Source organism: Zingiber officinale, chromosome 3A, assembly GCF_018446385.1.
Source record: "Zingiber officinale cultivar Zhangliang chromosome 3A, Zo_v1.1, whole genome shotgun sequence".
Classification (NCBI taxonomy): Eukaryota; Viridiplantae; Streptophyta; class Magnoliopsida; order Zingiberales; family Zingiberaceae; genus Zingiber; species Zingiber officinale.
This window is the reverse complement of record NC_055990.1, coordinates 149,147,900-149,208,847: the sequence shown is the minus strand read 5'-3', so window position 1 is coordinate 149,208,847 and position 60,948 is coordinate 149,147,900. Positions and strand designations below refer to the sequence as shown.

Sequence of the window (60,948 nt, the reverse complement as noted above, 5' to 3'; positions counted from 1 at the left end):
CGATAGTTCAATTTGAATATAATTTAGATGTCGAAATACTATAATTTTTTTAATGTTTAATTCAATTTAATTTATCATCTAATATTTATAAAAAATAAAAAAGGACGACTCGTTTATGGGATTTTGAAAACCAGCTGGCGACGTGACTCTTTTATTCAGTCGCCGACAACCATAATGCTTCAGATTCAAGGATAGTAAAAACGTGAAATTTGCTACCTGAGTAATAATTTATCTTGGCTGATTAAAAAACAAATCAGACTGAATTAAAAAAAGGTGAAATTTATCAATTTAATAGATTTAAATTGCTACCTTGAAATATCGTCTTACGACGTGGGTGCTCTGCACCAACCCCCATGCTACCGACTAATCAACCGAGCAATTAGTTGCATTAGGTTGGTGGGGCAAGAGAGGGGAGTGGGCTTCAACTACAAGGCAGTGATCGCTTCAACTGCATGGCAATCCATGACGTTATCTTCCATTCAAAGCAAGGGTCTTGAGAATAAATCTGACCAACCCATCTAGTCCGAATTAATTTAAAAATTATCAAATCTAAAAGCACCTTCAATAAGTTAGAGTTATAAATAATTTTTCTTTTATATTTCTAATATGCCATATTAATATTATAAAATTTTATTGAACTTTAGAGCTAATGATTAGAATTCTAAGTAAATTTTTTTATGATCCAATTTATAACATGTAGTTACATGAATTCATACATATTACATCAATAAAATATACATCAATTTTAAGATAAAAGAGTAGGTTTGAATTTTAATTATTGTTGTTGAACTACAAACATCATATCTATAATAGTTTAAATTTTTTTATATAGTTTTTTTAAATTCTACATAGTTCTCATAAATTTTACATTGAAAATGTCCTAAGTTGAAGGGTTTTTGGATTGCATATTTTTGGATCATGTTCGGATTGACCCGATCCGAATTTAGAATTTAAAGGACTTTTAGGGGTTAAATTAATTTTATTTTAAAAGTTAAAATATTTTTATGTATCAATGTTATTAGTAAAATAATGATGGAGTATTGAGATAAAAGTAAAAAAATTATTTAAAAAAAAAAATTAATTAGGTTATTTGAGTTATTCAGATTGATCGGATCTGATTTAGAAGGTTTAAATTATATCGAATTTAGGTGGAACTCGAATTAGGATTTTTTATTTAAAATAAAATATATCCGAGTCTATCCTTCAGAATTGATATCAGTATTCAAAGGGATGGTGTGTTTGAGATTGAATTGAATTCACTGGTTCAATCTGTTAAGTCTGAAAACTAACATTTCATTTGTCCAATCTATTAATAAGAGACTACGGAAGGAACCAATATTTCAATAAGTTGTTCCTTCTATCCATCGCCATCCAAGAATTAGAAAGAGATGAATTTTAATGAGTTAAATAAAAATTTACATAGATAATAAAAACAATAAAATTGGCCTACGCTCCCATCCTTTGACGAGAACTTCCTAAAGTCATCAATTGTGGAATCATACAGGACAATCTAGTTGAGTAGCGCATGAGACTGCCAACTTTAGATATGAATTCGAATCTCACCATAATTAAGATGAATATCTCTTACATTATTAGTCATTATTCTAAAAATTAGTAGTCTTTATATTTATCTCCTCGGGACAGTGCGATGGTTAAATCATGGAATATTATCATATGAGATTTTGGGATCGAAACTCAGCGTGATCGAGCATAACCTTTCCCATGTCTTGGTCATTTATACTAATGGCTAGTAGTCATCCGTGATTTACTTCCTCCTTGTTGATCTAGAGACAGATTGACGGGGACACTGAGAACGAGCGAATCACTTTTTACCATATTATTCTAAAAATTAATAATCTCTATATTGATTTTAAAATAAATTTACAAAATATTAAAGACGAATATAATCATCTTTTACCAACTCAATTGCAGGATCAGGCAAATGAATGGTGGTTTTTGATAATTAATGTTTAAAAGGTCTATTATATTAAGCTCTTAAGCTTTTGTGGATAAGGTCAAGCATAAAACCTAAAGGCTTCCCTTATCAAATGCTTTAAATCCAAAAATTGAAATAATGTAATAGCTAATTTAGTTAGAGTGGCATGGAATGGAAAACTAATTAGAAAATGATTTTTTGGATTTGAATTTTTTATATATTTTTAAATTATTATTTAATAAAAATATAAATGAAATATTACACGAAAAAAAATGGTGAATATGGAATGGAGTTTTATAAATTTGTAAATGTTATCAAGTGTTTAGGTAAATAAAAAATTATAAGATTATATGGAATCTAAGCATTAAAAAGTAATATATTAATTAGGAGAATAATTAAACGAATCTATGTGACTATTAAAAACAATACAAATTTATTAAATTAATCTTAAAACAAGGGAAATAAGTTTGAAATGTTAGGAATAAATTCAGATGCAAACAACACATTATATAATAGATATATTAACGTAAAAGTGTACATGATAAAATAGAGGAGACAATTGGAGGTTAACGCAGCTGGAATTGATTGGATTTGGGCCTAATTTGGAATGTGGTTTAAGCCGAGCAAAAATGGCTTAGATTACTGACTTTTTAGTTTTCACAAATCATTGTTATAAATTAGAAATAGTTGTTAATAAGTTGTCGTACATCATCAAAATGCTCAAATTGAATTATTAATTGTAGCGTCTCATGTTCTACAAAATCTTTAGGATAAAACTTTTGTATTAATCTATAAATATCATCAATATTGAATGAAATCTGCATCTCCCTTGAATCTAATATCGAGATAAGAATAATCAACTCCATTATGTTGTCATTGAATTTACTGTTCAAGTCTTGCAATTGAGAATCTATCACTACATTAAAAATATCAACTCTGTAATGATGATCTACTATAATTTCATCTTGTTGATGATGAGTTCGTCCTCTTCTTGCAGTATATTAAGCATTGAAATTCGATATAGGTATACTAATTGCTTGACAGAAAGATTTCACATTTGCAACCAATTCATCACATCCATCATCTCTAAATTTTTGAATGAGCAACTTAGTAGATGAAACAAGATGCATTGCATTCAAAATATCTTGAGATTAAAGTTGCAAAGCTTGACAAAGCAAATTAGAAATCTCCAAAATCTATCTCATTAGATGCAAAATAAAAACAAGTTCAAAAGAAGTTAGCATTTCATAAGGACGTTGTGTACGTTGAGCAGGTGTAGTTCCATCCTCAATGATATTCAATAAAACTTCACATGTTGTACTAAACATCTTTATCAAATTCAAATGAGAACTCCAATGAGTATCACCTACCCTTTGTACAGAACCAATTTGATTAAGTCCTTTCCCACTTTCAAGCTCATTAATATTAAGTAAATGAGTAATATTTGAGGCGTGAGCGGGTTTTAATTGGTTATTACGCTTACATGAGGCACTAACAATATTGATAATAGAGCTTGGTAAAAAATGATGGACAGGGATAACTTCCTTCGATGCAACAACTAGTGTCAATTGCAAACGATGTGCAAAACAATGAACATAGTAAGCATAAGGGCATTCACCTAAAATTAAAGCTTGCAATCCATTCTATTCACCACGCATGTTGCTTGCACCATCATAACCTTGCCCTCGAATATTTTGAACATCAAGAGTATGACAAGATAGGACAGAAAAGATACATTCTTCAATGTTGATGCAATGACGCTTTAACATGAACAACTCCAAAGAAGTGCTCTTGCACATAGTCATCTTTGTCAATAAATCTCAAGACAATTGACATTTGCTTCTTTTTAAATTCATCTTGAGCTTCATCAACCATAATACAGAATTTTGCATCACCAATTTCTTCTTGAATGACATTCTTGACTTTAGTGGCCAAGACTTGTAAAATTTGTTTTTGTGTTGTTGGTGATGTATATGATGTATTTCGTGGAGTTTTATCTAAAACTTCTACTACTTAAAAAATTTTCACAATTGTTTGATATAATGGACTCGTCATGACCTCGGACAGAACATCCTTGAAATGCTAGCCATCTAGTCGCTTCAATTAAAGCTTTCAAACAAAGTCTATTTTCAATAACTTCTTGAGATGTGAACTTCTCAAAACTTTGTACAATATGGTTCATGAGATCTAAAGGAATTATAATTGAAATTTATTGTACGAATCAATAAATCATACTTCGTTGCAGTGAAATCTAGAGAAGAAAAAATCACTGGATGGAGGAAGTCTCCTTGTCGTCTGTGAGAAGGTTACGATGATGAACGCTTCTAGATGATTCTACAAACCAAATCTCGCAGCCTTGAATGTTCTTCCACTCGATCTTCCACACCCTCTTCTGGTGAACCACCCTTGGGCGCACCCTTTATATGGGAATTATCCTAGGGATAAAAGGGACTTATTCCCTTAAAAGTAGTGGGCAACGTGGGCTTGCCCATGTTCCCCATTTTCTACATCTTCCACTCATCCAAGGTAAATCACTAAGATCAATTAGTCACAAAGACTAAATAAGTCATATAGACTAAATAAGTCATATATACTATATAAGAGTTTAGTCACAAAGACCATATTAGAACATCCAATTCATACTTAGAGAAAATGGTTCGTGAACAGCAAACACATTGAGTGATAGATGTTAAAAAAATTGTTACACCTTACATAGCTGCTCTTTGAGTAATCAATGCTAACAAAGTTGTTACACTTTATTCAACCGCTTTTTGAAATGAATCAGAGACATTCTCATAATGACACATAGTTTCTCTGCCCTAATGGTACATAACCTTTATACAGGAAACATCCAATCTCCCAGTGGTACACAGCTATTATCTTGGAGATATTCATATCTTGTTATTTACCATGATTAAATAATCATCATTTACATCAATATGAACATCTCTAATCTCTTATCATGACTATTATGTCAAGAGCATATTCCATATTCAAATATTCACAATCATTTCTATACATAATAGAAATGGGTCGATTAGTGAATAACATCAAAAGATATAAATATATTTAATCTTCTTTTTTAGCTAGAATATATTCATCCTAATATGTTATTTTTCTAGTTATGCTCCATAGGCCGAATCATCCATAGTCATAGGATACATACTAAAGTAGCAAACACTGATTAAAACTTTAAGTAACAGCTAAATAGTCACTAAGGACATAAACTGAGATTAACTTATAATCTCAAAGGTCTCACATAGTAGAGAAACATGGATTCATTCTCCTACTACCTTTATTGTCGCAATAGCATATGTGGTATGAATCACATGCTACGCTGTTATTCTCTTTACCGAAAAAGTGCATGTTTTTCTCAAATTTAACATCATATAGATTTTGATCTAGACATACCTAATGTTTAACCCTGAATTCAACATATGAATTCTAATCTGCCTTTCAACAGGTTCAGTAAATGGTGGGTTCATTTACTTCAATCATTATTAACATATAAATGATCTCAACTTGAAACATTTATCAAGACGACCTTAACTTATAGATCTGTCTCTGTTCACAACTACGTAAATTGTCCCATAAGTAATGGTCTTACCTCTATTTATACTCAACAAATAGAGATGATTGTTCATATGAGTGGACCAATCTTAACCTACCAACATGCTCACCGAGATCTTATATGAATGTAACAAAATCATATGCACTGAATAAATTATGGTAAATTACACAATCAAATCATAATATCTGATTGTTATTACAATATGTTACATTTTATAAAATCTCAAAGACTTTACATGTTCTTTAAATAACTTTTTAGTCATTGACTTAGTAAAAGGATCTGCAAACATAGCACGTGTAGGGACATACTCAAGAATTACTTTTCTTTTAGCCACAATGTCCCTCACAAAGTTATATTTTATAGTTATATGCTTGCCTTTACTGTGATATTTGAGATTCTTAGAAAAAACTATTGTAACTTGACTATCACAGTAAACAGTTACTGGACTCCCACTATCCTTAGCAATCTTCAAATGCTTCAAGAACCTTCTCAATTAGACTGCTTCTTGCACAGCTGCTGAACATGCCACATACTCAGTTTACATAGTTGACAAAGCTACACAAGTTTGTTTCTTGTTGTTCTATGAGATTGCGCTACTATTCAACAAGAACGCATAGCTTGATGTAGATTTCCTATCATCCAGGTCTCCAGCCCAATCTGCATCTGAATAACCTTTCAGACTCATGTATGATCCTTGGAAACAGAGACAATAATTTGTTATCGCCTTTAGATATCTGAATATCCTTTTTATCGCCTTCTAATGTCTCAGTAGTTGGTTTGACTGAAAGCGATTGACTAAGCTAACAACATAGTTGATATCGGGACGTGTACACAACTAGTGTACATCAAACTACCAATAACACTGACATATAGTTTTTTATTCATCTCAGTTATTTCCTTTAGAGTTTTGGGGCACATACTCTTGTTTAACACAATATCTTTCATAATAGGTGTATGTTCTATGTTGCAATAAATCTTATTTATATATGACTCTTGTGATAGACCCAAAAAATCTTTTAGGGTGATCTCTAATGATCTTCACCCCTAAGATATACTCAGCTTCTTTCATATCCATTGTATCAAATTATATTGACAGTCATTTTTTGACTTCATTCACATATCCAATGTCAATTTCAGCTATCAACATATCATCAACATAAAATGATATACTTTTCTTTTTCTCTTTTTAAGAAAATACAATGATCCTCATTGATCACATCGAAATCATAAGATAAAACGACTTCGTTAAATCTTATGTTTCATTGTCTTGACGCTTACTTTAGCCCATATATAGACTTTTTAAGTCTACATACTTTCTCCTTTTGACATTTAGTAATGAAACCTTCTGGTTGAACCATATAAATTTTCTCGTCAAACTCACCATTAAGGAAAGTGGTTTTTACATCCATTTAATGTAATTCCAAGTCATAATGTGTCACAAAGGGTAAAATAACTCGTAATGATACAAATTTCACTACAGGAGAAAATGTCTCTTCAAAGTCAATATTCTCCATTTGGATATATCCTTTTACAACTAAACGAACTTTGTATTTGTTAATCAATCCATCAGCTTTCCTCTTTGTTTTGAGAATCCACTTATTCCCAATAGTCTTTCGACCCGGAAGAAGATCGACTAAATCTCAAACATGATTTTGAATCATAGAATTCATTTCTTCAACCATTGCTACTTTCCACTTTTCTTTAACTCTACATCTCAATGCTTCCTCAATGGATTGAGGTTCGTCATCATCAACTAAAAGTGTCATCAATGTCTTATTCTCAATATCAAACATCTTCTTATGTTTGATTTTACGAACACTTTTTCATAAGTTGAGCTATTAAGAAGTTAACTCATGACTTAACATATCACACTCACTCGATTGATTAGACTCAGACATCCCTTTTGACACCTTTCTTGTTGATAATATCTTATCCTCTTCAAATAGAGAAACTCTTTTATCAACATCACCTCTGGTTGGGAACTCTGTTTCGAGAAAAGTCATATCTCTCGAATATATTTTGGACATGGTTACATCTAGTTGCTCACCTATGAAAATATAACCTTAGAAGGTTTCATGATATCTAATAAAGTTACATTATTTACCCCTAGGTCCCAGTTTTCCATACTTATGAGAACTATCATGAACATAATCAGCTGACCCCTAGGGTCTCAGATTACTTAAATCTAATTTTCTACCTGTCAAATATTCATATAGGTAGATGGAGCTGATTTTGAAGGCGCTTTGTTAAGTATATAGGCCACAGTTAATAATGCATCTCCCCAATAGGAGATAGGCAAATTAACCTATGTCATCATAGACCTAACCATTTCAAGAAGAGTCTTATTTCTTCTTTCAGCTATCCTATTTTGTTGTGGAGTTCAGAGATTGTTAGATATCTAATAATTACTCTATCATTACATATTGTCTTGAACATATTAAACAAATATTCCTCTCCACGGTCAGTGTATAAAGTTTTAACTTTACATTCTGTTTGATTCTCAACTTCGTTCATATAATAAATGAAGCAATCCAATGCTTCAGATTTATGAGAAATCAAATACACATGACCGAAATGAGAGAAAGCATCAATAAATGTAATGAAATAGGAAGCATAATGTCTAGCCTTCACATTCATTGGACCACAAATATCCAAATGAATTAACTGCGTAATTCAGCTCTAATAGCCTTACCAAATAATTTTCTAGCTACTTTTCCAGCAAGATAATGTTCATATATAGACAAGTGAATCTTAGTCTGAGTGTCCAATAGATCCTCTCTAGCCAACCGATTAATACGTTTTTGTCCTATGTGTCCTAATCTAACATGTCAAACCTCATCAGTTATACCTATATCACTAGTTAGAGTAATATTCGAAAAATAACCTTCAATTGCACAATTGGCATTTAGTTCTATATCAAGAACCATAAAATCATTTGTTAAAAAATTATATCTGATTAGCATAGAGTCAATCTTAAATTTAATACATCGACTGTAAAAAATTAATACAATGCCCTAAATTAAGAAGACATGTAACATAAACAAAATTTCATCAAATTTCAGGAGCATACAAGACATCATGTAGAAACAAAACACTAACACCATGAAGGTTGAGTTTACAAGTGTCGACTCATTTGATTTCAACTCTTGCATTATTTTCTACATAGATTCATTTGTTGCCAGCTGGTACCCGATGGTACTCTACAAATGTAACTCATTCCCGAGCTACATGGTTGGTTGCTCCTGAATCTATAATTTACAAAGGATAAAAATCAGCTAACAACACTGAGCTATCAACAAAATACTTAAGAAAAGAAGACACATTTAGATTTACCTTTTTTGGCTTAGTGCACTCCTGAGCGAAGTTACCCTTCTTGCCGCAGTTAAAACAAGTCAACTTGTTTTTAGATTTTTTTTCCAGCCTTCTTTCCTATCTTCTCGATTGGGCCTTGTCCCACAGTAGTAGTTTCTTTCTTCTTTCCCTTTCATTTCTTGAACCATTTCTTTTTCATGGATCCAGATGATCCAACAAAAGCGACAGCCACAAAGACTAGTCCAAAAATCCTTACGGATTCAACTCTCTCCGCCTCCAATTCTACACGGTGTGAGACGTCAATGAAAGTCTTGATACTTTCATTGTGAGTTAGGATCTGCTTCATAGTCTTTCAAGAATCTAGAAGGGAATGAATAACTGCTTGAATCTGTTGTTCATCGGTCAACTCATGACCAATAGTTTTAAGCTCCCAAATTATGTTTGACATCTCCTTGAGGTGTTGAACCATTGAAACATTCGAACACTTCTTATAGCTGTCAAACCTGATCGTCAGCTGTCGAAGCTTACTCAGACTTACTCTACTGTATTTCTCCTTAAGAGCTACCCAGACTGCATGACCCATAAGATATGACTCGTACTCAAAAGTTAGGTTATCAATCATTGAACTAATCAATATGCCCTTTGTAGTGGAGTCCTTTTTCTTCCATGCCTTATAGACATCAAGATTTCGTTTGTTCTGTGCAGTGGGGTCATCTACAGGTTCTACCATAACCTGATTTATAGCCTCCTTAACTTCTTGTTCCTTAAATACATACTGTATCCAGAGGTGTCAGATCTTATAGTTATCCACATTAAGTTTTTCACCCTTGTTGAGTTCAGCTATAATGTTTTGGGTTGTCATAATCTAACATAAATAAACACATTATTTAGTATTCAGTGTAATTCATATGCATGCAATCTATGATTGACTCAATATTAATTTGAGTTGGTTTACAAAATTAAGTGATGACTACGTTTTCACTCATCATTCGTATAACCAATCAAATCAATATTGATCAATACAATTACACACATCCCAACTAATGAACTAATTATTATTTATTATACTCATAATGAACTAATCAAGGAGTATTATGCATCATGTAGAGTAAACAACATAAAAAAATATATGAATGAACATATCATCGACATAAATATGTTGCATATTGTTAACATATAACAAATTAACATGAATGAAATGGACTAATATTGTTCATACATAATGACAATAACAATAACAGAGCTCTAATAAACTAGATAGACTACTACCACTCCCACTAGGACAGACACTAATGCAGTGGCTAATATTATCCCTTTCAGCCTATACTCATTTAGGGTAATCTCAGGCGAGACAGCTTCAGGATTCTCTATCGGATCCTTAATTGGATCCTCTTTTGGATCCTCCTCGATCATTTTTGGGTCATCTTCGAACTCTTCAGGATCCTCTTCAGTCATATGGTGAAGTAGTTCCTCACACAATTCTAAATATGTGACACGTCCTTCATGATACCCCCATATATAATCTGCTATGACCTTAGGATGCTCTGGCAATGAACGCATTAAAGCTCAAATCCTATAACTGTCCAGGACTGGAAACTCTTCTCGCTCAAGTTTCCAAAATAGGTCATCAAGCCGGCCAACGCGTCCATCGACTCCATAAGTAAAGTTATACTCTATCTCCTAGATTTCCTCCCTAAGCTGGTTCTGCCGCACTTCACGACGAGTCAATATGGTAATCGTCCGTGCTATTTGAAAAATTAAAATTAAATAAGTCAGTACAAAATCAACTAACCAGTACAAAATTGACTTAATTCAATTTATATAAGCATAGAGCCAACATAATAAATCAAGAAAAATAAATCTTCTCGATTTTTAGGAGTCTAAGTCGATTAATCCATTGGATAAATCGATCGAGAATCCAGATCCTAAACTTGGTCTATTGCCCTCAATTAGAACAAATATAATTAGATTGGGATTTGTTGTATCTATGTTCTATTATTGTTTAATTTAAGTCCATTTCAGCTAATTTTAGACTTATTGATCAAACTCATATCTGTTTGATCAAACCAATGTCCATTGGATAAAGTCTGATTCATTAAAACAAATTTAATCCAATTGATCAAATTAGACCCAATAAAATAAATCTGGTCATTTGATCATATATGGTCTAAGTCCAATTAAATCAACTCAAATCTATTCCGATTTGAATCAACCTGATTCGGCTAAACCAACTAATAGTTTAAATTAGACCAAGGCTAATGGTCTGATTGGATTAATCTGGTTCAAACCCATTTAGCTTGAACTAGACTGACCAAAGGAAATTTTAACTTACTGTTCAGTTTTTTTTAACAGTTTAATGTCATGCCAAAAAAAATTACATTTTTTTAAATTAAACTTCTTCTTATACATTTGGCGAAGAAATCTTTTAATTGATTATTCTTTCTTTCGCCGCTTTCTTCGCCGCATGCTACCCACGTCACATGTGCCTTAACCGTGACCGATGCAGTCATCGGCCATGACGAATAGCCGGCCAGCAGGGATGCCATCGCCAACTCCGAAATGTCGTCGCCGACATATCCCCATAGGCGAGCTTGGCGCTGGTGGGAAATCGCTACACTATCGTAATTTTTTTTAACTTGGCGCAGTGCGAGCAGCGGTGCTAACGTCGACGAGCGACACTTACCAACGGCCCTGTCACCGGCGAGTGACGCTTAAGAGTGACTATGTCACTGGTCTCCTTGTTACACTACTATCGGCATCCTACTGCCGTGATACAGTCGCCAGAGCTTGTTTACTACGACACATTAGTCGTGCAGACAACGACGAGAAATCGCAACTAGGTATAATTCCTAATGCTCTAATACCAATGAAGGAATTATAATTGAAATTTACTTTACGAAACAATAAATCATATCTCGTCGCGGCGAAATCCGGAGAAGAGAAAATCGCTGGATGGAGGAAGTCTCCTTGTCGTTTGTGAGAAGGTTACAGTGATGAATGCTTCTCAATGATTCTACAAACCAAATCCTACAGCCTTGGATGTTTTTCCTCTTAATCTTCCACACCCCCTTCCGGTGAACTACCTTTGAATGCACCCTTTATATGGGAATTATCTCAAGAGTAAAAGGGATTTTTTCTCTTACGAGTAGTGTGCAACGTGGGCTTGCACACGTTCCCCATTTCTTACAAGATCTTCACATGCTTTCTCAGCATTTCAAGGAGGTGAAGTGAGATTTTTTTCAATATGTGACAAAAATGCACAATTCCCCCTACCTTCTTCCATAAATGAAACCCATTAATAGTAAATGCATATAATCCAGAAGGTCCATCTTAATTATGAAATAGATAACATGGTAAATAAAATACAACATATGTAGTAGGAGAATATTCCAACTAATATGGGAATAACTTAAATCATGATTCCTAAAAACTATGAGGATGTTTTTTTTCCAGATTTAGATACTTTGAAAGCATATAATGATATATATAAGCTTTAATATAAGCTCTTTTAACTTTATCATGCTTTTCAATGGGGTATTCCCATATATGCGGTCGTAATCTTAGATTACAGTCTAATGATTGAATATCAAATCTCTCATTAATTTCAACTCTTAAAGATTTAGAAGGACGACTTTCGAAATTCAAATAATTAATATCTGTAGCTGGATTTGATTGAGATGCTCGAATTTCATCATTCTTTCTTTTGAATAATGCATCAATTGTTTGTGATTTTTTATCTTAAAAAAAAAGATTTATCCAAGTTTGAATAATAATCTATAAATTTTTAATTTAATCAATAATCTATTAAAAATAACAAATAATATGAGAATTAATTTGCCCATATTAGAAATCAAGAAATAAAGTTAATTGGAAAGTAAGAAGCAGAGTGAAATGAACAAAATTAATGTCAAATGTAAACAACAAATTTGACTAATTTCTATCAAATTTAGATTTTTAGTTTAGTACCTTAATATTTTTTAAATCTCATCATGTGTTTCAATTTACACATGAATTAAATAAAATATAACAACTAATAAGACATTTTAATGAAAAAATCAAGCAATTCCACTATATCAATCGCTTGTCATTATTTCAATTTTCTGGCTGATTCTTTAACCCAACAAAGATGAGAGGTTGCTTATCTTTATTAATTTAATTATATCGTGAATACAGTAAAACTTTAAAAATACCTTTTATGTTTTTCACACAAAAATATTTTCGACCCATTATCAAGACTTCAGCATATAGTTGATAGAAACGACAGTTCTAAAATTGATATCAAATGTTTTCTCATATTTATAGAAAAATAAAGATTTAAAAAATAAGGGAAAAATATATTCTCTCATAAAAATCAAAACCAAATTTTTATGAAAAAATAAAGAAAATGAAATCAAAATATTAAATGAAGAAACAAATAAATAAGATCATTTACCATAATTGTGGGTTGATAATATGAGATTGGGAAGCTAGAAGAGAGCACAATTTGTAATGGAGGCGGTTAGGTGAAGAGGACAATGAGTTGTAGTAGGGCTTTCTTCATATTTGTTTTTATAATTTATACTATTTTTATATTTTAATTTGTAAATTTTATTTTTAAAACATAATGTTTCAATTTTACCTTTTGGGGCAGGAGCATATATAATATAAATACTAAAAAAATAATTTAGGTGGAGGGAATATATATACATATTTAAAAAAAAGTAAGGAGGGGGCCAGGGGCCCCAAAACTCAATGTGCATTTGTCCCTATAAATTGATGCCTAGTTACTTGGGTGTATTGACTCCTTAGTCTCTCGGATCTCCCAGTTACTTAATCTCTCGGGTCTCCTGACCATCTAGCCTTTTGACTATCTAGCTTCTCGGGTCTCTCGGCTATATAGATTCTTTAGGTCTTCGGGCTACCTAGCTTCTCAGACCTCTTTGTTGTTCAACAATGTAAAATAAAAGACCGTTTCAAGAAAACACTAACCATCGCACAAATCCCGGTTAGGAAGAAGGAAACTGCATGAATAAAACTTATATTATTTAAGGAATTAAATAATAACAGTTTTTGGAAAAAGACAACAGTAGCAATAAATCTTATATTATTTAAGAAATTAAATAATGACAATATGAATATTGGAATGAAAGAAAAATGTTTACTTTCTCACTATAAAAGATGGTCCTTTTCAATCTCTAAGGGCGCAAACATATATACACCACTACTTATATCAAAATCCTATTATTCATTTTCTTCATTCTCTAACTTAAGCATTGGAACGATTGTGTCGGAAATCACTTACTGTTATTCTAATCCTCTTCTTGTTATTTTTTTTTCTGTCCAACTCCCAACTAGGTCATCATCCTCATTGCCATTTGGCGATTGACGATTAATTTGCAACGGAACCAATTCACTGATAATTCATCCGTCGACGTAGACGGGCGCGGATAGGATTGGGTGGGCCTTTACAAACTTTAGGTTACAGTCCTATCTAGACCCATACTCGAGCATTGCAAAAAGTAAAGTAGGTCTAGCTGAGCATATATCAAAACTTGGCTAATCCACATAAGACTGGATTGTAACCCCTACACCTACTGTCACCATTCTGTCAAATTCTTTGCCATTGTATGATCATAGGTGCTGCATACATTTCACTGAATGAATTTAGCCATAGCATACGAAAGTTGGTTCAATGATAATGCCTAACAGCATGGCAAAAGTTTACCATCACAATTAAGGCATTGAAGGGTGAGGAATCATAAAAGAAACAGAGCCTATGCACTCATTAAACTCACAATGATGAGAGAAAGAAACAAAAAATCTTTAATGACTTGGGCTCATTCAAATGACCCAAGCCTTTTAATGTTCTTTTTCACGTGCCAACGATGATTTCTCCCACTTTTCCTGCTTTTTTTTTTTTTTTGTTTTTAATTTACCTTTCACTTTCTTCAAAGTTGTGTCGCATTTCTTAGCCATTAAGTCTCCTTCAGTCCCAGTCAAGTTAGCACGAGTTGCCCTATAAAGGGCCTTGGTATCCCACAGGACATAGCCCATGCCGAACCATTCACTTTCAAGGCTTCTTGTTCAGAAAACTTCTCTCGTTTATGATCTTCCTATCTATCCATTTGATTCTGATATAGCTCTGAATATAAGCAATGAAGATCCGGGCTTCTTCCTTCTTGAAGAACATATTTTTGGTCGTCGTCGGCATGGTGAAGGCCAAGACGATGGCACTGAAGAGCAAAACTAGCGGGTTCAAGACCAGGCTCCTGGTTTTGGGACTGCTCCACAACAAGAAGGTGCTGATGAAAGCGATCAACCACAAGATCCATGCACTGATTAGCAGCCAAGCGAAGGGCCAAGGAGATGATGCGCATTTTGCTGAGGAACGCAACAAGGCGATCATGGCCTATCCTTCTTCCCAGGTCGACGACGATGCGGAGCCGACAAGCCCATCACACATCACAGAACCTGCGGGGTATTCTGATTATGATGACGACGACGATAACTACCCTGATCTGAGGCACTCACTCTTTAAGTTGGAAGACGAAGATGATGAGGAAGAGATTGAGCTCGGCGACGCCAACGGATCTGTTATTGAATTCGTGAGGAATGCAAAGGAGGAGGGTGGCACGGAGTTCAGTCTAGAAGACGAGATCGACCATGTTGCAGATGTGTTTATAAAAAGGTTTCGCAAGCAAATAAAGTTGCAGAAGCTGGAATCCTTCAAGAGGTATCAGGAAATGCTCCAGAGGAGTGTGTAGGCAGAGATATATATCAGAAAGATAATAAACTAGTAATATTCTAGTTAAGATGGTAGGATTTACTGGTTAATCCTATCAACTGTGGGATTGCTTTAGCAAGTTTAGTTTTCTGCATACGCATGTGCAGCTGCATCGTTCAGCTTTTTTATTATTTTTATTGAACTATTTCCCAAATAATACAGAAGACACAACAACTAATTTGGATAATAAGATTGGAAGTGTAATTGCTTACATGCAGAGCATTGAGCAGTGTATTAAGATAATTATTATATTAATATAATGGAATATTTTGAGGATGCTTCCTACTCTATTTGTGTTTCATTAATAAGATTGGAGCAATGGAACGGTTCATCCCTCGGTCGAACCTTCGGTTCTCACGAACCGCCGACTACCTCACTCACTATAAAACCCAACCCTCGGGTAACCTGTTCCAGCGATTTCGCCCTCTAGGGTTTTCCGCCTCGCTTCCATGGCCGGCCGAGCCTTCTTTCTCGCATTGCGGCGCGCCGTCTGCTTTCCACCTCGGAGTCTCTCGCTACCCGGCGCTTCTCCTTTGCCCCGCCTCCGCCCCCTCCTTGCTGCGGTTCCTGCAGGCTGCTCGGCTCGCCTTCGTCCGGCGGGGTCCGGGTTGCGATGCTTCTCGACTCGGCCCACGACATCATCCTTAAATGATCCGTCGCCGAACTGGAGCAACCGACCCCCTAAGGAGACTATACTCCTCGACGGCTGCGACTTTGAGCACTGGCTTGTCGTCGTGGAGCCACCTGATCCCTCGCTCACCCGTGACGAGATTATTGATAGCTATATCAAGACCCTCGCGGAGGTCCTTGGCAGGTTAGTTTTTCTTTCTCGGTTGACTCGGTGAAACTAGCTCTATCTTTGATAAACACTTGTGTACATTTTATTTTAGTGTAGAAGATTATTTAGTCACCTTGGCTTTTCTTTAAGTTGCTTTCTCTTTATTTTATGCTGTGTTCTATAGACCAAAACTATCAATTCTTGTTTCTTTAATTTTCTGTCAGATGATATCAAAGATGATTTATTTATTTTCTTATCTCTCGTATATTTCTTTCTTCCCTTCTGATTCCTCTCTGCCCATTAAACACATAATTACTGTGTGATAATGCTGAAGTTATTTGTCTGTTTGAACTTGTTCCTTTGCCATTTAGATTTTTTTAGGTTAGTTGATAATATATTTGATTTATCTTGCATCGGATTAAAGCTAAAATTAGCAGTTGCAAGATCCTTTGTTTTCTAGGATTACATCTTTGTGTTTTTTGATACAATGGAAATTATGTCAGCAGTTAACGTTGAAATGTTTCCTTATAATTTTTTGCCCATGCGCTTTAATTTCAATTTTTTTGTTTCAATCATTATGTTATAGATGACCCTTTGTCTCTTTCTGATCATATATTTAGTTTTCTTTTTGTGTGCATCACTTTTTAGTTGAATCAGGCATGCTCTACTTTGTACCACTTTATTAAATTTGTTTCCTGTGTTTCTTATAATCCCCTTGGCATTCTGCTAACTGGTCTGGTGTTACAGTGAAGAGGAAGCAAGAATGTCAATATATTCAGTTTCTACCAAGCATTATTTTGCTTTTGGTTGTAAGGTTTCTGAAGAAATTTCGTATAAGATCAAGCGTATGTCTATTTACCTTAATAATGTTAATATTTGGCAATATATGACAGCATAATAAATTGAATTTTTTTGTGTATTCCAACTTCAGCTTTGTCAAAAGTCCGCTGGGTTCTTCCTGATTCATATTTGGATGTAAAGAACAAAGATTATGGAGGTGAGGGCAATGCCTATCTCTTTCACTACTCTTTGGCAATTTATGTTGCCTATATTTATGAACGTATACTGTTCTTTACAACGCAACCATTTCCAGTTAAAAAATTTATGATTCAATATCATAATGTTGTTGACATTGTTGATTGTAGTCATGATGTTTCTTGGTAGTTTGGATTTATGTAAAGTTCAGTTGACATGTCCCTATGAAGGAAAAAAATCTGCATCACAATTTATTTAGTTGTTAGGAAAGCAATTATTATCCATCACATCACATGACAGCCAATATGTAATAGGGAGTCCAAGGAAGCGACTTTGCCACAGTAGTACACGGAAGCTAAGTTGTTAACATTGTTGGTGCTATAGGGAGGCCAAGGAGTTTACTGTCGTATTTGTTAGTGCAATTGTCCTTGGGTTAAGTTGACAAATTTGACTCAAACATGAGTTTTGATGATTAACAATATATGGAGATTGCAGTTGTAATTGTCCATTTGAGAGATTGTTGGTGCAATTCTCCACTGGTCAAAGGTTGACCAGTTTGATGTGAGAGAGTAGTCAAGTAGGTCAAAGTTGATTGGATATTGGACTAGGAAAGTCCTAACTGGAGGTTAGGCAAGGGCAAAAACGGGATGGTTGGCATAAGAAAAACCAAGTGAGTCATGGAGGATCAGACAGTTGATGTGAAAAGTCCTAATGAGTGAAGTCAGGCAAATAGAAAGTCTTGGTGAGTGAAATCATGAGTGAAACTAAGTAGTGAGAGAACCTTGGTGAATGAAGTCAAGTAGTAAAAAATCTTTGGTAAGTGAAGCCAGGCGGGAAAATCCTAATAAGTGAATGAAGCCAGACATTGAATAATCTAGGTGGGTCAAAGGTTGATCGGACACCTGGTGTTTGAAAGTTCAAGTGAGTGGAGCAGACACTTGACACGAGAAGAAAAGTCCAAGTGGGTCAAAGATTTATCGGACACTTGGTGTTTGGAAGTCCAAGTGGGTCATGGAGGATCAAACACTTTGTACGAGGAGAAAAGTTTAAGTGGGTCAAAAAATTGATGGGGTACTTGGTGGAGAAGTCCCACACTTAGATTAAGTTAGGGATGAGCAATCGATTGACCCTAAGCTAATCGTTTAAACAATCGATTAGGAGGTTCTTGCGAGAACACAAAAATGGTCCAAATTGATTGGTGAATCGATTGGGTCGAGCCTAATTGATTGGACCAATCAATTAGGGCCAAGAGATTCGCGAAGAGGAATTTTCGAAATACAAGGTTGAATCGATTGATCCAATTGATTCAACCATTGATTAGGCAGTGTTTTTGTCGCGAGGAATCGATTGGAATAATTGATTAAGGTCTTTTTGCGAGTGAACAAAAAGTTGCAGAATTGATTGGGTAATCGACTAAGGATTTCTGAATCAATTTGGATGACTCATCAATCGATTAGGATTTGAAAAAGGAGTTGTTCTGTAGGTTGTTGGACGGTGGGTTGACGTGGTAATTACTTAAAGGAATGCTTAAGCGATTAAGGCGCTCGAGGTAACCCTAGAAAAGGGTTTTTCGTGACCGTTTTTCATATAGCCCTCAACATCAATTCTTGAGATTTGGGGGAGACAAGTGTTGCTGTCTTTTTCACCTTCTAAGAGGTATTCTAAAGTACGATTTTGCATTTGCATTTGTTTTCTTGTTTTGAGCTGTGTTCTTGTTCTTGAGCTTGTACGAGGTTTCTCCGCCTCTGGATTGTTATTGAGGAGCTCTTTCATAATGTATGTGTGAGAGAGAGCCGAATCCTTGGATTAGTCACCTTAAGGAGGTGGATCCTAAGTAAATTCTCGTGTTAGTATTGGAGAGTTCTTCGCTTCAAGTATTCCGCTGCAAATCATTTTCATTAAAGCAAGCGAGCTAATCCTCCCTCCCCCCTTCATCCCAACAAGTGGTATCAAAGTGACTCAACGCTGGAAAGGGCAACGAGTTAGAGAAAGAAAAAGAAATTGAGCCTAAAGTCAACAAGTCAAATATTTCATCTAGAGAGCTCAACTTCAAGATGGATTTTCGAATTGGACTCGGATACGATACTATGGTGCCTCCACCATTCATATCATCAAGGTTTGATCTTTGGAAATTAATGATTAAAAATTATTTCATGATGGAGATAGAGCAATGATTTGCTCTAATGGAGATATTTGAAGCTCTAAATGATAGTAAAGGCAAACTCATTAAGAGAAGCAACTGGAGTGAAACAAATCAAGAGATGTAAGGCTAATGACAAAGTAATCAAATTATTGATCAATTTGTTGCCAAGCAACATTTTGAGTCAAATTAGTGATTATGAAGATGCCAAAGAGCTATGGAGCAAATTGGTGAAGCTTCGTGAATTTCCATCCTCAATTGAGAGCAACGACAAAGGCAAAGAGAGAAATACTTTGTTTCATCTATATGAGGATTTGGCGGTTGAGAGATACTTAACATCCGAGAATGAAGATGAAGAGACATCCATCTCAAGGATTGAGGGGGAGTGTAAATCATTGGCACCGGAGCAAGAAGAATCCTTTGCATCCGGATCAAATGAAGAAAGTGCTATCCCTACATGTGATAGTATAAAAATTTTAATTTGTAAAAATAAAGATCATATTATTTTCTGACTGTAAGGGAAAAGGATATTTCTAAAGGATTAGAAATTCTAAATTATTGTTGATGCAATGATAGAAGTTTGGAGCATGTTTAGAGGAGTTTCTCTTTAAAAGCATGTTTTATATGTTCTTTAATAGAAGATTAGAATTTTCATTGAAATGAATGAATGCTCTAGGGTGAGCATAGGGTAAAATGAAGGGTATAAGACTTTCATTAAGTTACTTTGACAAAATTGACTCTTAAGGGGGAGAGTTTTTGATGTTTGTCAAAGTGGGAGAAAATCTGGTGTTTAAGTTAGAAATTCATATCCATGCTTTGAGCATGAGATGAAGTTGGAATTGGGCTAATATGGGTGATCCAAAATTGCAGAGATGATGCGTTGGGCACGGTGGATCGGTGGTTGATTGGTATGTGGATCGGTGGATCAGTGGTTGACTTGATGCGTTGGGCACGGTGGATCGGTGGTTGATTGGTATGTGGATCGGTGGATTAGTGGTTGACTGGAGTAAAAGGTCATCTACCAGTCAACCACCGATCCACCGTGCCCATCGCATTATCTCTGCAGTTCTCAGACAGGATCAATGGGTTAACTAAATTTAAACGTATTGTTAAATATCAAAAGGGTGGACATTGTTAGGACAATTGTCCTTGTGTTAAAGTTGACTAATTTGACTAAACTTGAGTTTTAATATTTAACAATATATGAAGATTGCAGGTGTAATTCAGTAATTGTCTATTTGGGAGATTGTTGGTGCAATTCAACACTGGTCAAAGGTTGACCAGTTTGATATGAGAGAGTAGTCAAATAGATCGAGAAAGTTTTAACTGGAGGTTAGGCAAGGGCAAGACTAACAAGATGGTTGGCAGAAGAAGAAAAACCAAGTGGGTCATGGAGAACCGAACATTTGGTGTGAGAAGTCCTGATGAGTTAAGCCAAGCAGATGGAAAGTCTTGGTGAGTGAAGCTAGATAATTTTGAAGTCCTAGTGGGTGAAGATAGACAGTGAGAAAACCCTAGTCAGTGAAGTATAGTGGGAAAATCTTAGTGAGTGAAGCCAGACATTGGAAAATCTAGGTGGGTCAAAGGTAGATCGGACACCTAGTGTTTGGAAGTTTAAGTGAGTCATAGAGGACTGACACTTGACACGAGAAGAAAAGTCCCGTGGGTCAAAGATAGATCGGACACTTGGCATATGAAGAAAAGTCCGGTGGGTCAAAGGTTGACCAGACATCTAGTGTTCGGAAATCCAAGTGGATTATGGAGGACCGAACACTTGGCACGATGAGAAAAGTTAAAGTGGGTTAAAGGATTGAACGAACACTTGATGGAGAAGTCCCAACAGGTGGCGGTTGATTAAAGATTGAGCAAGGGAACTCTAGACTTGGATTAAACAAGTTAGGATAATCGATTGACCCTAAGCTAATCGATTAGGTAATCAATTAGGATGTTCTTGCGAGAACACAAAAAGAGCCCGAATCGATTTGTCAATCGATTGAGTCGAGCCCAATCATTAGGGCTAGGAGATTCGTGAATAGGAATTCACGAAAAAAACATGGTTAAATCAATTGACCCAATCGATTCAGCCATTGATTAGGTAGTGTTTTCGTCGCAAGAGAGGGAATCGAATGGGATAATCGATTAAGATATTTTTGCGAGTGAATGAATAGAGAGTTGCAGAATCGATTGAGTAATCGATTAAGGATCTTTGAATTGATTGGGATAATTGATTAGGGTTCGAAAAAAGAGTCGCTTTGTAGGTTGTTGGATGGTCGGTTGATGTGGTAATCGCTTAAGGGGAAGCTTAAGCGATTAAGGCGCCCAAGGTAATCCTAGAAAAGGATTTTTTTTTTTTTTATGATCGTTCTCCATAGAGCTGTTGACGCCAATTCTTGAGATTTGGGGGAGACCAGTGCTACTGCATTTCCCACCCTCAAAATGCATTCCAAAGCAAGAAAAGCTCAAGCAAATCAAGGTTCAAAGTGCTAAGTCGTGTTTCGATTTGTATTTGCGTTTGTTTCCTTGTTTCGAATTGTATTCTTGTTCTTGAGCTTGTACGAGGCTTTTCCACCTCCTTATTGTTTTCGAGGAGTTTTTTCATAGTGTATGTGTATGTGTGAGATGGCCGGATTTTTGGATTAGTCATCTCAAGGAGGTAGATATGTAAATCCTTATGTTAGCATTAGAGAGTTCTTTGCTTCAAGTATTCCGCTGTAAATCATCTTCATTGAAGCGAACGAGCTATACAACCCCCTTTGGTTCCAACTGTATTATTATAATAAAATGATTGAATGGTTGAATCTAGAAACATATGAACCCTAAATTCTAATTTATTGCATAAATTGTGCTTATTACCTGAGCATGTAATAAATACTAATGTATTACTGTTATTTGTTTCATTTGTGAAGGTCCAATGATTTTGGTTCCTTATAATCATACCTCACTTGATGATGACTTATAAGGTTACATTATAGGTTGGACTACAGATCAGTTAATCATTAAGATTTTCTATTGGATTTTGCTTGTAGTGGCTTAATCTTATTAATTTTGGAGCTTGGGATTTTACATGGATATTACTACTACAAATTTGATGTTTAGGTTGCCTTTCAGAATAACACTATGCTTATTCTGTGCTTGACTTTGGCGTTTGAATTTCTTATGCAGGAGAACCATTCATCGATGGAAAAGCTGTTCCTTATGATCCGAAATACCATGAAGAATGGGTCAGGAACAATGCACGTGCTCAAGAGAGGTCTAGGCGAAATGATAGGCCTCGCAATTTTGATCGCTCAAGGAACTTTGAGAGGAGAAGAGAAAATATGCAGAATTTCCAAAATAGAGAGGCTCCTCCGGTTCAAAATCAGGAATTCCAAAATATTCCTTCACAGAATACTGCACAACATACTTTCCAAGCTCCGCCGCCTGGGAGAGATGGTACCGCCACTCCAAACTTCCAAAGTCAAATGCCACCTAATGCACATAGCCAACAGGGTGGCTATGTCCCTAACTATCAAGGAGGTTCCCAAGGATTTCAAAGAGGGCCGGGGGGTCCTGGTTACCAGAGTGACCAAGGATATCAGGGTGGTTTTTCTCCAAACAATGCACCTGGTGGTGGCCTGGATAGTGGTGGAAGCGGCACTGGTTATCCGGTAAACAATGTTACTCGACCACCCACTGGAAGCAGCCCTGGTTATCCAAGAGGCAATCCTGCTGGACCACCCACTGGATATCAAGTTAATTATCAAGGAGGTAGTTCTGCTCGACCTGGGCCGGACACTGGTTATCAAGGAGGCAACCCTAGTGGTTACCAAGGAGGCAGTTCTATGCCTACCAATACTTATCCTGGTGGCTACCAGGGAGGTGCCCCTGCATATCAAGGAGGCAACCCTAGTGGTCATCAGGGCTTTAATCAGCAGCCTTATCAAGGGCAAGGTGTTGCTTCAGGTTATCAGCATCCTAACTCTAGATACCAAGGGGGCAACCAAAATAATCAACAAGGCGGAGAGGGTTATCAAGGAGGGGCTCCTGTTTATCCAGGAAGAGACTTGCCTGGTAGAGACCAGTAAATGTTATCATCCATAAGTGGTTTAGATGTTTCTCATGTAAGACTTTGATTGCCTCTGATGCTGAGCATCTAGCAAAACTTGGCTAATCTAAATAACACTAGATTTATCACCTCGTTTTCTTTGACCATCCTTTCATTCTTTGTCATTGTATGATCATAGGTATTGCATACATTGCGCAAAAAGAAATTAGGTGTATCATATAGAAATTGAGCAAAGTTAGATTGATGATACATTTCATAGTAACGAGATGAAGTAGAGAAACCCAGTGGGATGAATTACAACTGCCGTGGACTATAAGGATTTCTTTTCCCGGTGGGATTAGGGGTGTAAATGAGTAACTCGTTTGTGAGTTAATTGGGCTGAATTTGAGTTCATTCGAGTTCATTAACAAGTTGAGTTTAGCCAGATTTTGAGTTAAAAAAAATATTATAGAGCCAAGCTTGAATTTAACAACATTAGATCCATGAAAAAAAAACAAAATTACATAAATCCTCATTGGTTTTATTTTTCCTCTCTCCTCCACTCCTCCGTCCTCTCTATCATCCTCTGCTCGAGTATGTCTTCACTCCAGCCATTCTCTCTCTTCCGCCGCACTGCTCTTTTCTTAACGACCTCTTATCCCATGATTGTTGCACGTCGTCATTCTAATCGTCCTGTAACGTCCAGCCATCGAGCATAGTCCTCAGCATCTTCTGGCAAACCGACAACAACGTGGTCCGATGTTCCTAAGTCGGCAGAGCCAGCGCTCCACGATTGGGTAAGTGCTAATTTATACAGATTGACAATGCGTGTATCATCAACAACAACCCATTTTTTTGCTCCGTGGTCTGCTGTTCCAGATTTTGAAAGTCGTCATTTCTCTAGAATTTATTGTTTTATTTTGCATGTTTGGTTGATTGTGTTAGATTTGTAAAGTTAAATTTCTACCTGTTCAGCAAATGGTTAGTATATTTTTTATTACAAACTAAAACATAATTATGGTTTAAATATCTAGAAATATTTGCCGAAACTTTATTTTTCAATATGATTCCGTGTGTTTTTAATTCTATTCGCTAATGTTGTAATATTAATATGATGTAACTATTAACTTTTACATTTTAATGTGTAGTGAGCTATAAAAAAAAGGGAACAATCCAATGTCAACTCCGCACTTATCAACTGAAAATTGGATTGCAAGTCCTATTTTAAGAGAATTTCAACCTTTAGTAAATATTATCAATGAAGCAACTCAAAGCAATAATGTATAGCGACCCGAGACCATTGAAGCAGAGAAAGAAAGTCTATATACTTAAAGAAAATGGACATCCAAACCTTGGGCAAACTTCAAAGAGATTACTCTTCCAGATAAGACAACAAAAGTTAAATGTATTCATAGTGATCCTATCCGAAAGCTGAGTCGGACGAAGGCTGGTCGCGACGGCCTGGTTGTTGATGGAAAGTCGTGGGTGATTCGGCTCCCATGGGCGACTGACGACGCTGCATGATCCTGCACAGACTCAGACGATCCCCCTCCTCACGTTAGAGACCAGAACCCAGGGAAAAAGTCTTCGGATCAGGCTCTCCGACGCTCAAGTCAGGTCCTTTTTCCCCGGAAAAAAGCAGAGAGCCAAAAAAATGACTCAAAATGAAAAGTTGTGGAAAAAGTGACGAGAGAGCGTACCCGCGTACGAGGAATCCTCCTCTTTTATGCACCCGCTCTGCTTCTAGAACCTGCAACCCTGTCAGAAAACGTTAGACGCTGAGCTTTGTCGTATATCCTGGACACCTGTCGTGCTGCTATTGGTCGTGAAAGCATTTTCTTGTTTAGGAACCTCCGCCTTTACACATGGATTTTGTCTTGTAGTGAAGGACATCTGTCAGGCTGCTATTGGTTATGAGGGCATCTTTTCGTTTAGGAACCTCCGCCTTCGCACATCTCATTGGTATGTAATGATTACCCTTGACGGACAATTGTGATCTTCCGACTCCTGCACAGCTCATCTCATCTTATTTATCGTGTCTGCGTCTACCTCACACCCCTCGACCAGATCCCACCTCCGAGCGTTACTTGTCAGTCGGGCTAACCCTGAACAGCCCTGTCGATCACGGTCTGTCTTTACACAGCTCTGCCTCTTCCGACCTGTGATTTGTGACTTGCACTTCCGGGCCTTCGAATCGCAGGCCTGTAGATCGAGCTGCCTCTACCCAGCTCTGCCGATCCCGACCCGTGAGTAGTTGCTGGCCCTCGACCGTAGGCCTGTAGATCGGGCTGTCTTTACATAGCTCTGCCGATCCCGACCCGTGAGTATTTGCTGGCCCTCGACCGTAGGCCTGTAGATCGGGCTGTCTTTACACAGCTCTGCCGATCCCGACCCGTGAGTATTTGCTGGCCCTCGACCGTAGGCCTGTAGATCGGGCTGTCTTTACACAGCTCTGCCTCTTCCGACCTGTGATTTGCGACTTGCACTTCCGGGCCTTCGAATCGCAGGCCTGTCGATCGAGCTGCCTCTACCCAGCTCTACCGATCCCAACCTGTGCCCGGTGTTCCGCCTGTCGTCTCCCTTTGCCTTTTAACTACTTTGCCCCCTTGATCGACAAGTTTGCCTGACCTCTGACTACCCCATATGCTTGCCTCTGACTGCCTAGTCAGCTTGACTATTGACTGCCGAGTCACCTTGACTATTGACTGCCAAGTCACCTTGACTATTGACCGCTACGTCCTCTTGACTTTTGACCGCTGTATGACCTTGACCCTTCTCACCCTTTCCTCTTGGGCCCCTCCATTTCTAACCGTATCACTAACCGTATCACAAGCCTCCCTCACAAGTCTAGTCGAAGGAGGACGACAGTCTGACTGACTAGACCTCAGTACACCTTTAAGATCTCAGCATATCTCCGTCACCTCAGCATATCTCTATGACCTCAGCCTATCTCTGTGTCTTACCACACCTCTGTGCGCCCTGCTTCCTGCCTCACACGCCAACCTTTGTGTCGCGTCACTGGGGATACCATGCCTCCTTAATTGCTTTGCCAGTCGCTTGGGGTACCGTGCCCACGTAGTTGCTTTGACTTGGCTCCCCATCCTCTTTATAAAGAGCCTTACGGTCACTTCTTTATTCCATCCTTCTTCTGTCACGCCTTCCCACTTTCTTTTGCTAACCCGCGTTCCACCAGCTTCTTCCCCACGTGATGCATTCTCCTTATTCTGAGGAGGTTGATCAACCACCTTCCCAAACGCGGATAGATCAGCTCACCTTACAACTTGCCGAGAAAGAACGTGAACTGGAGCGCGTATCCAAGGATCGAGCTCGTCAGCTAGCTGCCCTGCACTCCATGGAGGCCCAGTATCGTGTTGCGAAGTCTTGCGTGCATGCTGAGAAAGCGAGGAAAGAGGAATGCCAGGCTAGCCTACAGCGCCAACTCAGCCTTCAGAAACGCTTGCAGCAAGAGCATGAAACGGAGCTATCTCTCCTCCGTGCGTATCTCGACGACAAGCAAGACACGATCGCTCGGCAACAAACAGTCATCAACTCCTTACACGCGGAGCTGGCTCGAGCCTTGAACGCCCCAGAGGCTCCTGAGTCCCCAGACATTTCTTCACACGGCAGTGCTCATTCTCCATGACCAATCCTTTCCCCGAGTTAAGACTAGTTCAGGCCGTAGTTGTCTCAGTGGCTCCTTTGCCGCAAAACGTTCCCTCTTGTAGCCTTGGCTATATCGTCTGCTTATTGAACTGTGCTGCTGTACTTGTATATCTGTCCTTTTCCGGCATAGTCTTTCCTGGTTAACTTTCATCTAGCAAGCATTTTTAGAAACTGACCCGTATGTAAGTACCAAGAGTTGCATCATGACTCATTTTTATGTATGAATTCTGGATAATAAAACCAACATAGTGCCTGAAAATTAAAACTGCAATGAACGTGCAAAACCTGATTCCGCCATTAATATTGATGCTTTAGGGGTAGGGTGGATGGCTCCCGTACTCCGTACCTTGCATATTTGTAATTTGCATAAAGGAACTACAACAAGGCCAGATGTAGTTAACCTGATTATTGGGAGACGTTCCGCTCATCGTGAGGCATATCCATCTGAAAGGTAGTTAGGCGTGGGCGCCGAGTCCGCTTATGATTTTCGCATGGGAGATGATTTTTGATTCCCGCATGGGAGCCGACCTAAAAGGTCGTTGGGCGTGAGCGCAAGGCTCACTTTTAATTCTCGCATGGGAGCCGACCTGAAAGGTCGTTGGGCGTGAAAACAGAGCTCACTTATAACTCGCACTGGGGCGAGAGTCTGGGACTACCGACCTAAAAGGTCGTTGGGCGTGAGCACAAGGCTCACTTTTAATTCTCGCATGGGAGCCGACCTGAAAGGTCGTTGGGCGTGAGAACAGAGCTCACTTATAACTCGCACTGGGGTGAGAGTCTGGGACTACCGACCTAAAAGGTCGTTGGGTGTGGGCACAGAGCTCACTTTTAATTCTCGCATGGGACGTTGGGCGTGAGAACAGAGCTCACTTATAACTAGCACTGGGCGAGAGTCTGGAACAGGTCGTTGGGCGTGGGCACAGGGCTCACTTTTAATTCTCAGGATGGGAGCCGACCTGAAAGGTCGCTGGGTGAACAGCTCACTTATAACTCGCATTGGGGCGAGAGTTCGGGACTACCGACCAAGAGGTCGCTGGACGTGAGCACAAGACTCACTTTTAATTCTCAGATGGGAGCCGAGAAGGTCGTTGGGCGTGAGAACAGAGCTCACTTATAACTCGACCGGGCGAGAGTCTGGGACCACCGACCTAAAGGTCGTGGGCATGAGCACAAGGCTCACTTTTAATTCTCGCATGGGAGCAGGTCGTTGGGCGTGAGAACAGAGCTCACTTATAACTCGTGACCGGGGCGAGTCTGGGACTACCGACCTGTAAAGGTCATTGGGCGTGAGCACAAGGCTCACTTTAAATTCTCGATGGGAGCCGACCTGAAAGGTCGCTGGGCGTGAGAACAGAGCTCACTTATAACTCGTGACTGGGGCGAGAGTTCTGGGACTACCGACCTAAAGGTCGTTGGGCGTAGCACCATGCTCACTTTTAATTCTCGCATGGGAGCCGACGTGAATTGGGCGTGAGAACAGAGCTCACTTATAACTCGTGACCGGGCGAGAGTTCTGGGACCACCGACCTAAAGGTCGTTGGGCGTGCACTGAGGTAAGATTCTGGGATAGCCGACCTGAAAGGTCGTTGGGCGTGAGAACAGAGCTCACTTATAACTCGCACTGGGGCGAGAGTCTGGGACTACCGACCTAAAAGGTCGTTGGGCGTGAGCACCAGGCTCACTTTTAATTCTCGCATAGGAGCCGACCTGAAAGGTCATTGGGCGTGAGAACAGAGCTCACTTATAACTCGCACTGGGGCGAGAGTCTGGGATACTCCGGTCCGAGACCGGTAGCGATAGCGCTGTCCGAGACCAGTAATGATACTCCGGTCCGAGACCAGTGGCGATGGTGCTGGTCCGAGACCAGTAATGATACTCCGGTCCGAGACCGGTGGCGATGGTGCTGGTCTGAGATCAGTAATGATACTCCGGTCCGAGACCGGTGGCGATGGTGCTGGTCCGAGACCAGCTGGACCCCAAACGGTGAAGGCATAGATGCATTGCTCTTCTCCGCCTTCATCCGTCTCGCCTATGCCGACTTCATTGCTTTGGTTGATCTAGTCGTTATTGCTAGCTTTGGGCTTACTCATTCGCGTCACGTTTCTCTCTGCAATTGCATTATGTATAGTATAGAATTAAGAATAGAGAAGGGAGCGTAAAAACCTTACTCAACCCTTGGGCCACAGTGCCCTTGCCGCTTATGATGACCTCGCAGTTCTCGCGATGTGCTTGGTTAGCTGATCGGATCAGGGGCTGCCTACGCAGAGCTACTTGCTCGGATGATCGAGCAAGCAACACCCCCACAGGCCCGCATGATACTTCTCTGATCTGACATTCACTTCTGCTGACCTGCCTTGTCTCATTCGCGACCCTTTTGAATTGCCTGGCTTCTGAGACTTCCTGCATAGCCTCGGGCCTTTCATGAAGAATGCCCCTTTTTTGGGGCCATGCCCCTTCATGATTACCTCGCCATGTCAATCTTTAACGCGCTTCCTCTCGCGATGACACCTGTCCGGCGCCTTTATTGCTCACGCCTCCTGATGCCAACTTTCGACCCTTTTTCGCAACCTCCGGCGCATACTTCCCATCTGACGACGCTGGGGCGTATTACCCAAAAAGATACTTAGCTCGACTCTTGATGTTTCCTAGGAATGAATGGGCTTTATAAACCCTAAAGGCAGTCCGCCATCTTCACTTCGACGCTTCGCTATCCTCTCTCTTGTTCGTGGCCTCTTCTGGTAGTGCAACTTCTCGTCTTCCTGCTCGCGCCCGACCTGTGACCCCTTTTGTCTTCGACCTCCGCCTTTGCTTACTCCTCACAATCATGGACGGTAAGGAAACCTTCTGGTATTCATGCTATATCTCTGATCTGGACCATCACGACTTGTCTTTACTGCAATCCCATTTGAAGTTAGATTCCTCGTATGAGCTTCGTCTCCCTTTGTCCACTGAACACCCCTCTTCTCCTCCCGAAGGTTTTGTCACCGTCTTTAGGGATCAAGTCTTAGGCAGCCTTCGCTTTCCTTTACACCCTTTCTTCTCTGAGTTGTGTCAGTACTGCGACCTCAGCATTTCTCAGTTTGCCCCTAATGTATTCCGAGCCGTCTGCGGAACCCTCATCTTGTGCCGCATTTATCACATTCCCTTGACCGCTCGATTATTCCATCATTTCTACTCCTTCCGGAGGGCCGAGGCGGGGGTATTCAACGTTCAGGCCAAGCCGAGCTATAAGTTTTTTGATGACTTACCTTCTTCCAATAAAGGCTGGAGATCTCGCTTTTTCTTCCTCAAGCCCCCTGTCCCATTAACCGGGCCTTCCCAATGGCGTCCCATCCTTGCTTTAGACTTCCCTTCGCACGTTCATGAACCTGCATGCTCCGCAGCTGCGGACAAGCTAAGCGGTGTTGCTGTTCACTTGTCTGTATTGATGCTAGAAGGCATTCTGTACGCTTTTGGTCTTAGTCCTGTTCCCACAGAAATCGGAGCTCCTTTTGGCAAGTTGTTACTTTTTATACGCCGCTCTTCGCTAACTGAGGTGCTTTTTCCTCTTATTCTTGTAGTGGTTGTCATCCTTCGCTCTTTTGCCAATCAAGAGACACCCTTGGTGGCCGTTCTGCAAGCTCTGAACGAGGAGCTAACACAAGGCCTATCTTTTGACCCCGCTGCTTCCGCTGGTCCACAGCCTTTGGGACCCCGAACCTCAGAGACGGTAGCCGCCTCGGCGTTTATTGAACCACCTTCCCCCAGCCCTGCAGACTCAGCCCTACCCCGCATCTCTGATCAACCTGCATCTGAGCCATCTCCAGCAGGACAAGTGCCTTCGCTCCCTCCTACTATGAAGCTGCGCCTTACGCGCAAGGGCAAGAGAGCGGCTCTGGTCCCCGCAACTTCTCCTCCACTTCTTCGCCGTCAACGTGTAGTGAGTATCTCTTCCCCCTCTAGGTCCTCGGATACAAGCTCGACCCAGGAGACAAGCTTGGCTCGGGAAAAGACCTCTGATCTGGAAGTGGCAGACCCGTCATTGGTCCTGACAGCTCCGGTACCAATCCAGAGTGTATTACTTGCCCTGCCTTCATCCTCTGGCGATCAGCCCCTGGGCTTGCTGACTCCCCCAGCCTCTCCTCTTCTTGCGCCTATGAGCTCAGCCCTGCAGACTCTGAACCTGCCTTCCGCAGACCTAGCTTTCGAGGCTTCCTGGAGACTTCCTTCAGGGACCGACCCGGCTTACGCGCCCGCTGCCGACCTATCTTCTTTCTTTGGTAGGGTCGATTTCTATGGGGACTTGGCCACCTCCTGTCAATCAGCCAACCGCCAATTCTGGGAGAGCAGTTCCCCTTTGGAGGGTTTGATCAAATTGCTCGTTCCTTGGTAGCGGTAAGCTCCTCTTCTTCCTCTTCTGGGTATTCATATGCTTCTATAACCCCCTTTCCCTTCCTATGGCCACCTGCAGACCTGTTCCGCGAGTCTGAGTGTCGTTCAGCGAGCGACCGAGCTTCAGCGAGAGAACGCGGTGCTCAAGGCGCGTCTTCAGGAACTAGAGCCCCCTGTGGCTTCCTCAGCTCCTCCTGAGCCTTCCCTCGGAAGCTTGGATGCTTATCTGCGTGCCGCCGGGGAATCTGCGGCCTCTGCCCGAACCATCTCCCATGCCGCATTCGATAAACTTCAAAAGTTGGAGCTGGCCTTAAAGACAAGTGAGTCTTCCTTGGCTTCTGAAGCGGAGCGTCATCAAGCGGCAGTTTCTGAGCTAAAAGACAAAGAGGCAGAGCTGCTCTCCCGATCAGCGGAGTTGAGATTGCTACGGCAAAGTCTGGAGCTCCTGCAAATGGGGTTGGCCGATGCCCAGGCCCTAGCTAGTGCTGCTGCTAGCTGGGAGGAGTGGGAAGCTTGTCAAAACACTCTTCTATCTTTGCAAGCGGAGCTCGCTCAAGCCCAGGAAGCAATGTCTCAAGGCCAGAGAAATTTATCTGTGGCTCGCGCTGAGGCTGCCAAGAACAAGAACAACCTGGAAGTGTACCAGGCCGGTGAACCAGGGTGGCTGAAAGCCTACAGACTGGCCTATGTCAGCTCTTTTTCCTCCAAATGCTGGGGCGTTGGATGGTCTTGTTGTTGTGTCACGGGGCCGCGGGCGGGGTCAAATAGGCCTTCGAGCAAGGCTTTCTACGCTCGGCACCTCCTGCCACTTTTCTGGACACAGCTCGCCTATCCAGGGAATTGTCGCAGGAAATTTTTCCTTCCTTCGAAGCGGATGATAGATTCTTCTTCCTGGAGGCTCCTCACCCTGGGCCGATCCAGCTCCCGTGGATATTTCTACCCAGGCCCTTTCGGTTGCTGCTCCTGAAGCGTCCGCTGATCCTGCGTCTTCCGCCATAGTGCCAGCCGACCCCGGGCCCCTTCCGTTGGCTTCCAGTGATCCTACCCCTTCTTCCTTGGATGTTGTGTGATTGGCGACATGTTGTAATGTTAACTTCCATGTGCTAACTCTGAATCTTCCGTGATTGTACTTATTCGTGTGGTCTTATTGAACTTTAGATGATTATACTTATTTGCCTTTATGTCTGGATAATCGTATGGCTTCCCCTTCGTGTGTCCTTAGCTTGCTTCTTTTCTTAGTAGGTCGTCCGTGGCTTTGGTTGATCTCTGCTAATCCGCTCACCCTTGCTTATTTTGCTTGGCTACGTCGCTCTTCCTCCGATAGTTGCCTTTATATCTAGCCCGGCCAGGGCTAAACTTTACCTTGCATGTCCCTGAAGCCCGCTGATTTGATCTACCCACCTTCCTAGTGGCCCCTCCGTACACTTTTGTCCTGCTTGGAGCAATCACCTTAGGAGGCGCTTCGTATCTTGAGCCCCTGCCTTTCCCATAATGCCCCTGATTATACTCCTGAGGACCATCACAGGGCGTTCCTTGTCTATCTCCGCCCCTGCATCAACCATCTGTTGCCAACTTACGAAAGTGTCCTTCCTCCGCCAAACTTATAAGTATCTTCGTAATCTTTCCCTTCTGCTGTGATTCGCCACCACCGCGGAATACTCAAACGTCGCTGCCACCGACTGACTTTCTCGGGGACTTTGCCGCGACCCTCCCTTTTCTCCAAACCTCTTCTTTTCGTTTGCTCTTCCTATCTTCTGAGATAATCTCTTCTGCAATGGCTTCTCCTTCTTGGATCTCCTTGTTGGCGGAGCACTTCCCAGGCGCTTCGACTTTCGCTGAGTTGGATTGGGATGACCTACGGTACACTTACGAAATCCCTACTAGCTTTCGCCCCATCATCCCTACTGGTGTGAACTTGTACTTCGATCCTCCGCTTGGTTCTTGTACTTTCTTCACTGAGCAATTTGTATTTGGCCTTCGTCTACCCCCGCATCCTTTTCTGTATGGAGTGTGCCGCTATTTTAAGATCCCCTTAGGCCAGGTAACTCCCAACTCCATAAAGATTTTATGTGGCTTTGTAATACTCTGCGAAGTTTGCGAGGTTTCCTGGTCCGCTCCCCTCTTTCACTGCTTATTTGCTCTTGCTCGGCACGCCGATGGTCTTTTTTACTTCCAGGCTCGCAGTCATACTGCTTTCTTCTCTCCTCTTCCTCCTCCTAGTGCTAACTGGAGGAAAAAATTCTTTTTTCTCCGGTTTCCCGAAGAAACAGGCTGGCCTATGCACTGGCAGTCTGAGCTCCCTCTAACTCCGGCGCTGGACGAATTCCACATGGACTTCTCCTTTGCTACGGCTGCAATCCAGATGGAGGATTGGCGCTTGAATCTGACAAGACTGATATCTGAAGACCTACTTTCCTTTTTCTGGCTGAGCCCCGCTTCCTCTGAAACACCGCGCTCCTTAGGTAAGTTCAGATTGAGCCCCCCTCCCCCGCTTTCGACCATTTTCTTTGTAAGAATGACCTTTCGTATTGGTGCCTATAGCGGAGATTCTGCATCGCACCTCAGAGGTTCTGCCTTTGCCCCTCGATGATATGGAAATAATGCGACGCGGTCGGGTGATCTTAGATAGGAGGCTACTCCCTCATCTTGGATCCACCTCATTTGGGGCAGTGACTCAGCCCGCTTCCAACCCCGCCTCGCACACAGCTTCTCCTTCACATGCCGCCCCGAACCGAGGCCGGGGTTGTGATCAAGCCAGCCGTCCGGCCAACCGCGTCTTCCGAGGGGCCCCCGGGCCTCTAGACGTGGTCGCGCAGCCCTTCATCGCGCAGGTCGAAGCTCGTCCGGGCGAGACGCCACAGATAGGGGTGTTGCAGTCTCTTCATAGGGTCAGCCTCGCTCTGATGACTCTAACTCTGACGACTAGCCCCTGCTTCACAGACGGCGTCAAAGACCAGGTCCGACTTCCTAAACCATTAATCCTGTTCCTTTTACTGCCATATTGCCCCCTGCTGCCATCGTGGCTGACTCTAACCCCACTCCCTTCTTCATTTTTGTTTTGTTTATCTGGCAGCCTCTCCCAACCCTTACAGGGGAAGACCAGCTGCATTCTGCTCTGCCCCTACTCCTGCTGAGGAAGACAGCCCAGGCGATCGTCATGACCCCGTGCCAACTGAGCCTGTTCCCGAGCCACCTCCTGCTCCTCCTGGTTCTGACGCCGGCCCTTCTCAACCTTCTTCCTCCGCCCGCCATCATTACAGAACCACTATCCCCTCTGAAGCTGCTCTAGCTCGTCGATACGACGCCCCCACGAGCATTCTGATGATGAGAGGCTGCCTCGACAGTTTGTGGGCGGAGAGCATGAGTCAAACGGATAGCGCGTCGCCATTAGTTCAGATGGATAGGTTCTCGAAGTCCTGAGCTAAAGTAAGTACTCTTCACCTTACACTTGGTATTAGTTTGCCTTAACTGAGGGTCGTATCTTCCCTCCAGACTCATGCAGAATCTTTGGTGCTGAACCAATCCTTCTACACCCTCCATCATGAAAGCAAAGAACTCCGAGAGAGAGTCTCTGAATTGGAGCTGCAACTGAATGACCCCGCCCAAGCCAGTTATGCCTTGTGAGCAGAGATCCAAGCCTTAACTAATCAGACCACCCGGCAGAAAAGTTCCCTGAGGCAGGTCAAAGATGAACTCCGAGCTATGAGGGAGGAAAGAGCTGCCTCTGAGGTGGGGTATCAGCAACAACTAACCCACCAGGCTCAGGAAGCACAGTCCAAAGATACCCTTCTGCAGGAGAAGAACAATAGACTGGAGTTCCAGGCAGCTCAGTTGGAAGCTCAAGGAGCTGAGCTGAGGGCCCTGAGGGAGGAACTATCCCAGTCTCGGGCGTCTTTGACGGGAGTATCCGCTGCCCTGGCGATCTATCAAGAAGGAGAGGAGGATCGTTGCCTGCGAAGTCGAATGTCTTATCTGACCTGTCCTGAATTTTTATCCCAGGCTGGGGCGCGCTTTTCCGCGACCATACCATACACGGCGGCTGGGGTTATCCGACAACTTCACGCGCAGAATTTCTTGAACTCCATCCCTCCCGCAGACTTTTTGGATCAAGACAAAATCATTCAGGGTGCGTTTGGTTCAAGTCGTCATGTATAACCATGGTCATGTGATTACTAGGTAATCACATAACCAAGGTTATAGGGAATAAAACATAACCAAATGTTGTTTGGTTCAATTTAGGTAATGCAACAAAAACTTATTTGTTTGAAGGTTTTAATGAATACCCTAGTTTAATATTTTATCGTATTACCCTCAGTTACAAAACCAACTATACATATTATTATTATTATTATTATTATTATTATTATTTATTTTTTTAATGTTTTTTTACTTTTTCTTTTTCCTTGTATATTTTTTTACTTTTTTATGTGTTTTTTTATTTTTTAATGTTTTTATATTATTTATATTTTTAAATTTTTTTACATTTTAAAATTTTAATTTTTATTTATTTATTTTATTTTTAAATTTTTTAAAAAATTTTAAAATTTTAAATTCTTATAAATTTATTTTAAATTTTTTAAAAAATTTTAACATTTTTAACATTTTTATTTTTTATTTTTAAATTTTTTATTTTTAAAAATTTTATTTTTTTAATTATTTATTTTTTAAAAAAATAAATTTTTAAAATTTTTAAAACATTTTTTTATTTTTTTTACATTTTTTCATGTTTTTTCTTATCGGAGGGTATTTTTGGTAAAAAAAATTCGTTAACCCCGGAATCAACAAAAACCTTAGTTTTCTGAGGTTTTCCGATTCCGGGCTGCATGACCCTTTTGCTGACGTGTCAAGCATGGAACATTACTTGGGAATCATCGAATACCTAAACCAAACAAGGTTTTTGTTGATAACCTTGGATGGATAACCAAGGTTATCAAGAATAACCCCGAACCAAACGCACCCTCAAGGCTTTCCGGATGAAATTTTTGCTCCTTTTAAATGATCTGTACCAGCCGCTTAAACTGTGGAATTTTTACATGTACATATGCGTTTTCAAATTTTTACCTGACTATCCTACTGTCTCCAGGCCCCTCGCCTGACCCGGCTTACACCAACAGAGTCAGCCCCCTTAAACCCGATAGGGTCGTAGGTAGTTAGCACTCCAAGGTTGATCCAGCTTCCTTCCTTGAGCGTCCTGCAAATAATAGGCCCCCGATGCCAATTTCTTGATAACTTTGTATGGTCCGTCCCATTGAGGCGCCAACTTCGTCACTTCCCATAAGGGTTTCATCTGCTTCCAGACAAGGTCTCCTTCTCCGAAGTATCGGGGAATCACCCTTCTATTATAGTTTTGTCTCATCCTTTGTCTATAAGCTTCCAACCTGGCAGCTGTTTGCTCACGAATTTCGCTGATAAAATCTAGTTCGGCCAGCCGTCGCTCCGTGTTCCCTTGGTCATACATCATTCTTCTCACGGATGGTATCCCGACCTCCAGAGGTACTACTGCTTCATTACCATACACTAAATGGAAAGGTGTCAGACTTGTACTTTCTCGGGGTGTCATACGATAGGCCCATAAAATGCTCGGCAGCTCGTCCACCCAACTGCCTCCCGTGTGATCCAGCTTGACTTTGAGCCCTCGCACTATTTCTCGATTGACTACCTCTGTCTGACCATTGCTTTGAGGATGAGCCACCGAAGTAAAGGCCTGAGTTATGCCGAACCCCTTGCACCAATTTTGTATTTTGCGTCCTTGAAATTGTCTGCCATTGTCCGACACTAACTTATGAGGCAGGCCGAATCTGCAAAAGATATTCTTCCACAAGAACTGGATCACCGCATCTTCAGTGATTCTGGCCAGGGCTTCCGCTTCCACCCACTTGGAGAAGTAATCTACTGCTGCCAGCAAGAAACGTCTTTGCCCCATAGCCATCGGGAAAGGTCCTACGATATCCATACCCCCATTGGTCAAATGGGCAAGACACTATAGAAGTTCTCAGCAGCTCTGTGGGTCAGTGTGTCAGGTTCTGATACTTCTGGCATGACAAACAAGTATTCACTAGCTTCTGTGCGTCCTTCTGCAGGGTAGGCCAGAAATACCCAGCCAACAGTACTTTCCGGGCCAGCGTTCTTCCACCTGCGTGATTGCCACAGCACCCCAAATGTATCTCCCGCAAGGCCTGATCTGCTTCTTCCGTATTCAAGCACTTGAGCAGAGGTCTGGAGAAAGACTTTTTGTACAATTGATCTCCAATCATAACATAAGAATGGGCCTGTCTCCTGAGCATACGCGTCTCTTCTAAGTTGGCGGGTATAATTCCTTGTTGGAGGAAGCTTATTATGGGTGCCCTCCAATCAATTACTTCTCCCAGGTTATTTTGTAGATCTATCTGAGCTATAAGGAATGTCTGTGCTATAGATCTGTCAAGCGCCCAAGTGGTTAGGGAGCTGGCCATTTTAGCTAGTTCATCCGCTCTTTCATTTTCAGCCCTGGGAATCTTAGTGACTGTGACTTCTTTAAAATTTTTCCTCATCTTCTCATATGCTTCCTTGTAAACTTGCATCTTTTCGTTGTTTACTTCAAAATGTCCGGTCACCTGCTGAGTTACTAGCTGTGAATCCGAATATATTATGACTCGGCTCGCCCCCACATGCCGAGCTGCTTGCAGACCTGCTAATAGGGCTTCATATTCTGCCTCATTGTTGGTAGCTCTGAAATTTAGCCGTACAGCCAACTGCATAATGTCTCCCTGCGGAGATATTAGAAGTGCACCTACACCACTCCCATGATGAGTAGCCGACCCGTCTACATAAATTTTCCAGACCTCCTCCGAGTCTGCTTGATAAACTTCTGTCAAGAAATCCGCCAGAGCCTGTGCTTTGATCGCGGTTCGGGGCTGATACTGTATATCATATTCCCCTAGCTCGGTTGCCCATTTGATAAGCCGACCTGCTACCTCCACCTTGGTGAGAGCTCGGCCCATTGTACTGTTTGTCAGGACGGTGATGGGATGCGCCAAAAAATACGGTCGGAGGCGCCGAGCCATGAGAATAAGTCCGTAAACCAACTTTTCCAGGGCCGTGTACAGAGACTCAGCCCCCTTCAATAGATGGCTGAAAAAATATACTGGCCGTTGTACATTGTCCTGCTCTTTAACCAGCACGGCCCCCACAGCCTCGGGGGTGGCTGACAAGTAGACCCAAAGGGGCTCTCCCACAACAGGATTAAACACTGATGGCAAAGACTCCAGGTATTGCTTTAGCTCCTCAAAAGCCTGTGTGCATTCTTCCGTCCACTGAAACTTGGCTGCTTTCCTGAGCACTTTGAAGAAGGACGCGGCTCGATCTGCAGATCTGGAGATGAATCGGAACAGCACTGTTATCCTGCCGACTAGCTTCTGCATTTCCTTCAGATTCTGAGGGATCTGCATGTTCTGAAGTGCTTGAACTTTCTCAGGATTGACTTCTATCCCTCGTTCAGTCACCAGATACCCCAGAAACTTCCCTCCTTTGGCCCCGAACAAGCATTTCAGAGGATTCAGCTTTACACCATATTGCCTTAGAGTCCCGCAGGTTTCCTCTACATCTCTTATGAGATTGGACACCAGGGGGGACTTGATTAGGATGTCATCAACATAGACTTCGACGTTCCGCCCAATCTGACTTCGAAAGACTTTGTCCATCATCCTTTGGTAGGTAGCCCCAGCATTCCTGAGTCCAAATGACATGACCGTATAGCAGAAAGTACCGTCAGCCGTTATGAAGCTAACCTTCTCCTGATCCTCCCTAGCCAAGGGTATCTGATGATATCCTTGATAAGCGTCCATCATGCATATCCTTTCACAGCCAGCAGTTGAATCCACCACCTGATCGATCCGCGGGAGAGGATAACAGTCTTTGGGGGTGGCTTTGTTGAGGTCACGAAAGTCTATGCACACCCTCCACTTGTTGTTAGGCTTTTTTACCAATACAACGTTAGAAAGCCAGGACGGGAACTGCACCTCTCGAACATGTCCTGCCTTCCTGAGCTGATCCACTTCAGCTCGGATAATTTTATTCTGGTCGGCAGAGAAGTTTCTCTTCTTCTGCTTGACTGGCTTGGCTTCGGGCATTAAATGCAGCTTGTGCTCGGCTATCTCTGGTTTGACTCCGGGCACCTCTTCCGGTGACCAAGCAAAAACGTCCTTATTACGGCTCAGACACTGTATCAGCTCCGACTTAAGCTCCGGCGGTAAGTCGCTGACAATGCGAGTGATGCTCTCTGCTCTATCAGGGTGCAACTGAATCTCTTCCCAAGGGATAGGCTCCTCGGCAATAGGCAGAGGCTCCTCTTGGATAGCGTGTACACCACCATCCTGTGTCCTCCGGCTTTTGCGCGCCTCCACCCGGACCATATCTGTTGGGTTTTTCGGGCCGCGAAAACCTCTTTTTCGCGTCGCGGAAACCCCGAAACCCCCTAGCCATTGGATCCGTGCGAAGAAAACTTTCGAAAATACAAGTACGAGTTTAAAACTATGATCTACAGTAGATCTACAAAGGAAAAACATTTTATACCTTCGATGCGTGCCCTTCGCGAATCCCGCTCATCCAAGGTACGCCGGATCTCGTGATTGTCAACGTAGACAATCCTCTAGAAGTATCCACACGAACAAGATGTGTTCTCTAACACACAAGGATGGAGAAGAGAGCACCACAAGTGTGCTAGCACTCTCTAGGGCTCTTGGGTAGGATTGGAAGAAGAAGAAAGGAAAAGAAGAGAACACACTCCTCTAAAATCTCTATGTGACTTTCACTAACCTTTCTTCTTGGATTAGATTCATTCTCCTTTCTTCTCCCTTGCTTGAAACCCACGACCAAGAGAAGAGAAGGAGCAAGAAGAGAGCTTAGGAGGAGGAAGATCACTTGAATAAGAGTCACTCTTGCAAAATGAAACTCTTTTCATCTAATTAAGTGGTTTGTAACCTCCATGGGATACCAAGAGTCACAACTCTTGGTAACTCCCATGAGGTGGCACTTCACTTAAGTAACCATGATGATGTGGAGCATCATTATTGGTCCGCTTAATGCCAACTCACCAATGAGGTGGCATAAAGTCAAGTCAAACTTGACTCTTCATCTTCCTCTCAAGTCAAGTCAAACTTGACTTAATCTCTCTCATGGTTGATCTAATCCAACCATTTAATTCAAGCCAATTTAATATAATGAATCTAATTCATTTAATTAAATTGATTCAATGAGTCATAATCTAAATTAGACTCATTGAACACATGAATCAACTTGAGTCCAACTCAATTAGCCCAATTAGGATTACTCTTAATCCAATTTGATTCATCAAATGAATCTAATCCTCTTGGTTCATCATATGAACCTAATCTCCATCCACTTGTTCTTTGTGTGTGACCCAATAGGTTCTTGTAACGTTGGCAATGCCCCTAAACTTATTTAGAAACATAAGTAATGAGCGGTATCTAGCAATACATCATTACTACCCAAGTTACAAGAATGTTGAGATCCAACATCACCTTGTGACTACTAATTGTGACTTCTCACAATATATGACAAGTGTCCTTCTATCCTAGACATCTAGATTGATCAATGTGAGGCATAGACCGTGTCATCCTCTGATCAATCTAAATCCTGAACTCCAAGTAAACTCACTGAATCAAATGAGCTCAATATATCATATTGACTCATTTGGGCATGACCATGCACTTCATGGTCTCACTCTATCAAGAATACCGATGTCTCTCCCGTCATATAGGAGGGATAGATCCCATCTACATCACTCACATCCCTCCGCATAATTTGTTACATACCCAGTAATCGCCTTTATAGTCCACCCAGTTATGGGTGACGTTTGACGAAACTAAAGTACATAACTCCTTATGTAGGGAACCATGGTGACTTCAGGTCTAAGGACTAGTAGTCATACTAATAGCCACATGAGAAACTATATGACACTCATATAACGATCCATGATACTTTCTCATGGCGGGTCATTCAGTATACATTCTCTAATGCATACTCATGTGTTAACTTGATATCTCTATATCCATGACTTGTGAAATCAAGTCATCGAGTTGACCTACATGCTAGTCTTATTGTATTAACATTGTCCCTGAATGTTAATACTCGACTAGAAATGATTAAGAGTAGTGTTCCCTATATCATCTCACTATCGATTCAACCAATCGATTGATATAGGTAAGAACCTTCTACTGAAGGACGTTATTATACTTAGTTTATTTGACACCAATACAAGTAAGTATAATAACCAAAAATCAAATGCCTTTATTTATATAGAATATGATACAACAAGTCCAAAATACAATCATCAAATGATTGGCTCTAGGGCTCTAGCTAACAATATCAATGTAGCAGCTGCGAGACACCTTCTGCTCTCCTTTGACTTCCCCGACCCGCTCGCCAACAGGGAACTTGATCTTCTAGTAAAAAGTGGAGACAGCAGCCCGGAACTCATGCAGAGCTGGCCTTCCCAGGATGACGTTGTAGAAGGAAGGCGAATCCACCACTATAAAGGTGCTCCTCCGGGTGCGCACCAATGGCTCAGTGCCCATGGAGATGGCCAGCTTGATTTAACCCATGGGCTTGACTTCGTTGCCTGTGAACCCGTACAAAGAAGTGGTTACGGGTTGGAGCTCAGCGGCATCAATCTACATCTCCTCGAACGCAGCTCTAAACAAAATGTTGACCGAGCTCCCGGTATCCACAAAGACCCGAGCCACTCGGCTATTAGCAATAACGGCCTTGATTATGAAAGCGTCGTCGTGGGGCAGTTCCAGACCCTCCAAGTCTTGGGGCCCAAAGCTAATAACAGGGTCGGACGCCTGCTCGTGGCTGCATCCCACGGCTCCCACATATAACCGCCGACCATGTGACTTAAGGGCTCGGCCTGAGTCCTCGTCAGTGGGCCCTCCTGAAATCATGCCTATTTCTCGCACAGCAGCGTTGCCCCGGTTTTCCAGCTCTCCGGCATCTCTTCGATCTTCCTCGAGACCGGCTTGGTTAGAAGGACCGGCTAGGTCGGGTCGGGTCTGACGAGCACGTCCAGCCGCGGCCCGTTCTTCCTTCATTCTCTGCTCGGCAGCTCGCCTGGAATCACGAGCGAATTGGAAGCAGTTACTGAGATCATGCGTCCTGGACCGATGATATGTGCAATATGGGGCTCCTCTAGGTCCAGGCCTGGGCGCGTGTACGGCAGCAACTCGTGGGGCTGGTCTGACTCCCTGAGCGGGCTGAGGGGCAGGCCTGGGTTGAATGTGCTGAAAGGGCTGAGCTGGTTGGGGTGCTCTCCTTTCAGGTCTGTTGCCAGGAGCCACCGTCTTTTCAGCCTTCCTCCTAGCGGCCTGAGCCTCCTCCACCTTGATGTAGCAAGAAGCTTTCTCCACCATATCGTCAAAACTCTGGGCGGGATTTTGATGAGGTCCCTGAAGAATTCCCCTTCTCGCAATTCATGGGAGAAGACGCTCATCAATATTTCTGAGGTGGCGGAGGGGACGCCATTGGCCACCTGATTGAACCGGTTGATGTAGCTTCGCAGAGGCTCGGTCGGCTCCTGTTTAAGAGCGAAAAGGCAATGGTCGGTTTTTTGATACTTACGACTACTGGCGAAATGACGTAGGAAGGCCATTTTGAAATCCATGAAGCGACTGATGGACTCTAGGGGCAATCCATCGAACCACTTCTGCATCGACCCTGATAGGGTATGTAGGAAGACTCGGCATTTGACGGCATCGCTGTATTGATACAACATAGTCGCGTTCTTGAACTTCCGCAGATGCTCTTCCGGGTCCTTGCTCCCATCATATTCTCCGATGTTTGGGGCTCGATAACCCCTTGGCAGGCTTTCCCTCAAGATCTGAGCCGAGAAGGGTACCTTATCGTCCGGATCTTCAGGCAGATCTCTGGCAGAGATTATGACCTTCCCCTTTCCTGAATCCCGGGGTGGATGTAAAGAGCTCTCCGCCACCGACGCCGGCGGCTCTTCTTTCTTCGGACTATGCTCTCGAGGTCCAGATCGATGATAGTTGCGGCGAGGCTCTCGGATTGAAGTACGAGGGAGTTCTTCCGGTTGCTTTCTCTTTGAGCTCCTGTCGGAAACATGAACTGGTTCTTTGGACGCTTCAGGTGCTAGGCGAGGTCGTGAAACCGTGCCTTGTTTTTTAGAGGCGGCTCGCTTTCTGATCTCCTTGAAGAGCTCGTACTCCCCCGCGGTCATGGTAACGTTAATCCTCCTGCTGGAGCTTCGACCGAGTCCTCCATCTTCTCGCTTCGGATCAGGCTGTTATGTTTCCCACAGACGGCGCCAAATTTGATCCTGTCCGAAAGCTGAGTCGGACGAAGGCTGGTCGCGACCGCCTAGTTGTTGACGGAAAGTCATGGGTGATTCGGCTCCCACGGGCGACTGACGACGCTGCAGGATCCTGCACAGACTCAGACGATCCCCCTCCTCACGTTAGAGACTAGAACCCAGGGAAAAAGTCCCCGGATCAGGCCCTCCGACGCTCAAGTCAGGTCCTTTTCCCCTGAAAAAAGCAGAGAGCCAAAAAAATGACTCAAAATGAAAAGTTGTGGAAAAAGTGACGAGAGAATGTACCCGCGTACGAGGAATCCTCCTCTTTTATGCACCCGCCCTGCTTCTAGAACCTGCAATCCTGTCAGAAAACGTTAGACGCTGGGCTTTGTCGTATATCCCGGACACCTGTCGTGCTGCTATTGGTCGTGAAGGCATCTTCTTGTTTAGGAACCTCCGCCTTTACACATGGGTTTTGTCTTGTAGTGAAGGACATCTGTCAGGCTGCTATTGGTTATGAGAGCATCTTTTCGTTTAGGAACCTCCGCCTTCGCACATCTCATTGGTATATAATGATTACCCTTGACGGACAATTGTGATCTTCCGACTCCGGCACAGCTCAGCTCATCTTATTTATCGTGTCTGCGTCTACCTCACACCCCTCGACCAGATCCTGCCTCCGAGCGTTACTTGTCAGTCGGGCTAACCCTGAACAGCCCTGTCGATCACGGTCTGTACTCTGTACCCTGTATTTCCTGGTGCTCGACCATAAGCCTGTAGATCGGGTTGTCTTTACACAACTCTACGTCTTCCGACCTGTGATTTGTGACTTGCACTTCCGGGCCTTCGAATCGCAGGCCTGTAGATCGAGTTGCCTCTACCCAGCTCTGCCGATCCCGACCCGTGAGTAGTTGCTGGCCCTCGACCGTAGGCCTGTAGATCGGGCTATCTTTACACAGCTCTGCCGATCCCGACCCGTGAGTATTTGCTGGCCCTCGACCATAGGCCTGTAGATCGGGCTGTCTTTACACAGCTCTGTCGATCCCGACCCGTGAGTATTTGCTGGCCCTCGACCGTAGGCCTGTAAATCGGGCTGTCTTTACACAGCTCTGCCTCTTCCGACCTGTGATTTGTGACTTGCACTTCCGGGCCTTCGAATCGCAGGCCTGTAGATCGAGCTGCCTCTACCCAGCTCTGTCTATCCCAACCTGTGCCCGGTGTTCCGCCTGTCGTCTCCCTTTGCCTTTCAACTACTTTGCCCCCTTGATCGACAAGTTTGTCTGACCTCTGACTACCCCATATGCTTGCCTCTGACTGCCTAGTCAGCTTGACTATTAACTGCCGAGTCACCTTGACTATTGACTGCCAAGTCACCTTGACTATTGACCGCTACGTCCTCTTGACTTTTGACCGCTTTTTCTCCAGAAAGTCCTCCTGCAAGAAATGGTTAATCCGAGACAAAGTGCAATTTATATTACCCTGTTAAACAAAGTGTTAGTATAGTTATAATTAACAGACAGAGTATTAATTAAATTCTGTCTCCTCGAGATCGGAATCTAGTCACGATTTTAACTTAGATTTCCAAATGGATCTAAGTTGGATTGACGCCTAATGTTCCCTTCCCGGAAACGCGTCCTCACAGTCACTTCCCTCCAGTGACTTACCTCAACTTACCTGCCAGATGTCCGATCTGCCCTTCGACCCGTCTGGACTTCGTGCCAGCTATCAAGTCAGCCCATCGACCTAGCTGGACTTCGTGCCAGACGTCAGGTCAGCTTGTCGACCTATTTGGGCTTCGTGCCAGCTATCAGATCAGCCTATCGACCTAGCTGGACTTCGTGCCAGACGTCAGGTCAGCCCGTCGACCCGTCTGGGCTTCTTCTACACACTTCACAGAAGTGTTAAATCAATATGAAACTAACTTAACCTACTTTGTCATTCATCAAAACTTGAGTTAGACTGTTAGTGCTAACCGCACCAACAAGTCCCACGGTCGACCCACTCTTCGGCAGACCTAGAGGAGTCTGATCAGTCTCATAGCTGATCGGCTAGCCGATCTCTAGACTTTAATTTTCCAGTCAGTCGGACTTGCAATCTCCTTTGACTAGACTTGAGGGGGAGGCACATGATCCGGTGGTAAGGTCGGACCTCGCTCCGCAGAAGTTCACTGCCATGTTGGAGGTCAAAGTCACGGTGGCCACGGGCCTCTTGTCATCGTCCAATCGGGCAACCCACTTGCCCGATCGGAATAAGGAATGTCTGATCCGACATTATCACAGCTTGGCCATACACCGAGCTTCCGACGCTCAAAGAACCAAAGTAGTAGCAAAACAGAAGCCGAGCGACTATTCCGCTCAGACTTACATCAGGTCTCGGAACCAACATACGACCTTCAAGCACGACATCCCGTTCGTCGCAATAAGGAGCCCGAGTGGCGGAAAGACGGTCGAGCGACCATTTCGGTTGGCCCGAAGATATTAGGACAGTAGGTCGGCTAGGCGGTCCCCCCGCTCGGCCCCAAAACAGACAAATTAGGGATCTTGTAACATCCTTTTGGGAACCCGTGTCACCGACATACGGCATGGTTAGCGTCATGGACAGATAGTGGATCGTACGACGAAAGCCATGTTAGAGATATGCTCGGGTCATTGAGATATGATGTTAGAGACGCTTTCCTGATATGTCTTTTCAGGAAAAATCTTGAAAAGCGTACACGCATCGAGGAGATTGCATGCGCTCCCTCAGAGCCCTATATAAAGGGCCCCAAGCTTCAACGGAGGTATGATAATTTTCTACTGTAGCTACACTGTTACTTGACTTGTCCGCTTCCTTATACATCGCCAGATACTGACTTGAGCGTCAGATGGTCATCGCCGGGGAACCCCTCCCTAGCTTGGTACTGACGCTACTATGGTTATAAATTCCTTCGATTCGGAGTCTGTGAACAATCAATAGAAACGTCATGTCTCTCAATATTCATCGCCTCGACTCTTAGACAGGATCATTAACAAATTTAATAAAGTTCAACTGAAACTTCAATTCTCAACTCAATCAGCGTTGTTTTTAATCTTCTTATTGTCAAATAGTCAAAGTTGAAATACTTAAAAACAAGATACTTGAATATTGAGAAAAAATCTAAAAGGATAACTGGACACTTTTTTCAATGTGTTACATTAAATATTAAAACTACATAAGAAAATCATTGAAAGGTGACAATAAAGGCCGTTTATAAGTCAATTGAATCTTTTTAATCTCCTGCTTTTCCTTTTACATATAAATACATAACATTGGAAAATTAGACATGAACAAAACAATATGCAAAACATTTGGCAGCAAGTAAACAACTAATTAAATAGGATGTTTAGGTACTCACCTTTGCTCCGTGGTCTGCTGTTCCAGATTTTGAAAGTTGTCATTTCTCTAGAATTTGTTGTTTTATTTTGCATGTTCGGTTGATTGCGTTAGACTTTGTAAAGTTAAATTTTTGCCTGTTCAGCAAATGATTAGTATATTTTTTATTACAAATTAAAACATAATTATGATTTAAATATCTAGAAATATTTGTCGAAACTTTATTTTTCAATATGATTCCGTGTGTTTTTAATTCTATTAGCTAATATTGTAATATTAATATGATGCAACTATTAACTTTTACATTTTAATGTGTAGTGAGCTATAAAAAAAATAGAAGGAACAATTCAATGTCAACTCCGCACTTATCAACTGAAAATTCGACTGCAAGTCCTATTTTGAGAGAAATTCAACCTTCAGCAAATATTATCAATGAAGCAACTCAAAACAATAATGTACAACAACCCGAGACTATTGAAGAAGAGGAAGAAAATATATATGCTTAAAGATCCAAACCTTGGGCTAACTTTAAAGAGATCACTCTTCCGGATAAGACAACAAAGGTTAAATGCATTCATAATAAACATTGACCCACAATAAACAAGGCTGGTGTTATATTTCATTTTTTGAAACACCTCAAGGGTTGTATAAGAGAATAGATTAGTGAAAAAGGCTTAAAAAATATTACTGTCTCTACTACTATTGTTGAAAAAAAATTATTAATATTGTCCAGAATTTCAAGTATGATTATGAGAAAATAAGAGAGATCCTTTTTCACATGATCATTGTTCATAAGCTAGAATTCATTTTTCTCATAATATGAAATATTAAATTTATTGATGAGGACTACTACTCCATATTATCAAAGGTTACTTGTGTTACTGTGAGAAAAGATGACATATCTTTTTATGAAATTGAGAAGAAAAAAGTTATGATGTCATTAAAAGATGTGAATAGAGTTATTGTGACTATTGATTTATGAAAGTCATATTAAAAGGTTTCATATATGGTTGTCACTATGTGGACTATAGTTAGAGTTTATAAAAGTGGAATCTAAATTTTTTTAGATGTTCCTCCCTCTCATAATGGTGTTTTCATTTGTGTTGTATTAAATAAGTACTTGGTTGAATGAGGAATTGAAAATAAAGTATGGTAGATAATGCTAGCTATAATAATGTAGCTATGAGGATGTTGAAGGATACCCTTTTCTATAAAAATAATTTTCCTCTTGGTGGCAATTATTTCATGTAAGATGTTGTATACACATCTTGAATCTTTTGGTGCAAGGTGGGTTATTTGAGATTCAAGATTTCAATATGCATGAAAGTGTGAAACATATAACTGTCTTAGAGACTCATGTTAATATATTTAGTGAAATTTCAAAGCAACTGAAACTATCTTAAAAGAAGCTTGTTTTGGATTGTTATACGAGGTGGAATGCAACGTTTTGCATGTTATCGATTGCTTTATAGTTCAAAGACGTATGCAACAAGGGATACAATTTATATCTTTTTTCCAAGTAAGGAGGATTGGAAGAAGACTAGTGTTGTTTGTTTATTTCTTGAGGAATTTAATGAAGTAACTCATTTTATTTTAGGTAGTGAATATTCTACTTCTAACTTGTTTCTTACTGAACCTTACATCATAAATAAGTTGTTAAATGAAACAAGTGCAGATGAAGGATGTTTCATGGCAGAAATGACTAACAAGATGAAGACTAAATTTGATAAATATTGGGGTATTGATAGCAACTTATTCATCTCTATAGCAGCATGTTGGACAAAAGGAACAAGATGAAGTTGATTGAATGATGTTTTCTAGAGATCTATTCTGTTGGTGATATAATTGGGCGCATTTCTATAGTTCATGAGATATTACGTATGTTGTACAATGATTATGTTGAAGCTCATAAAACTAGTGTTGGCAACAATATGTTAAGGTGAAACTTAAAGAGAAAATTCTATTGGAGTAATTTAAATGGAAGTGGAAAAGGTAAAGTAAGGACATAATTTTCTAATTACATTAATAATGTTGACCGTATTGAGCAAGTAAAATCTAAATTAGATGAAAGAGGTGTTATTTTTGAAGATGGAATTGACTTTAATGCATTCTCATGATGGAGAATTAACAACTTAAAGTTTAGGATCTTATCAAAAATGACTTATGATGTAATCGATCCGGCTCTATAGAAATTTTCCACTGGTCATCAGGATAAATTGGGAAGCGCTCGCAGCAGGCAACACAAGAGTCCAGCATCATTTAGTTGTGTGTCCTATTTAGAGGGAAAATTCTTATAAATTTACCATAGTTGGAGCTCGAACCGCAAGTACCTAGGTGACAATTTGGATATCCTACCACTACACCATAGCCCCAGGGTCGACTATTTGGCAACAAGAAGATTAAAAACAACGCTGATTGAGTTGGGAATTGAAGTTTCAGTTGAACTTTATTAAATTTCTTGTCATTTTGTCTAATTGACTAGGGGTGTTAATTCAGATAATTAAGGTGGATCCGAGTCAGATTAAAAATTAGTTTAAAAAAAATCTAACTCAAGCCTGACTTGAATCTGACAAAAACTCAACTCAAAAATGATAAACCTAGATCCGAATAATTTGAATAGGCCATACAACTTATTCTTTTTATTATTTACCTATAATTCTTCACTTTTATTTTAATATTTCATCATCATTATATATTACATTATGTTATTTATGTTCATAAAATATCTTAATTTTTAAAATAAAATTTTATTTTATTTAAAAAAAATCTTAAATTCTAAATTTAAATCAACCTGGGTTAATCCGAACATGCCAAAAACTAAACTAAATCTAAAACCTTTGAACACGAAAACTTCCAATCCGAACTCATTTTTTCTTTGGATCAAGTTCATTTTTGATACCCCTACTATTAACTATATTTTCATGTTATGTATTGTCGAGAACTATTAAATATTAAGGATTTATAATCAGATGTTGACACTTTAAGTTGTTTAATTTAATGTTAATTGGATTCTGGTGGTTTTTATTTTAGATGTTATGTATTCATCAAGTTTGAACTCAACCTCGATTATGTGCATGACGAACTCCAACTCTAACTCGAGCTCGGACTCGAACTTGAGCTTGTATGTGTTAACAAGCCTAGCTCGAACTCGAGCTTGATTATATGCCGAACAAGCTCGAACTTGAGCTCATTTAACGATCTTCAAATGATATTTTAACGAGTCGAGTCGAACTAAACTCATTCTGTTGGTCCCTTGGTGACCGATTAGAGGAGGTGAATAGCCTTCATAGTAAAAACAAACAAAACCTATTCTCGAACTTTATAGCTTTATTAGTCTAACACTTGCATAAAAAAAATAAGAGACTGAAAAAAAAGATGTATAAAAAGGTTACTTGGTTTGCAATTAGGGGATTGTTAATCTAAGGAAGTTGAAATTCACTAAACAATCTCCTTCAGACGGAAAAACCATCTTACAGCAGTTGAAACACTCAATTATAGAACAAAATTAAAGAGGAATCAATTACAAGTGTTGTTCTGACCTTCTAGGACCAAGGCTGTATTTATAGCCCTGGTTAGGGTGTCTGGAAGGGTTCCAGGTGCTTGGAGAGGGATTAAATTTTATCTCCATCGCAACGCATCACGCCACGTTGCGAAATGATGAAGTTTTGATTTCGAGCGCTCGAAAGGGTTTCGGGTGCTCGGACCAGTAAAGTCAACTTCTAGTTGATTTTTTGGTCCGGGTCTTCCGCTTCGGTTCCACTCACTTAGGTGATTTCGACCATACGGAATATGACTTACCCAACTCATTTTCCGGCCTTCTCGAGTAACCTTCCGCTCTGGCTTCTCGTCCCTCGAAAACGTCACGCGCCTCCTTCTCGTTCGTCTGCGTACTCTTCCGCAGCACCTCGTCCCTCAGATGCACTGAACCTGTCGACTCTCTCCCGTGTCGTCCTTCTCGCTAGCTGTGTCTTTCGCTCGATTTCCTGTCTTCCTAAGTTTCTACATACTTAGACACAAGGGTTAAACCACAATAAGACCTAACCTGACTTGATTGATCATATCAAAATTACCTTGTGATACTAACAAATTTAACTTTTAAAAGAGTTATTTTCGAACTGAACTTGAGTCGTTCAGAAAATATTTAATTTCATTATGAACCGAACTCGAGTTTAAGGATTAAAACTCGAATCGAACTCGAGCCGAGCTTGAGCATAGGGGAAAAAGAACCAAGTCAAGCTCGAGCCGCTTATTGTTCGATTTGGCTTATTCGATTACACCCCTAAGCGTGAAATGGTAAACTTAAGAATACCGACTACTTGGATGACCTATGTGAGTACTTCCTAATTAATCCATACGATGGGTAAAAAAAATTTATAGGACTAAATTAATTATTTTTAAAATTAGTCGACTCAAAAACTTAAATATCTAACAAATAAATAAAAAAATAATAACAAAAGATGAAGCAGCGAAAATTTTTTAAGCAGCAGGTGTCCCTTCACTTTCTTTGCGCTTGTGTCCCATTAAAAGGATTTGGTATCCCACAGAACAAAGCCGACGCCGAACTATTCACTTTCGAGACTTATGGCAGAGGGCGACTAATCCAGTGATCGGCTCAACTTCGTAACAATTTTTAATTGGTTAGTTATTAATTAGGTCAATCGTACATTAAAAAAAAAAAATCATCCGAGTCAACGGGTTAAATATCCGTTGACCTGGTTCCCAAGCCAGAACCTTAACCAACTCAATAAGAGATTGCATTGATTACAGTTCTAATCCAAATTAACTGCCGGTTTGGCTCGCTTATTCTTAATACTTAGAGGAAGAGTAATAGAGACGATTATTTATTAATTAATTTATAATCACTTGTATGTAAATAATTAATAACTTTTTTACTATATGATCATCAGGTCCGATAATTTTTTTATAATTTATAATTTATTAAAAAATTGAATATAATAATCTTAAACTATGATAAACCATATATGAATCATGAATCGTAATTATATTAGACGATTAAGATTAAGAGTCAATCCTCAAAAATTATCGAACTAATAGGTCAAATCTACCGGGGATGATTTCAATATGTTTAATATCATTGATGGCATATTCAAATCGAAAAGCGGAACCGAAATTGAGATTTAATAACGGTCATTCCTATTCAAACTCTCACACACTTATACGTATTAAATTGTTTTTGATTTCGGAATTTTGGTGCTTCTAAATATTATCTCACTTAATATGATGGTCTATATCTTTGTAGAGAGAGTAGACTTAGGGACCTGATCTCAAACATATAACTCATACCACCACTGGATTGGTTGAAAATAAACTACCATGTTCCTTATATTTGTTAAAATCATGGACCACTACAATTTAATTAATTACTTAATTTTATGAAAAATAACTAACATTCACTTAGTCCATGTATCAATCACTTACCACAACAAGAACAAAATACAAGAATCATGATGATAAGTTCTTAAAAAAAAAAAGAATCTTTCATGTATTACAATGCATCTTGTTTCTTATACATTGCTTATGAATTTATAAATAAACCCTATTTTTATTGGAGGTCCAAATATTAATGATATTTCCCAAAATGAGTAAACAAATATGTGCATAAAAATAAATGAGGAAATATCAAACTGAACAAGAGTTTCATTAAGAATATTAAAATGTACGTCCATTAATAAAAATTTACATCATGGAACTAAGTCTCATTCGTACTAGATGATCCTTAAAAATTTTTAGTTACATGCCTTTAGTCAAAGGATCATCTTTACCAATTCAGTGTTAACTTGATCAATGACCACTTTCTTTTCTTTGACACATTCTTTTATAAATAAGTATTTTATGTTGATGTGCTTACTACATCTATGGTTGTTTGTTCTTAGCCATAACAAGTAGCTGAATTGTTATAATACAATCTCAATGGCGTAGAAATAGAATCAATAATTCTAAACCCAGATATAAAATTATTCAACCATACACCATCTAAGGTAGTTTCAAAAAAAGATTCAAACTCGACCTCCATAATGGAGGTAGCAGTTAGAGTTTGTTTTACAGTACTCCTCCAAGATACAATTCCATTAACAAGCATGAAAATATAACCATATGTTGATTTATGTGAATCAACACAACCATCAAAGTCTACATCAGAGTATCCAATCACCTCTAGAGTTTCAGTTCATTTATACATGAGCATGTAATCCTTTGTCCCTTTAAGATATCTCATCATCTTCTTTGTAACTCTCTAGTGGCCAACATCTAGGATACTCGAATATCTCCCTAACACCCTAACAACAAATGTAATGTCAGGTCTAGCGCAAACTTAGCATATATTAGACTTTCAACAGTTGTAGCATACAAAATGTTTTTCATTTGTTCCAGTTCAAGCTCATTTTTGGGACCGTGATTCAAATTGAATTTGTCTCCCTTCACAATGGGTGCTACATTCGGTGAAAAATCTTTTAATCAAAATATTTCTAAAACTTTATTGATATGTCTATTGAGACAAACCCAAAATGCCTCTAGATATTTCTCTATGGATATTAATGCCAATGACATAAGACATCTCATCCATATCTTCCATATAAAAGTTCTTTGAGAGGAATTGCTTTACCGTATATAGCTAAACCCTTATCATTTGTCGCAACCAAAATATCATCTACATATAGCATAAGAAAATAAATCTTGCTCCCATCGATCTTTTGATATATACATTGATCTATTATGTTCTCTTCAAAATCGAATGAAGTGATAATTTCATGGAATTTCAAAAACTATTGACAAAATGCTTGTTTAATCTATATATAAATCATTAAGCTTGTAGACTATATGCTTACCATCACTAGAAGAGAATCCTTCTGATTTTCTCATGTAAACCTCTTCCTCTAAATTACTATTGAGAAATATATAATACCATTTTTACATCTATTTGGTGTAAATCTAAATCAAAATGTGCAATTAATGTCATAATTATTCAAAGAGAATCTTTATTAGATATAGGAGAAAATGTTTCTGGATAATCAATTCCTTCTTTCTGAGTAAATCTTTTGGCAAAGAGTCTTGCCTTATGTCTCTCGACATTGCCTTGTAAGTATTTCTCCATTTTAAAGATCCATTTACATTCAATGACTTTTATGACACTAGGCAATTTGACTAGATCTCATACTCTATTAGATGCCGTAAAATTCATCTTCTCTTCCATGACATTGTACCATAAATTTGATTCTTTAGAATTTATAGCATGTGCCATGTGAAAATGTTTCAAGATTATTTCAGTGCCAACATTATAGTCAGACTCTTATAGATACACTACATAGTTACTTGTATCTAGTAGATCTCCTTAATGTTGCATCAACATTCTCTTGAGAAGTTGGATCGCATTGTTTAGCTAGTTGTTCAACAGTTTCAGACACCTATTGAACTTCAACATCTCCTCCCTACAAGTTGGATCCATGTTGCAAGTTAGATATTATGGGTAGTAGAAATGAGTACCTATCTATGGACCTTTATTATCAACTGAAATGGGCATTAAACTAGCTAAGTTAAACATATGAATGACCAATCAGATTGGATTTATTAAAATAACTAAAAATGCTACATTGAAAAATTATTATAAACATACAATAACACCTTAAAATATCTGAAATCCTTATAAAACACACCCTATGAAAGAATTATGAATGCTCTCTTTCACAGATTGATAAATTATACAAAAGTATAGAAATAAGTACTAATCAACCAAAAAATTGTCATGTATAAGACCAAGTTTTCCACGAACAAAATGAATTAGCATCAAGACACATGGAAAGCGTATGTAATAAGATTGACCATGTGATACAGATATCTAATTCACAACCTTGATATTGCTCATTGAAAATTTACCAAAGAGCATTCTACTTTGATGATAAAAAAAAAATCTAATTCATGTTCTTATCTAGAAAGAAGAAAAAATGGTGAGAAAGAAAAATTATCGGCAACAGAAGGAAAATAGCGTATTCAAAAAGTATCAAGAAAGGAGAAAGATATGATCAAGATAGAATCACTGATGAGGAAAGAAAAGGAAGGGAAGCATTGACGAAAGAAGAAAATGTTAAGAGATCATGTCTTATAGTATATAATTAATAATAATAATTATAAAAAATGTACCACGAATAAATAAAAATTATTTTTTTTAAAAAAAAAATTGAATATGAATAAATTTAAAATGTTAAAAATTATGCCCCAAATATTAAAAAAAATCTTGAAAGGATACCGTATATCTTATTTAAAGAAATTTATATATAAGCAATGTAGTATATTTTTACTTTTTGGAAAAAGGCAGGCAATGTAGTATTGTCATGGTATGAAATGGAGTTATCTATTTAATTCCACGTGTAGTATTGTCACCGCATTAAATACTATGATTAAAAATAATAGGCCTAATAAAATTAGAACCCTAAATATAAGTTTTAAACACCTATCTCTTAAGTCGGACCTGAGGAGACATTATGACGATGACAAAAATGATGATGATAAAATCCTCGAAGAGGCTAGGGTGGCGGAGCTAGGTGGGCTTTGCAGATCAGAGAATTGAGGTTGATTGGTTAATTTAGATGAATTTTACTTATTTAATAAGTGGAGTCCATTTAAATTAACTAATTAATATTGAGATTCATCTTCTAATTAAAATACAATCAAGAGGATTCATTTTTAGGGTGTGTTTTGTTGAGGGTTATCCTTGATAACCTTAGTTACACATCCAAAATTATCAACAAAAATCTTATTTGGTTTAGATAATCGATGATTCTCGAGTAATGTTTCATGCCCGACACGTCAACAAAAGGGGCATGCAACCATGAATCGGAAAACTTCGGAAAACTGAGGTTTTTCTTGATTTCGGGATTATCGATTTTTTTACCCAAAATATCCTGGATAAAAGAAAAATATGGAAAAAAAAAAAAGAGTAAAATGTAAAGAAAAAATGGAAAATATAAAAAATAAAAAAATGTAAATTTTTTTTTAAAAAATAAAAATCATTAAAAATAATAAAAAATGGTAAAAAAACTTTAAAAAATATAAAAAATAAAAAAATAGGAAAAACATTAAAAATTTAAAAAAATACAAAAAAAATTTTAAAATAGAAAAAAATTAAAAAATACAAAATAAAAATAAAAATAGAGAAAATGTAAAAAATTTTAAAAAGTAAAAAAAAAAGAAAAAATGTTTAAAAACATTAAAAATGTAAAAAACCCCTAAAAATTTTTTAAAAAAACCTAAAAATTAAAAAAATTAAAAAGTAAAAAATTTAAAAAAAAACTTAAGAAAATAAAATAAAAAAAAATTAAAAAACATTAAAAAAACAATATATATATATATATATATATATATATATATATATATATATATATATATATATATATGATCCTGTCCGAATGCTGAATCAACGGACGCTGGGCACGTGGCGCTCCCCGGATGTTGACGTGGATCTTCGACTGGTTGCACGAAATTCCGGCGAACCTGCACAGAAGTCGGGCCGGGAAGGGGTTCCCGGCGGCGACCCTCCGACGCTCAAGTCAGGCAAGCGAGTGATGAAAAAAGTGGCTCCAAAGGTGTTAAACGCGTACCTCCGGCGAAGTATGAGGCTCTTTATATAGAGCGGTGAAAGAGCTCCTGCACGTTCACCGAGGCGCATACGTGTCCGCAACCCATACCTCGGTATGTGTCTGTCAGAAAGCTTACCTGACCCATACTGCTACAGTCAAAGCATGTCCTTGATAGGACAACGGAACCCCCTGTCGTAAGATTTGGAGTATGGCCTACATGTGGAACATATCCGCTGTCAGAAAAAGATGTCCCTTGTCCTTTTCCACTTGGTTCCTGAACTAGCGTCCGGCCGGCTCGCATCCGCCTTACGTCCGACCAGGCACACACATATAACGGTCTAGGAAGATTCTCGGTGGGGGTGCTTTGTAGAGACTATTAGCAGTATACTACCTCGTGTATTCGGCCAAGAGATCCGCTCGGCTATGTGATATTGTCCGTTGAGCGCCGAAACCCTGACTTTCGACAGGGTGCCAATAACCATCATCTAGACACCGGCCGACCGGCCGGTCAGCCCACCCCCTCTCCGGCCGGCCACCTGCCATTTTGACTTCCACGTGGCGTTGACCCCACCGGACGGGGGTCCCCTGTTCTTACAACCGGATCAATATATATATAAATAAAAAACATGAAAATATAGTAATAAAATATAATAGAGTTTAATTAATAATAATAATAATAATAATAATAATAATAATATTATTATTATTATTATTATTATGTATAGCTGGTTTTGTAACTAAGGGTAATCTAGTAAAATACTAAACTAGGCTATTCATTAAAATCTTCAAACAAATATGTTTTTGTTACATTACTTAGATTGAACCAAACAATATTTAGTTATGTTTTATTCCTCATAATCTTGGTTATAGAATTACCTGATAATCACATAACCAAAATTATACATGATAATTTAAAAAATCCACCCTTAAGGTGGAGGTCAATGGCCACGCTTGTAGCTTCTCTTTGCTTCCAAAATAAGTCGAATAGTGGAAAAAACAAAACAATAAACAAAACAAAGCAAGGAAGCAAACTGATCAATTCAAGGTGTTTAACGTGGTTATTCAATCCTCCTCCACTAACCTATGATATTTCAAGTGGATCATCACTCCTCAAATTACTTCTATTTTTTTCCCCTCTCGGCTAGCAATTGAAAGTGGAAAAGTCTCTTGCAATAACGGAAATTCAAGTTCAACGAGATTACAAAGATGTGAACATTTGGAGCTGATGCGTGTAGATTTGATCACGGTTCGAAATAGATAGTTCGACGATTCGTAATCACTAGTTCAACGATTCCTGAAAGGTCGACCTTTAACTTTAACTGCTCAAGATGATTACATAATTCACGATTCGTTTATGGTTCGCCACAGTTCCCCAAGATTCAAGATTATTATATTAAAAAATTTAAAATTTATTTCAAAAAAAGGCTTGCACTTATTTAAGTTATTTATGTATCCTCTTAGGTTGTGTTTGGTTAGACGTAATATAATCAAGCTTGTAATGTAATCAAATCTATAATGTAATGTAATGTAATGTAATTGATATTACATTACTATACTTGATGAAAGAGTTATATACTATACATGTAATCTTTAATTATAATGGTGATTGTCCCCAGGGTGTAGCACAGCTGGAGGCGCATGGTTTCGTGGTCGAAAGGTCCAGGGTTCGATCCTCGGAGTGTCATTGCCTGGGGTTAGCGTCCCGGCTATGCGTTTTCAGCTGTGTACATGCATTTACCTCCCTTCATATCCGTGGGACCGGCTCTAGGGGGTCGCTGATGTGGCGGTTCCGCATTTTTATTATAATGGTGATTACATTCTTTTGTTTGGTATCCATTATTTGTTATAAGGAATATAATTCATATTAATATAAAATGATAAAAATATCCTACGACATTCGGCGATGGCAGCGACCGGCAACCAGAGGCGGTGGCCAGTGACGACTGGCGGGTGGTGGCTAGCGACGATTGGCAACGGTCAGCGGTGGCGACAATCGCTGGTTGGTGCAAAATATTGACTAAGGATATATTTGGAATATTAAATTTTGGGTTGGAATGTAATCTGGATTACATGTTATTAGCCTTGTAATCCATATTACAAAAGTTTATTATATTTTGTAATCCAGATTATATGACATTATAGGTTTAAAATTATACTAAATAAAGTAGTCAATATGGTAGTGTAATTCTGATTACATTACAAGGTTGATTCCCCCCTACTAAACACAGTCTAGAGTATAGGGGAATCAAAATCCACGTAATTCTTTTATATTTTTACCCCTTTACATTTGAAAGTGGCATTGTTACTCACTTCCATTTTTTTGTTTCCGTTGTATTCGTTTATTTGGTATCAAAATCTTTGACTTCATTATCTAAAAGTTGTATTCATTAGATTCTTTTCTTGACTTTGATCCAATAGTTGAGTAATGCTTGAGCTTTCAATAAGTTGGGAGACAAAGTCGATCGTCGTTCATCTAATATGTTGCCATCGGAACTAAACGTCTGCTACATAGTAACAGTTGACACTGGATAAGCTAAAATTTCTTTAATGATTATGGTAAAGTTTTGAGCATTTTATGGCCACCACTTTAGGATATCCAAATTTTCGCTATCTGCTTCATTAAAATCAAAAGAAATCTTAAAATAATTTTTTTAGTGTGGAACTTTAGGATTCTCGTGAATGTTTTGTCCATTCTTTTAATAAAAGTTATGCTTTTGTAAGTTTTAAATTACTACTAGCAGTTTGTTGTGTTTATAAAATATTTGTTCATATTCCATATTTTACATAATATTAATTATAAATATCATATAAATAAATTCTAACATTATATATAATATTAATTAATCATGAGAAGAAAAATATTTACAAGTAATTAAAACATCATAATGTTGGAGCAATTTTGGTACCTTAGGTGTTCATGTTTGGCCAAAGGTTTAAGTTAGGTTATTGTTGTATTTGATATGCATTGTGAGTGTGTCAGATACAGGTACAACAAGGAAAGTCCAAGTATGATCTTGGCAAAGGAGGAAAGTTCAAGGGTGAGTCTTGTTGGGGCAATTTTCCTAGGTCAAGTTTGACCAGTTTGACTAAGTTTGAGTTGAGTCAAGCTTGAGTCGAGATTTGAGTTTTGATGTTTGACAATATATGGAGATTACTAGGGCAATCGTCAGGTTGTGGAGATGGTCAAAGAGTTGACCAGGTTGAGAAGAAGATAAGTCAAGTAGGTCAGGGATGACAGGAGACTTGACTGGGTAAGTCCTAACTGGAGGTTAGGTGTCTGGAAGTCCTAACTGGAGGTTAGACAGTGGAGAAGTCCTAACTAGAGGTTAGATAGTGGTGAAGTCCTAACTGGAGATTAGGCAATGGTGAAGTCCTAACTAGAGGTTAGGCAGTGGTGAAATCCTAACTAGAGGTTAAGCAGCGGAGAAGTCCTAACTGGAGTTTAGGCAATGGGAAAGTCCTAACTGGAGTTTATGCATCAAGGTAAGTCCAATAGGAAGGTTGGCAAAAGTGAAAAACCAAGTAGGTCAGTGTTGACTAGACTTGGTGGTGAAAGTGCTGATAAGTGAGATCAGACAATTGAAAAGTCCAAGTGTGATCTTGGCAAAGGGAGAAAATCCTGGTGAGGAGCCAGACAATTGGGAAAGTCCAAGTGTGATCTTGGCAAAGGTTGAAAGTCCAAGCATGTGGTCTTGGCAAGGTAAGTCCTAGTGTGACTTGGCAAGGAGAACTCGATAACTAGGATGAGGTTGGAAGCTCTTGAAGGTAAGGCGTGAAGGATGGGAGATATCCGAGAGACGCAAAGCTGATGGAGGAGGCTAGAAGACTAATTCGAGATTGATCGAGTGTGGTGTATAATCCGACAACCAGGATGAGGCCGAAGGAAGCTCCTGAAGGCAAGGCGTGAAGGATGGGAGATATCCGAGGGGCGTAAGGCTGATGGATGAGGCTAGAAGGCTAGTTCGAGGTCGGTCGGGTGTTGGCCAAATGCTAGGCATGAATACCCAACAGGTCATGGTTGACCGGGAGTTGGGTTTGGGATCTTGAACTTGAGTTTGAGGCAAGTTCAGGGTGTTTAATTAATCGGTCAATCAATTGAACCAGTGTCCAATCGATCAGTCGATCGATTGAACCAGTGTCCAATCGATCGGTCGATCGATTGGA

At 40.0% G+C, this 60,948-nt stretch overlaps 2 protein-coding genes across 2 annotated transcripts; both read left to right on the top strand.

Moving 5' to 3' along the window:
- The first annotated feature begins 14,851 nt into the window (after nt 1–14,851).
- Nucleotides 14,852–15,793, top strand: LOC122054124. Its single transcript, XM_042615950.1, has one exon. The coding sequence runs from the start codon at nt 14,954–14,956 to the stop codon at nt 15,560–15,562; it is 609 nt and encodes a 202-aa protein (XP_042471884.1). The 5' UTR covers nt 14,852–14,953; the 3' UTR covers nt 15,563–15,793.
- Nucleotides 15,794–15,981: 188 nt separating this feature from the next.
- On the top strand, nt 15,982–23,648 carry LOC122052765 (multiple organellar RNA editing factor 8, chloroplastic/mitochondrial-like). Its single transcript, XM_042614463.1, has 4 exons — nt 15,982–16,396; nt 17,108–17,205; nt 17,292–17,357; nt 22,638–23,648. The coding sequence occupies exons 1-4, from the start codon at nt 16,032–16,034 to the stop codon at nt 23,537–23,539; spliced, it is 1,431 nt and encodes a 476-aa protein (XP_042470397.1). The 5' UTR covers nt 15,982–16,031; the 3' UTR covers nt 23,540–23,648.
- The last annotated feature ends 37,300 nt before the right edge of the window (nt 23,649–60,948 follow it).

What these genes read in the sequence shown, in the direction of transcription:
- LOC122052765 (XM_042614463.1), top strand. Translation starts at nt 16,032, where the DNA reads ATGGCCGGCCGAGCCTTCTTTCTCGCATTGCGGCGCGCCGTCTGCTTT. An exon ending in AATTTCGTATAAGATCAAGC is followed by an intron (nt 17,206 to 17,291) that starts GTATGTCTATTT and finishes TTCCAACTTCAG; the next exon opens with CTTTGTCAAAAGTCCGCTGG. An exon ending in AAAGAACAAAGATTATGGAG is followed by an intron (nt 17,358 to 22,637) that starts GTGAGGGCAATG and finishes TTTCTTATGCAG; the next exon opens with GAGAACCATTCATCGATGGA.
- LOC122054124 (XM_042615950.1), top strand. Translation starts at nt 14,954, where the DNA reads ATGAAGATCCGGGCTTCTTCCTTCTTGAAGAACATATTTTTGGTCGTC.